Here is a 72,089-nt window from a genome sequence, read left to right as displayed (position 1 = left end):
TGTACCCTTGAACTTAAAAGTTAAAAAGAAATTTAAAAAAAATCCAAGAATATAAAATTCCTGGAACAGGGACTGGAAACTTGTAAATACTCAACAAATAAAAGTAATAATAGCTAAAATCTATTAAGGACCTTTGCATGTCAAGCACTTGTCATATATTTTATATGTCTTAGTTCATTTGACCATCATCACAATTTTTTTGATTTAATGAATGAAAATGTGTTTATAGTAATGCACTAATAATAATTAACATGAGTAGGTGTTCACTAGATCTTGGAGACTATTAAAAAATTATGCATGATCTTTAATTTAATCCTTTTTTTTTTTTTTTTTTTTTTTTGAGATGGAGTCTCGCTTTGTTGCCCAGGCTGGAGTGCAGTGGCCCAATCTCGGCTCACCGTAAGCTCCTCCTCCCGGGTTCATGCCATTCTCCTGCCTCAGCCTCCTGTGTAGCTGGGACTACAGGTGCCCACCACCACGCCCGGCTAATTTTCTGTGTATTTTTAGTAGAGACAGGGTTTCACCGTGTTAGCCAGGATGGTCGCGATCTCCGGAACTCGTGATCCGCCTGCCTCGGCCTCCCAAAGTGATGGGATTACAGGCGTGAGCCACCGCGCCCGGCCAATTTAATCCTCATTTTAATTAAAAATATTTATTATAGTTATTTTTAAAAATGATACATAATAATTGTATATACTTATGGGTACATGGGCTATTTTGATATATGCATACAATATATAATGATCACAGCAGAGTAATTAGCATATCATCACCTCAAACATTTATCATTTATTTGTCTTGGGAACATTTCAAATCTCTTCTTGCTATTTTGAAATATACAATAAATTATTGTTAACTATAGTCCCCTACTGTGCTGTCAAACACTAGAAAGTATTCCTTCTAACTGTATTTTTATGCCCATGAGTCAACCTCACCTCATCACCCCACACCCTTCCCACTCTCTGATAACTATCATTCTACATTCTACCTCCATGAGATCAACATGTTTTAGCTCTCACATATGAGTGAGAATATGCAATATTTGTCTTTCTGTGCCTGGCTTATTTCACTTAGCATAATGACCCCCAGTCTCATCCCTGTTGCAGCAACTGGCAGGATTTCATTCTGAATAGTATTCCTTCGTTTAGGTACCACATTTCCTTTATCCATTCATCTAGTGATGAACACTTAGGTTAATTCCATATCTCGGATATTGTGAATAGCGCTGCAATAAACATGGAAGTACAGATATTTCTTCAATATACAGATTTCCAGGCTGGGCATGGTGGCTCACGCCTGTAATCTCAGCACTTTGGGAGGACGAGGTGGGTGGATCACCTGAGGTCAGTAGTTCAAGACCAGCCTGGCCAACATGGAGAAAGCCCATCTCTACTAAAAATACAAATATCAGCTGGGTGTGGTGGCGGGTGCCTGCAATCCCAGCTACTCAGGAGGCTGAGGCAAGAGAATCACTTGAACCTGGGAGGTGGGGGCTGCAGTGAGCTGAGATCACGCCACTTCACTCCAGCTGGGGTGACAGAGCAAAACTCCGTCTCAAAAAACCAAAAACTCAAAACCAAAAAACCAACAACCAAAAACAAAAATGATATATGGATTTCCTTTCTTTTGAATATATACCCAGCAGTGAGATTAGTGGATCATAGGGTAGCTCTAATTTAATTCTCATCTTAACCCCATGAAATAGATATGACTATTATACTCATTTTACAGATATGGAGACCGAGACACAGAAATATTAAGTAAACTAATGTCAGAAGATGTATGCAATGGGCTTGCAAGTGCTAACTATGAAATCTCAGGGAATGTTTCTTGAGTGAATGAATGAATGAATGAATGAGTTACTGAGTAAGATATTATGGGTAAACAACACAGGAGCATCTTTGATACAGGAGAATGGAAGCATTTTTATTATTTTTTCTTTTTCTTTTTTGTTTTTCTTATTTTATTTCTTGGAAGCACTTTAAATGGCTCCAGAAAAATAGCTAAGATGGCTGGGTAAGAAACTTTTGAGAGATACTAGAAGCTAACAGCTCAAATTTTATTAGGAAGGTGAAAGAGCCTCAGAATTTGGTCCTGGAAGACAGAGGAAGACACCTGAGAGGGAGCTAAGAGGAAGAGCTAAGAGAGACACAGGAATTCATTGTGCAGGATGCTTTAAGTGAATGGACTGTCCTCACCACACTGTCCCCATTTGCACCGCCAAAGTTCTTCCTTTGAGAGCTCTGCCTGCCTCCATACCTGTTCCCCACCTCAGATGCTCCAGGGCATTGCTGAGCCTCTAGTTCCCTAGGTCCTTTCTTCCCTGGGTGATGGAGGTTCAACTCAGCTTCAGGGATGGACGGAGATGTGGCCTTGGGCATAAGTCCTCTGAAAGTCGAACTCCCTGCTTCCTGGAACATTCGAGCAGCAAGTAACAGGTGTAAGGGGCATATTTACTATCGGACTTAGAGGTTGAATTCTCATGAATGCCCATTAAATTAATCACTCCGTTCTAACTCTATTCTCTAAGCAATTTCATTCCCATGAGTGAGGGAGCCAAAATAGAAACATGTTTTTCTGCTAGTTTTGTATTCTTGGGAGCATCTTGGATACCAGGTATGGGAATCCCTTCCTCTGGGGCTCTTTGCTTATGATACTCTTTTCTGCCTGGTGTGGCTTCCATTGTTTATTGTCCTCCCCAATGATGGTTTCCTCAACATTTTTTTTTATTTTTATTTATTTATTTTTGAGACAGAGTCTTGCTCTGTCGCTCAGGCTGGAGTGCAGTGGCACAATCCCGGCTCACTGCAACCTCCGCCTCCCGGGTTCAAGCAATTCTCCTGCCTCAGCCTCCTGAGTAGCTAGGACTACAGGCACCCACCACCATGCCAGGCTAATTTTTGTATTTTTAGTAGAGACGGGGTTTTGCCACGTTGGCCAGGCTGGTCTCAAACTCCTGACGTCAAGCGATCCACTGGCCTCAGCCCCCCAGAGTGCTGGGATTACAGGTGAGAGCCACCGCGCCTGGCCTCAACATTTTAGATGGAGTTTCTTTGCGCACGAGCAGGCAGGGTTTTTTGTTTGTTTGTTTTTTAAAAAGACCTTTGAGTCCTGAGCAACTTAACTTGGAGTTGTGGACAGGGACCACACACAACTCTGAACAAAACCACTCCAATGACTTTGCCACAAGTTCTATTCTTACTTTTGAAGGTGCAATATAGAGAAAGTTCCAGGTATGCGAAGAGAAGATGAGAGGTGGTTTGCCTGGCTGTCCAGGCAGGACCCTGCAGGTATCTACACTTTTACAGGTTCAGAACAAGTCCATTGGATGCTCCTTGTTATTCCATTCCAGAGAATATAGACCATCTTTAACAATTCACAAAGGACCAATTTTTTTTTTCATTTTTTTTTTCGTTAGAGATGGGGTCTTGCTATGTTGGCCAGGCTGGTCTCAAACACCTTGTAGCAGGCTAGGTCCTACTAAAGCAGACCTCTCTAACAACTGTTTCAGCACTGACTGAGTGGTTAAGTTAAATATTAAAAACTGATAGGGCCAGTGCCTTTATACAAAGGCTGGAATGTAAAAAAAAAAAGGCTACCCAGAGCTTTGCCTAGGCCTTTCCTGGGCCCTGAAACGTGAGAAGATAATGAAGGAATTCTTAACAGGACCCATTTAGGATTAAACAAGTTTTATTGGGGGTCTGAAGAAACTCCCCAGGCCTCCACAAACAAGTTTACTGGGGGTCTGAAGGAACTCCCTAAACCTCCATGATCTATCGGGAGACAAGATAAGGGTAATCACCCCAGCACCTGGACCCATTTAGATTAAGTGAATTTACTGAGGCTCCAGAGGAAGGTCTTCAGGACTCAGATCTTAGTTACAGATTAAAAGAAGTTAATCACTTATGTCTTTAGATGAATGCACACTTACACATAGACATATAGCTTAGAAGGTATATAAACTCTGGAAAACTTTGTAATTTTTGAGTTGATCCGGTGATAATTTCCAGGCCTTCTCCCTGTAACCAGTTACAGAAATAAAAACTCTTTTCCTCCCTAGTTCATCTGCATCTCATTAATGGGCCATGAGAATAAGCAGCCTGACTCTTGCTTTGGTCTGGGAACAACCTGGGCTCAAGTGATCCTCCTGCCTCAACCTCCCAAAATGCTGACATTATAGGCATGAGCCACTATGCATGGCTAGGACTGATTTTTAAAGCCCAAATAAAATACCATTAAAACAGTTCCAGAAAATAAGAATAGTGAGACACAGCATCCCCTCTGAGTGACAATTTTCTGCCTGAAGGAATAATCAACAAGATGAGATCTTTCTCACCAGATGGGAAGACCTACTATAGGGTTTACAATGCTCATGTGTTCAAGTGATGCAACATTCATCTGGTCAGTGCTTTATTCCTGGGCGAACCTCTCACTTTTCTTCTTTATAGTAAGTCATTCCTTATTATCTGCAGGGGATTGGTTTCAGGACACCCTGCATATAACAAAATCCACTGATGCTGAAGTCCCTTATATAAAATGGCATAGTATTTGCATATCAGCTATGCACATTCTCCTGTATACTTTAAATCATTTCTAGAGTACTTATAATACTGAACACAGTGTAAATGCTCTGTAAATAGTTGTTATACTTTATTTAAAAATTTGTATTATTTTTATTGTTGTATTGTGATTTTTAATTTTTTAAAAAACAATTATATATTTATTTATATATTTTAAATAAAAAGAAAGAAATGGAGATATATGAACTTTCTGACAAAGAATTCAAAAATAATTGTTTTAAGGAAGTGCAGCAAACTTTAAGAAAATACAGAGAAACAATTCAACAAAATCAGAAAGACAATAAATGAACAAAATTTGAAATTTAACGGAGAGATTGAAATTATCAAAAAACTCTAGAAATTCTCAAGATGAAAAATACAATGAATGAAATGAAAAATGCAATCTACAGTGTCAACAGCAGGATTGATAAAGCAGAAGAAATAATCTATGAACTTGAAGACAGATTATTAGAAAACATACACTCAGAGGAGAAAAACAAAATAAAAAGGAGTGAAGAAAACTTATGGGATTCTATAGGGCAGCATAAGGAGGGTAAATATTTGAATTAACAGGAATCAAGAAAGAGAAGGAATAAACAAAGAGACAGAAAGCTTACCAAAAAAATAACTGAAAACTTTCCAACTTTCAGGAAAGATATAAATATCCAGATATAAACAGAATAATCTTTGATCATGAGGACTGAAAAGAATTTAGATTATAAAAGATGTAAAGGAATTGATGATCAAGTAAACACACATATTGTTCAATCATCTGTATTTTGTGTTATGATTACATTTGTTAAAGGGGGAAATATTGTTTGGACAATGTAAGTAGTCATATTTGTAGGTAACACTAGAATTTTCAAGTAGAAACAGCAAGATGATACAATAAAATAATATAGACCATGACACCAAATCTTTCACTCAGATCAACAAACCTCATTACACATGAACAACAAGCTTCCACACTTCAATGAGTAGATGTACATCATTGAAAACAAACCTTCCATAGAAATTTAGTACATAACTGAAAATGTTACTCTATCATATTTAACGTCATCTGTAACTCTAAGTCCATGTAAAGCCAATTGATTTATGCCAGTTTGTCTTTCTGTGTAGACTACGCTTGGAGCATTTATTTGATGAGCAACTTTTGACTAAGTACTCAGTGCCAGTAAATATAGTAGAATCCATGAATACTGAGTTCAAGAAGAGAACAGGATCCTAATGGGAGTGAAAAATCCCATAACCAGCTATAAAATACCCTAGTATGTTAAAGTCTACATTATCAGGAAGATCAATTAAAGTAGTGATACAGAAATGAATGACAAACACAAAAAGTGAGAAACCATAGCCTCAGAAATTCTTCTCCAATAAAATTACATAAATGGCCTCAGTGCCAAGTGTAGTTTATTCCATAGGAATAGTACAGCTCATCACCCTATGAGGCAAATGGGAATCTCCAAATTGTTTCTGACCCAAGGTTGGGAATAACTTTGAGAAAGGAGGCAAACAAGGGGAAAATCTGTTGAATATTAGAGAGAGAGGAAAGCTTAATAATAGGAGTTGCTTAAATTTGATGAAGCAGTTGAGATAAAAGAAATGGAAACTTCAGGAAATAAATAGAGCAATTTCCAGCCCGGCGCAGTGGCTCACGCCTGTAATCCCAGCACTTTGGGAGGCAGAGGCGGTTGGATCACGAGGTCAGGAGATCAAGACCATCCTGGCTAACATAGTGAAACCCCGTCTCTACTGAAAATACAAAAAATTAGCCGGGTGCAGTGGCGGGTGCCTATAGTCCCAGCTACTCGGGAGGCTGAGGCAGCAGAATGGCATGAACCCAGGAGGTGGAGCTTGCAGTGAGCGGAGATGGTGCCACTGCACTCTGGCCTGGGCAGCAGAGCAAAACTCTGTCTCAAAAAAAAAAAAAAAAAAAAAGAGCAGTTTCCACTTCCATGATCTGATTAAACAACAGCAATATCTGGCTCTGAGGCTTTGAGCCTTGCAATCATGGATATAGCTTCAGCCCTAGGACAACTGGCCCTTTTCTAGTTTCCCTCCCAAAGAATTCTTCGGAGCCCTCTTTATGTCCTTATTCCTCAGGCTGTAGATGAAGGGGTTCAGCATGGGGGTGACCACAGTGTACATCACTGAGGCTATTGCACCTGAGTGTGAGTTGTGGGATGCAGCCGAGCTAAGGTACACTCCTAGGCTTGTACAGTAAAACAAGGAGACAAGTGAGAGGTGAGATGCACAGGTGGAAAATGCCTTATACTTCCCTTGAGCTGATGAGATTGCACATATGGAGGAAACTATCTTAGAGTAAGAGTAAAGGATCCCAGCGAGACATCCCCCGACCCAGCAGCACAGCTGCCAAATACATCACCATTTCATTAAGAAAGGTGTCAGAACAGGCAAGTTGGATGATCTGATTAAGTTCACAGAAAAAGTGGGGGATTTCCAACTCTCTGCATAAGGACAACTGCAGCACCATTAAGCTATGTAATAAGGAATGCAAGACACTTGTGATCCAGGATACCAGAACCAGCAATCCACAGAGTTGAGGGTTCATGATGACTGTGTAGTACAGGGGGTGACAGATGGCCACAAACCGGTCATAGGCCATCACAGTCAGGAGGAAGCTGTCCAATCCTACAAAATGTATGAAAAAGTACATCTGGGTGATGCAGCCTGCATAGGTGATGACTTTGCTCTGTGCCTGGATATTCACCAGCATCTTTGGGACCCTGGTGGAGGCAAAACAGATGTCTACAAAGGACAGGTTGGAGAGAAAGAAGTACATGGGGGTGTGGAGATGGGAGCATAAAATGATAACCAGGATGATAAGCAAGTTTCCAAATACAGTGATGAGGTACATGGATAAGAACACTCCAAAGAGAAATCGTTATGCTCTGGTTTCTCTTCAAATCGTATAAATCTTTCACCTTTTACCAAAGAGAAATCGTTGCAGTCTGGGTTCTTCTGAAAATCCCAGAAGTCGAAATTCTGAAATTCGTGTATCATTCTCTGGTTCCATGCGGTAGAGGTGACTATAAAAAAAAAAAAAAGAGAGAGAGAGAAAATACATGACATAAGCATGCTTTATTCACCCATCAGAAAAGCTATTATTTATATCCTACAGTCAACAAGTTAATTTCTATATTTTGTGTGTGAATCTGGTCTACTTTATGAGATCTCCCATCCCATCTCTGCTTAGGAATTCCTTTCCCATGATGCTCAACTTTTCCCCAAATGGTCATGTATTTAAAAACTTTGCCGGGTGCGGTGGCTCACGCCTGTAATCCCAGCACTTTGGGAGGCAGAGGCGGGCGGGTCACCTGAGGTCAGGAGTTCAAGACCAGCCTGACCAACATGGAGAAAACCCATCTCTACTAAAAGTACAAAGTTAGCCGGATGTGGTGGTGCATGCCCGTAATCCCAGCTACTCGGGAGGTTGAGGCAGGAGAATCATTTGAACCTGGGAGGCAGAGGTTGCGGGGAGCCAAGATGGCACCATTGCACTCCATCCAGCCTGGGCTATAAGAGCAAAACTCCATCTCAAACAAAACAAAACAAAACAAAAACCAATACTTTAATGATAACTTCTTTCATGGATTTGAGGAATTTAAATTGAGTGTTGTCTATGTTCCAGGCTCTGTCTAGACAATGAGGGAACAGTACTGAAAAACAAAAGTTCCTACAGTGAAGTATGGAGAAGAATACAAGTAAATCATATACTGTGTCAGATGGTGACGAGGGCTAATAAGAAAAAGAAAGAAGGTAAAAAGGAGAGGGTGGATAGAGGATGTTAATTTTCCTAGGTGTCCAGAGAATACTAGCAGTCAAGGTGATAGGTGCCCATCAATAGTGGATTGGACAAAGAAACTGTGGTACTTATACACCATGGAATACTAGGCAGCCATAAAAAAGCATGAAATCATGTCCTTTCCAGCTACATGGATGAAGCTAGAGGCCGTTATTCTGAGCGACCTAATGCAAGAACAGAAAACCAAATATCACATGTTCTCACTTATAAATGGTAGCTAAACATCGAATATACATGAACACAAAGATGGGAACAATTGACACTGGAGACCGCTGGACAGAGGATGGAGGGAGGGGGATGTGAGCTGAAGAACCACCTGTTGGGTCCTATGCTTACCTCCTGAGTGATGGGATTGTTAGGACCCAAAGCCTCAGCATCACACAATTTACCCGTGTAACAAACCTGCACATGTACCCTTTAATCTGTAAGAAAAGCTGAAATTTTTAAAAAGAGAAATGAGACCTCAAGGAAGACAGGGCGGGAGCCATGAGGATATCTGGGAATGTGTGTGCCCAGCAGAAAGAATGGCCGGTGCAAAGGTGTAGAGGAAGGTTTCAGATGTTCAAGGCCAACGAGGAAGCCAGTGTGGCAGGGAAATCTGTGAGAGGTAAGTGATGGGAGATGGTGTCAGAAGATGTTGCACTGTAAGGTGACTTCATTGCTGCTGAAGCTTCAAAATACAAGAAGTCCCTCTGCCCAGATTTTGTTTTGTTTGGTTTGGTTTTGAGACAGAGTCTCACTCTGTCAGCCAGGCTGGAGTGCAGTGACATGATGTGGGTTCACTGCAACCTCCGCCTCCTGGGCTCAAGAGATTCTCCTGCCTCAGCCTCCCAAGTAGCTGAGACTACAGGTGCCTGCTACCATGCCCTGCTAAGATTTATATTTTTTGGTAGAGATGGGGCTTCACCATGTTGGCCAGGCTGGTCTCAAACTCCTGACCTCAAGTGATCCTTTTGTCTCGGCCTCCCAAAGTGCTGGGATTACAGGCGTGAGCCACCACGCCCAGGCTTGTCCTGACGTTTTCTATTTGCACTTTAATAAATTGGCTCCATGTCCCATGAATTGAAATGCATCCTTTGTTTATTTCCATATGCTGCCTTGTGTGCTGACCTCTGTATTCTGAGTCACCTTTTGGAATATATTGAGTCCAGGTCCCTTTACTTTTTTTTTTTTTTTTTTGAGAAGGAGTCTCGCTCTGTTGCCCAGGCTGGAGTTCAGTGGCGCGATCTCGGCTCACTGCAACTTCTGCCTCCCAGGTTCACACCATTCTCCTGACTCAGCCTCCCAAGTAGCTGGGACTACAGGCGCCCGCCACCAAGCCCACCTAATTTTTTTTGCATTTTTAGTAGAGGCGGGGTTTCACCATGTTAGGCAGGATGGTCTCGATCTCCTGACCTTGTGATCTGCCTGCCTCGGCCTCCCAAAGTACTGGGACTACAGGCGTGAGCCACTGCGTCCCTCTACTCTTAAAAGGGATATCTCTACCTCATTTGTATGTCATATTCTTTTATGCCTAGGTCTTTGCAACTTTAATTATTTATCCATGTTGAAAACATTAAATTATTGCTACTTCATATCTTGTTTCAGTTAATTAGCAAGGCTCCTTTCAATTCTGTTTAATGATGTTATTTTGAAATCACTCTCCCCACTAAAGACAGACACACATATGCACAATTAGTACAGACACACACACAGGCACACACTTGAAGCTGAATGAGGACTCCTGGGACTGTGTTTATAGCAAGCTATTCTCACCTCCAGTCACACCATTAATATTAGAGAGGAATGGAAATGAAGCAAGCTTTCAATATCAGATTATCTTTCCATTTTTTTGTATGGTCGTGTTCTGTCTTCTGTTTAAAAAAATTATAAAAACACAACAATTTTGCTTGATAAACATACAGAGGATAATTAAATAAAACCCAAGGGGGGAAAAATCTAATTACCTCAGATAATTCCTGAGAGACTAGGAAGAAGAAATAGCTTGCTTGAATGAATTAATGGCATTCGCAGTGACCTGGATGAGATTGGAGACAATTATTCTTTTTTTTTTTTTTTTTTTGAGACAAAGTCTCCCTCTTTTCCCCCAGGCTGGAGTGCAATGGCATGATCTCAGCTCACTGCAACCTCCACCTCCCACGTTCAAGTGATTCTCATGTCTTAGCCTCCCGAGTAGCTGGGATTACAGGCACCTGCCACCACGCCCGGCTAATTTTTATAGTTTTAGTAGAGATGGGGTTTCACCCTGTTGACCAGGCTGGTCTCGAACTCCTGACCGAAGGTGATCTGCCCGCCTCAGCCTCCCAAAGTGCTGGGATTATAGGCATGAGCCACTGCGCCCAGCTGGAGACAATTATTCTAAGTGAAGTAACTCAGGAATGGAAAACCAAACATTGTATGTTCTCACTCATAAGTAGGAGCTAAGTTATGAGGATGCAAAGGCATAAGAATGACTCAATGGACTTTGGGGACTCAGGAGGAAAGGGTGGGAAGGGGGTGAGGGATAAAAGACTACAAATTATGTGCAGTGTATACTGCTTGGGTGATGGGTGTACCAAAATCTCACAAATCACCACTAAAGAACTTACTCATAAAAAAAAAAGAACTTACTCATGTAACCAAACACCACCTGTTCCCCAATAACCCATGGAAATAAAAAAAAAATTAAGAAAAAGAAAAAAGTTTCCTTGGTTACAGCCATACTCCAGCTCCCAATATGTCTCCTTGATACTCAGCCAAAATAATAGAATATAAAAAACAAATCTGTCCAAAAGATAAAAGTCATGAAATCTTTTTGGGGTCAAGACACTTAGAGATTGAACATACCCATGGAAAGAATGGGCAAAGGAAATAAACCAACAGTTCAACCAAGAACAACCAAATTTGGGCATTTTTAATATATGAAACAGTAAAAAACTTGTTTTTCCTGTAGCCTATTTCATATTGATTTGGAAAATTGGTTTTTATATGGTCCGACAGAAGATGAAGAGGTGGGCACCTTTTCTCAGAGTTTCACTCTTGTTGCCCAGGCTGGAGTGCAATGGCGCCATCTCGGCTCACTGCAACCTCCATCTCCTAGGTTCAAGTGATTCTCCCACCTCAGCCTCCTGAGTAGCTGGGATTACAGGCGCCTGCCAGCACGCTCAGCTAATTTTGTATTTTTAGCAGAGATGGAGTTTTGCCATGTTGGTCAGGCTGGTTTCAAACTCTTGACCTCAAGTGATCCACCCGCCTCGGCCTCCCAAAGTGCTGGGATTATAGGCATGAGCCACTGCGCTGGCCGGCAATCTATTCTTTGCTATTTTTTTCGGTTTTGGATTTTGATCTCTTTATTTACAATCCCATGGGCACGCTCTAGTTCTGGTTCTGGTCTTTTTGCAACATGCAAAGGCTTCGCTGATATTACTACGTAAAATTCTGCGCACACTGTGACAAGTCCTTTTACACTGAAATGCCTTCTTCATGCAATTAATCCCTGAGGACATCGTGTCATACACACATTTATTTCATTGTATTCTGTCTTCACCATTCTCATGCCAAATATAAATGAGTGGGGACTTAACTTGCTTTGTTCACTTTTGTGTTTTCACAAAGGTATGTGAATACATGTGCATCGTATAGAAACACGTTTTAAGAAAATGAGAAGTAATGAGATGAAAAGAATGACAAGAGAATAAAATCAGTTTAAATATAGTGGTTTCAAAATAACAATATATTAAATAAAATCAAAAGAAGCATCAGTAATGAACTGAAACGAGACACGAAATAGCAGTAATTTAATGATTTCAATGTGGATAAATATAGTTGCAAAGACCTAGGCATAAGAGAATATAACATACAACTGAGGTAGAAATATTCCTTTTAAGAATAAAGGGATCTAGACTCAATATATTCCAAAAGATGACTCAGAATACAGAGGTCAGAACACAAGGCAGCATGTGAAAATAAACAGGAGATGCATTTCAATTCATGGGACATCTTTGGAGCCAATTTATGAAAGTACAAACATAAAACACCAGGACAAGTCTGGGTGTGGTGGCTCATGCCTCTAATTCCAGCACTTTGGGAGACCAAGGCAGAAGCATCACTTGAGATCAGGAGTTCAAGACTAGCATGGCCAACATGGAGAAACCCCGTCTCCACCAAAAAATACAAAAATTAGACGGGCATGGTGGCGCATGCCTGTAATCCCAGCTGCTTGATAGGCTGAGACAGGAGAATCGCTTGAACCTGGGAGGCGGAGGTCGCAGTGAGCCAAGATCATGCCACTGCACTCCAGCTTGGGTAACAGAACGAGACTCTGTCTCAAAAAAGAAAACAAACAAAACAAAACAAAACACAGACCTAGTCACAAGAGAATATACTGTATAATTGAGCGACAGGTATCTAAATTTATAGTTTTATCTTACGTAAAGAAACGTGGATCAAATATGTTTATAAAAGATAAAGGTGATCTTTAGTCAAATGAAGAAGAAGAATGCCTTCCAAATGATGGTCAAAGACAGTGTGACTTGTAGAAATAGATTGAACGACAAAAGGACAAAGGTGCAATTACAAATAACACAGACGAAAATAAATTGGAAACGTATTAAAGGCCATTTATTTACTCAAATGATGCAGAAGAACTTTGTATGTTTATAAAAGCAATCAGGGGAACACAGTATGACAGATAGATTTGATCACACAAAACTTACAAACTTTCATATATCTACACATGTATAGATGCGTCTATACGTACATAAAATATGCAGTACATCTATATGTACATAAAATAACCAAATGTTAAACAGCAAAGGTGGTGGTATATACTCAAATATACCCCACCTTAACTCCAATTCCTTTTATTGTTTTGTGAGATAAGGTCTGGCTCTGTCGCCCAGGCTGGAGTGCAGTGGCATGATCTCAGCTCACTGCAACCTCTGCCTCCTGGGCTCAAGCCATCCTCCCACCTTAGCCTCCCAGTAGCTGGGATTGCACGTGCATGCCACCATGCCTGGCTAATTTTTGTGTTTATTTTTGTAGAAATGGGATTTCACTACGTTGCCCAGGTTGGTCTCGAACTCCTGAGTTCGAGCGATCTGCCCACCTCAGCCTCCCAAAGTGCTGGGATTATGGGCATTAGCCACCCTGCCTGGCCTAAAACTCCAGTTCTTATGTTTGAAAGAATGCAATCAAAAACAGAAATAAAGACACTGCAAACAAACCCACTCCATGGAAGCAAAGCACTCACACAGACAATTTGCAATTGAGAAAGTAAATGTCTAACAAACCCACAAATATATTCAGACTCAGCAGTGAAGAAATAATTGCAAATAAAGCTCATTAGTGCACCCATTTCCACCTATCCAATGTATACTTTTTCCATCTGACTACCTAGCATGAAGGGAGACTACTGCAAAACGTATGCCTCATGAACTACTGTTGTAAGGTAGCATTAGCAAACAATCCACTGGTCTGGATCTTTCTCACCAGTGTGGAAGCATGCTCAAATATACTCCATCTTAAAAACAAAAGAGTCCAGGCACGGTGGCTCATGCCTGTAATCCCAGCACTTTGGGAGGTCGAGGCAGGCAGATCACAAGGTCAGGAGTTCAAGACCATCCTGGCTAACACGGTGAAACCCATCTCTACTAAAATACAAAAAATTAGCTGGGCGTGGTGGCAGGCGCCTGTAGTCTCAGCTACTCAGGAGGCTGAGGTAGGAGAATTGCTTGAACCTGGGAAGTGGAGGTTGCAGTGAGCCGAGATCTCCCCACTGCACTCCAGCCTGGGCGACAGAGCCAGATTCCTTCTCAAAAAAAAAAAAAGAATGCGCTCACATCAGTGTGTATCCCTCCCCAGCCAATACCCTATTTGTCTGCTTCCGAAAATTGTAGAGATTCGTGGACATTTGTTCTGTTTCTACTGGAACCACTCTATGCCTACAGTTTCCTCTTCTCATTATGCTTCCATCACTTAAATATCAACAGCGAGCAGTACATTGCTGAGGTCAATGTTCATGTCTCTTTTTACCATCATAAACGAAAACCTGAATTAATTAAGCAGACAAGCAAAAAAAAAATCCCACTGCAGTCTCTGGGCTCTGGACTAGGCTGAACTGACTCTCAAGTGACCTCGGGTAAATGTTCTCTGTTTCTATTCTCTCTGAAGCTTTTCTGAAGTAGCTACTGGGCTCTCCGACTCACCTGGATGGGATCTCTCAGAGGAAAGTCTCTGTGTGGGAATTCAAATTCTTCTCTGAATGGTTGATGGTGGAGACTGAAACTCTGTCGCCAGACAAGACAGCAGGAAGGAGTCAAGCACTGGTCCCTGAGGTAGACCTAGCACTCCAGAATAAATAATCACATGTGTCCCTTCCAGCCCAAGGTTGTACACGCTGAGGGACAACAGTGATATTTATACCTCCCTGTATCTGCTCGTTAGGCACATAGCTTATTATTCAGACCCTGAGCACATCATTTTCCTGTGGGACATTGCTTTGCACAGAAAGGAAATTTTTCTTGCAGATTCTTTGCCTTCAAGCGTCCAAGTTAAAAGTTAGGTGCATCATGAGAACACATAGACACAGGGAGGGGAACATCACACACTGGGGCCTGTCAGGGGGTGGGGGACAAGGGAAGGGAGAGCATTAGGACAAATACCTAATGCATCCGGGGCTTAAAACCTAGATGATGGGTTGATAGGGGCAGCAAACGACATGGCACATGTATACCTATGTAACCAACCTGCATGCTCTGCACATGTATCCCAGAACTTAAAGTAAAATAAAATAAAATAAAATAAAAAGAGTCAGGTGCATCTAGTCTTTATTATTCCTTCTCCATGAACTCTCCTGCTTTCCAGAGGTCTAACCTCCCATCACCTTGTCCCAACCCTGAGAGAAAGTTTCCCCAAAACTCAAAAACTGAAGAACCTCCCCTGACTAGGTTTCTTGGATTTCCAGAGCACTGACATGGTGGGCACAGCCCTCACCCCTGATACCTCCAGAAAATTGTTATTGTTTTCTTCAACAAGGGAGAGAACTATATTCCTTTGATATAAAATCATAGATACCGTACTCCTTGGCTTCATAACACTTTTGATGAAAAAATGAGGAGATCTGCTTGTGACACAAGTCAAGAGCTGTCCTCGTCCTTCATTTATAAAACATGTATTAGGCCCACGGTGGCTCACGCCTGTAAACCCAGGACTTTGGAAGGCCGAGGCGGGTGGATCACTTGAGGTCAGAAGTTCAAGACAAGCCTGACCAACATGGTGAAACCCTGTCTCGACTAAAAATACAATCCATCATTTCCCAGAGTATCCTGTGTCTTTTTCTTGTTTTGTTTTGGTGTTAAGAACACTTAACACGATGTATTAGTCTATTCTCACACAGCTAATAAAGACATACCTGAGACTGGGTAATTTATAAAGGAAAGAAGTTTAATGGACTTACAGTCCCACATGGCTGGGGAGGCCTCACAATCATGGCGGAAGGCGAATAAAAAGCAAAGTCACATCTTACATGGCAGCAAGCAAGAGAGCTTGTGCAGGGGAACTCTCATTTATAAAACCATCAGATCTCGTGAGATTTATTCACTACCATGAGAACAGTATGGGGGAAACCGCCCCCATGATTCAATTATCCCCACCTGGCCCCACTCTTGATGACACACGGGGATTATTACAATTCAAGGTGAGATTTGGGTGGGGACACAGCCAAACCATATCAAGGACCAAGGCTGTGGTCCCATGTAAGAGTCAGGTATAAGTACCTCAGCCTCCCAAGTAGCGGGGACTACAGGCACCCGCCACCACACCTGGCTAAGTTTTGTATTTTTAGTAGAGACTGGGTTTCACCATGTTGGCCAGGCAGGTCTCGAACTCCTGACCTTGTGATCCACCCACCTTGGCCTCCCAAAGTGCTAGGATTACAGGCGTGAGCCACTGCACCCAGCCTGCAATTTTTGTTCTCTTCCTGCCCAGGGAATGTGGTAGGCACCATGGACACTGGGCTGAATAGAGCACAGGATCCTAATGAGAAGAATGAAATGCCACGATGAGCTGTAAACACACTAATGTGTTAAGGTTTACATTGTCAAGTAGAGCAGTCAAGTAGTGATAGAGAAAAGAATGGTGGACTCAGAAAAGAAAAACTGTGGTCTCAGATATTTATCTACAATAAAATTACATGAATGAGGACGGGTGCGGTGGCTCATGCCTGTAATCCCAGCACTTTGGGAGGCCAAGGCGGGCGGATCTCTGAGGTCAGGAGTTTGAGACCAGCCTGGTCAACATGGTGAAACCCCGTCTCTACTCAAAGTACAAAAAATTAGCCGGGCGTGATGGCAGGCACCTGTAATCCAGCTACTCCGGAGACTGAGGCAGAAGAATTGCTTGAACCTGGGAGGTGGGGGTTGCAGTGAGCCAAGGTCGCACCATTGCACTCCAACCTGGGTGACAAGAGCGAAACTGTCTCAAAAAAAAAAAAAAGATTACATTAATAACTTTATAGTTGCCAAGTGTAATTTATTCTTTGGGCTAACACAGCTCACAACTCTATGAGACTAATAGGAATCTCCACTTTGTTTCTGACCTTAGTTTGGGAATAACTTTGGAAAAGTAGGAAAATGACAAAAACAAAACAAAACACTGTTGGATATCAAGGAGCAGTTTTCCACAGAAAAGTGTAAATTCTATAGAATAGTGGCAATCAAAGAAATTGAAACTCCAGCTAATAAATAGAAGGGACAAGTCCTACTTCCAGAATCTGGTTCACAAATCACAATTTCTCAGTCTAAAGCTTAGAGCTCTGGGATCACAGTCACTTCCTGAAGAATGGCACTACCCTGATGAGTCGATTCAGAGCTCTCTTTATGTCTTTATTCCTCAGACTGCAGATGAAGGGGTTCAGCATGGGGGTGACCACAGTGTACATCACTGAGGCTGCAGCACTTGAGTGAGAGTTTTGGGTAGGAGCAGAACTAAAGTACACTCCTAGGCTCCTACCATAAAATAAGGAGACAACTGAGAGATGAGATGCACAGGTGGAAAATGCCTTGTACTTCCCCTGAGCTGATGAGATTGCATGTATGGAGAAAACTATCTTACAGTACAAGTACAGGATCCCAGCGAGGGGAACTCCACCCAGCAGCCCTACTGCAAAATACATCACCAAGTCATTAAGAAAGTTATCAGAAACGGCAAGGCGGATGACCTGATTAAGTTCATAGACAAAATGTGGAATTTGGAAATCTGTGCAGAAGGGCAGTGATAGCACCATCAAGCTATGTAATGAGGAATCCAGATCACTGATAATCCAGGATGCCAGAACCAGCAGTCCACAGAGCCAGGGGCTCATGATGATCCAGGATGCCAGAACCAGCAGTCCACAGAGCCAGGGGCTCATGATGACCATGTAGTGCAGGGGGTGACAGATGGCCACAAACTGGTCATAGGCCATCACGGTCAGGAGTAAGCTGTCCAGTGCTTCAAAGAGTATAAAAAAGCACATCTGGGTGATGCAGCCTGCATAGGTGATGACTCTGCTCTGTGTCTGGATGTTTACGAGCATCTTTGGGATTGTAGTAGAGATGAAACAGATGTCTGCAAAGGACAGGTTGGAGAGGAAGAAGTACATGGGGGTGTGGAGGTGGGAGTCTGAGATTGTGGCCAGGATGATGAGCAGATTCCCAAGCACAGTGACCAGGTACATGGAGAAGAACAGCCCGAAGAGGAAGGGCTGCAATTCTGGTTTATCTGAAAGTCCCAGAAGAAGAAATTCTGAAATCTGTGTATCATTCCCTGGTTCTATGTGATTGATAACGACTTTCAAAATGAGAGAAAAAGAACTTGATGAAAGCGTGCATTACAAACCTATCAGAAATGCTGTCATTTATATTCTACGGTCAATAACTTAATTTTTAAAATAAATTTTATTTCTTTTTAAGTTGACAGAATTGTTTGTATTTGCTGTGTATGATGTTTTGAAGTATATTTACATTGTGGATTGGCTAAATCTTGTCAATTAATATCACTTCACATAGTCATCATTTTTGTGGTGAAAACACTCTACATCCACTCTCTTAGGATTTTTCACGAATACAATGTATTACCATTGACTAGAGTCAACATACTATACAATAGATCTCTTGAACTTTTTTTTAGTTGAACTGTAATTTTGTATTCATTGACCATCATCTTGCCAACAACCCCTCTCCCCCAATTCTCCCAGGCTCTGGTAACCTCCATTTTACAAGAAGTTAATTTCTACATTTTGTGTGTGAATCTAGCCTCTGTTAGGGCATCCCTTTGACAACTCTGGTTAGGAATTCTTGTCCCACTCACAGTCTTTCCCTGAGTGCATGAACTCTGCAGTATTCATGAGAAAATTTTTAGGCATTTGAGGACTATAAAGTGAATTCTGAAGTGTTACAAATACTGTCTGGACATTGAATAATTAGTTCTATAAAACAAAAGTCACTACAGGCTGGGCGGGGTGGCTCACACGTGTAATCCCAGCATTTTGGGAGGCCGAGGTAGGTGGATCACCTGACGTCAGGAGCTCGAGACCAGCCTGACCAATATGGTGAATTCCCATCTCTACAAAAAATACAAAATATATATATATATATAGCTGGATGTGGTGGCACGCGCCTGTAGTCCCAGCTACTCTGGAGGTTGAGGCGGGAGAATCGCTTGAACCTGGGAGGTGGAGGTTGCAGTGAGCCAAGATCACGCCACTGCACTTCAGCCTGGGTGACAGAGCGAGACTCCGGGAAAAAAAAAAGTTGCTGCAAATCAGTGACAGAGGAAGAGTACAAACAAATAAGAGAAATACCATATGGTGTCACCATATGGTATCTGATGGTGACAAACCCTTTGAAGAGGAAAAAAGAAATAAGAAGGAAAGTGTGGACAGGGTGTTATTATTATTATTTTTTTTACTATTTTTTTACTGGTCATTGATGCAATACCAGCAGACCAGGTGACAAATGAACAGAGACCATAGTGAAGGCAGGGGAGAAGTCACCATGTGGCCCGCAGAAGGGTGTGCAAGGCAGAAGGAAGGATTAATGAGAGACTCAGAGGAATGTGCTTCTTGCACATGTTCAAGGCCAGCAAGGAAGCCAGTGTAGCAGGGGAATGAGCAAAAGGAGAGGGATGAGAGATGGTTTCAGGGGATGTTGGGAAACAAGCTGACTTTGAAGTGGCTGAAATTGAAGACACAAGGAGTCCCTCTGACCAGATGTTGTTGCATTGGCACTTTGGCAATTTGGCTGCAAACAGTGTCACATGAATTGCAATGCATGTCTTCTTTGTTTGCTACTGTTACTGTTGCCTTGAGTTCTGGCCTCTGTGTGATGAGTTACCTTTTGGAACATAGAGCCAAAGCTCCCTTTCTCTGAAACCTCCTCTCACTCTAAAGGCACCCGTGCATGCACACACACACACACACAATGTATACACACATGGAGCATACCATGACCCCCTGGGTCTATGTTACACCCATATTCTTCTGTGCTCAATCATACTACTAGAAAGGAGTGGGTACCAGGCAAGTTGTCAATATCAATTAATTTTTCTCTTGAGAGAAAACAGAAATGATACCTAGAAATTCCACTTTGGAAATCTCGATGCACAAGTAGCCTTGAGCTCCATTTTAGCATGGCTATTTTCTGCCTTGTGTTTAAAGAAATAGAAAAGAATCTGCTCAATAAACACACAGAGAGAAAAATTATGTGGATATTATGGGAGGGAAATGGTCTAAAAGTCTCAGGTGATCTACAAGGGACCATAAGAAAGAAAAATCATTATTAGTTTTGGAGCTATTTTGAGTCCCACTATATCCCCTTGATACTCAGCAAAAATTATAAATGACAAAGGAAATTTACCAAATGACATATGTAATTATGTTTTTTCTGTGTCAAGACACCTACAGCCTGAGAATGCCAATAAAAAATGAGCAAATGAAATAAACCAACAATTCATTGTTTTTGTTTGTTTGTTTTTTACAAAAACAGTAGAAGACTTGTTGTTTCTTGTGCTGATTTAATATGTTTTTAATCAAGGGGTTTTTATATGGTCTGATAGTAGGTGAGGCAGCCCCCTTCTCACTTTTCTTGTGTGGCATCTTTCCTTTGTGGTTTGTGGTCTTCTGTTTTGACAGATTCCGCTGGCCCCATTTAGTCCTGCTTCTGGTCTTCATCTAACATGCAATGGCCTCTCCAGACCACACTCTATAAAATCCCACATAGATGATGATAATTTTAATCATTTGCAATGAATGAAATCCTACATTGTCTTATATGCACATTTATAGCATTGTACTCTGCCCAAATCATTATAATGCAAGATCCACACAGGTACAACTTCACCTGTTGTGTTTACCTTTGTATTTTCACAAAGACATACAAATATGTGTGTTTTATATACCAACAATTTAAAGCAAGGAGAAGATAGGAAATAAAAAGAATGTTAGGGGAATAAAGCCAGGGTAAAGACAATAATTTCAAAACCTGTATTAAATAAAATTGTATGGATCGTCAAAAATTAACTGAAGCAAGATATAAAATAATAATTTAATGATATCAAATGAATTCGTTATTTAATTGGCAACATCCTAGATATAAAATTACATAATATATAGCATTCCTAGAATGTTCTGACACATAGCAGATGCTATTTGTTGAATGATCAGGAAATAAGTCTCAATATATATGAATATTTAACATATGCAAGATTGTATTTCAATTTATTTGGATCATTGAGTGACAGCTGCTATAAATGGCCATCCACCTGGAGACAATTAGTTCGCCCACTCTCTCATGGCCTATAAAGAATTAGCAGGTTTAAAGACCTCAGTATAAAAGTAAAAAATGCATGTGTTGGATACAGTGAATTCTAGATTTGTCTTCAAAGAATCAGTATGTCAATATGTTCAGTTCTCTGTCCTCCATTTTAAAGTTTAACTTCCTTGTAGTTTCAGTAAACACCTTTTCCACCAGTTTTAATCAGTAGTTCACATCTGTTCCCCTGGTCACCTGCTCTGTCCTGACTCAACCTGGTCACCTGCTTTGACCTGAGTCACCCCGGTCACCCACTCTGACCTAAGTCACCTTTAGTTACCTGTTCTGTAACCATCTTTCCCGCCAAACTGCTCACCACGCCATTCTGGCTCATACCCCTGCTCTCTTTAAAATAGCCACTCAGAATTAGCTCAGACTGTGCGGTCCAACTCTAGCCAATAGGGGAACGACACAGCAGTAGGGGCTATGTGGGTCAGGAATAAAAACCCCTTCCCCTCCCTTGTTCAGGAAAGTGTGCTCTCACCATTACTCCATCTGCGAGTCGTACTCTTCTATAGAAGTAAAAATTGCCTTGCTGAGAAAATAAATTGATGTTCAAATGCTATTTCTTTGGTGGCACTGAAAATGTATTTATAACACACATACACACACACACACACAATCTATGTGTAGGGAAAACATCTTAACAAAGGCAAGAAACAGAAGCAAGATTAGTATGTAGTTAGCTAAATAAGAAAAAGTATACCCTTGCAAGTCCATGAAGAAGCAATACAATTTAAAAATCACTTGAAATGTGGCAAATTATAGAAAAATGGGCATATAATAATAAGTAGGTAAAAACGATGATCATATATTATGACTGTCTGCTCAAGCCCAGGAATAGTTTAAGACAACAAGAAATCTCTATCACAACCATCAGCCTGGGGAAAAGCTTCAACAGCTGCCACCTTGAGTGGGGTTGGATGTTTAAGAGGCAGCAAAGGGGGACTCTAATTTTCCTGGCAGAAATGTGAAGTGTTACAGGGTCTTGGGGAAGCAATCTAGATGCAGCTATAAATATTAGTAATACAGATATTCATTAACTCAAGTTTCTCAGTCCCAGCACTACTGAAATACTGGGCTGCATCACTTACTGTGCTGGGGTCTGTCCTGTTCATTGTACTGTGTTTAACAGCTTCCTTGTTCTTTACTGACCCTCCCCAGGGTGACAGCCAGGCATGTCATTGCTCAATGTCAGTTGGCAGACAAAGCCACCCCAGTGAGAACCACAGACTTAACATAAATGTTTGAAAGTACTTTTAGAAGATTTGCATAATAGAAAAGGAAAGGGGAAAAAATATGAAAAACTTACACTATTATATAGAGTATTAGTGATATGCATAGGATAGCATTCGTGCATTTGCATAAACTGTAGTATTCGTGCATTTGCATAAAATGTATGTGTGCATAGTATAGAAAAAGAATGTTCACAGAAACTGGCCTGGTGCGGTGGCTCACGCCTGTAATCCCAGCACTTTGGGAGGCCAAGGTGGGTGGATCATGAGGTCAAGAGTTCGAGACCAGCCTGGCCAACATGGTGAAACCTCATCTCTACTAAAAATACAAAAATTAGCTGGGCGTGGTGTTGGATGCCTGTAATCCCAGCTACTCAGGAGGCTGAGGCATGAGAATCGCTTGAATCCGGGAGGCGGAGGTTGCAGTGAGCTGAGATCGCGCCACTGCACGCTAGCCTGGGCGACAGAGCAAGACTCCGTCTCAGAAAAAAAAAAAAAAAAAAAGTAGGAGCAGGTTTGCTTTAAAAGCATGGTTACTGCTTATCTGATTTCATCATGCTTTAGCCAGAACAATTAGAAATCTCATACTTATAACACAGGTTAAGAGCCATTATTTCATCCTTCATATGTATCTAAGGTTATAATTTCATATGACATAAATATGGGAAGATCCAAATATGTTTATGAGAGATAAAAGTGATCTGGAGTCAGATGATAAAGAGTGATTTTCAAATGATGGCCAAAGGAGATGCAACTTCTAGACAGAGGTCAAATTCAAAAAGCCAAAAGGTGCAATAAAGCATGACAGAGCTATGAAAGCAAGTTGGAAATGTAATCCATAAAAGGATATTTATCTGGCAAAATGATATAGAGCTTTCTGCATTTACAAAGCAATGAGGGGACACACTATGACCAATGGATGGATTTGGCTACATCAGCTTTATAAACTTTCACACAGCTGGGCGCGGTGGCTCACGCCTGTAATCCCAGCACTTTTGGAGGCCGAGGCAGGCGGATCACGAAGTCAGGAGACTGAGACCATCCTGGCTAACACGGTGAAACCCTGTCTCTACTAAAAATACAAAACATTAGCAGGGCGTGGTGGCACGTGCCTGTCATCCCAGCTACTTGAGCTGAGATCGCGACACTGCACTCCAGCTTGGATGACAGGGTGAGACTCCATCTCAAAAAAAAGAAAAAACAAAAAAAAAAGACCTTTCACACATTCGTCTCAAATGCACTGATACATATATAAAAGAATGTCATGACAAATGCCAACATCGGTGAAAACAACTCCAATTTTTATTTTAAAAATGCAATAAAAATAGGGATAAGAACATTACAAACCCATCATGCAAAAGCAAAGAACAAGGCTGGGCATGGTGGCTCACGCCTGGAATCCCACACTTTGGAAGGCTGAGGTGGGCAGATCACTTGAGGTCAGAAGTTTGAGACCAGCCTGGGCAACATGGTGAAACCCCGTCTTTACTAACAGTACAAAAATAAGCTGAGTGTGGTGGCATGAGCCTGTAATACCAGCTACTCAGGAGGCTGAGGCAGGAGAATCGCTTAAATGCAGGAGGCAGAGGCTGCAGTGAGCAGAGATCATGTCACCGCACTCCGGCCTGGGCAACACAGCGAGACCCTGTCTCAAAAACAAAACAAAAACAGAAAACAAAACAAAAACAAAAGCAAAGAACATGCACAGATAATTTGCAATAGAGTTGGTAAATGTCTAACAAACACAGAAATATATTTAGCCTCACAAGTAAGGAGAGAATTGCAAAGTTAGTGTTGTTAGTATATCACTTTTCATTTACCAAATAACTTCTAAACTTTCATTTGAATGATCAGCATGAGAGAAGACACTGCAAGATGTTTGTCTCATGAACTGCTGTGGTCAGGTAGCATTTGGAAGCAATTCATTGGTTTAGACCTTTCTCATCAATGTGAAAACATCCTCAAATATGTCTCTTCTTAAACCTAAAAAAGACACGCCCTCACTTCAGTGTATCTCCCTTCACAGCTAATAGCCTAGTTCTCTTCTCCATTTAATTGCAAAAATGCTAGGGCAAATGTTCTACTTTTACTGGAGCCACTTTAAATCTCCCATGTCCCCTTCCAACTGGGCTTCCGTTACCCTTACTTAACTTTCAATAATCACTCTTCAATTCTGAGCTCAATATTCACTTTTCTTTTTAGTATCATAAACAAATACATGAATAAATGAATCAAGCAAGCAGACAAATGATCGCAGAAGTTTTTCTGCTCAGGGCTAGTCTAGACTGGCTCTCAGGTGACCTCAGGTCCATGGTCATAGCTGCCATTCTCTCTGACCCTTTCCTATGGTACCTACTGGTACTGCCTCAGCCTCCCGAGTAGCTGAGATTACAGGCACACATTATCACGCCCCAGCTGATTTTTGTATTTTTAGTAGACGGTGGGGGGCTTCACCATGTTGGCAAGGCTGGTCTCGAACTCCTGACCTCAGGTGATTCAACTGCCTTGGCCTCCCAAAGTGCTGGGATTACAGGTGTGAGCCACCGCACCTGGCCTAAGAAGTAGATTTTAAGTGTTCTCAACAGAAAAAAAAAAAAAAAAAAAAAAAACCTAGGTAAGGTCAAGTGTATAGTAGTTAGCTACATTTCCTACGGTACCTACTGGTACCAGCTGAGGCTATTGGACTCACCTTGCTGAGTTTTCTGAAAGGAAGGCCTCCATGAGGAGGTGCAAATTCCTCCCTGGATTGTTGATGATGGAGACGGAAGCTCTGTCCTGAGACCAGACAGCAGCAGAAAGCAAAGCATCAGTCCCCAAGTCGGAGGACTCCAAAAGAAACAAGCATGTCCCATTCAGGCCAAGGTTGCATTTGCTGAGGGCCAATGCAGAGGAGATATTTAGAGCTTTGTATATCTGTTCATTTGGCACATTTCCTCCTGTTATTCCAACCCTGACTACTCACGTCCCCATAGGACATTGCCTGGCACTGAAAGATATATGTGTGTGTATGTAGTATATAGTGTGTGTGTGTGTATATATATATATTTATTTATTTATATTTATATATTTTTGTTTATATATATTTATATATTTTTGTGTACATATATATATATATTTGTTCCTGCATCCTCTGTTCCCAAGACACCTGATTAAACATGAGGTGCATCCAGCCTTTATTTCTCCTTCTCTATTGCCTGGCCTGCGTTCCAGAGTTCTAACCTCCTCTTACATTACCATAACCCTGAGGGAACGTTTTCTCCAAAGTCAAAACAAAGGAAACTGTTTTGGCTAGGTCCCTTAGATCTACAAAGCATTGACTTTTGCTGGGAGCACAGCCCTTGATATCTCTGGAAAATTGCTATTCCCCTCTTCAGCAAGAGGTGAACTGTGTTCTCTTGATTTAAAAGCGTGGTTACTACTTGTCTGATTGCATCATGCTTTAGCCAGAACAATGAGACATTTCATACTTATAACCCAGGTTAAGAACTATTATTTTATCCTCCAAGTGTAAAACATTTGGTAATTATGAGATATATTAAGACCCTTTTATGCAAGTTGCCCTGAGATTAGCACCTTATAAGGATCATCTTAAGTTTACAAAGTTATTTATTTATTTTTAAAATTGACAGATACAATTTTATGTATTTATTGTGTACAGCATGATGTTTTGAAGTGTATATACATTGTGGAATGATTAAAGCCAGCTAACTACTATACACATTACCTCACCTAGTTTTTGTGTGTGTGTGTGTGGTGAGAACACTTAAAATCTACTGTCTTAGGCCAGGTGCTGTGGGTCACGCCTGTAATCCCAGCACTTTGGGAGGCCAAGGCGGGTGAATCACCTGAGGTCAGGAGTTTGAGACGAGCCTGACCAATATGATGAAACCCCCCTCTCTACTAAAAATACAAAAATTAGCTGGGCATGGTGGTGGGTGCCTGTAATCCCAGCTACTCGGTAGGCTGAGGCGGGGGAATCACTTGAACCTGGGAGGCAGATGTCACGGTGAGCCGAGATCGTGCCATCGCACTCCAGCCTGACCAACAAGAGCAAAATTCTGTCTCAAAACAAACAAAAACCTACTGTCTTAGCGTTTTTCAAGAATACAATATATCATCATCAAATATAGTCAGTGTGCTTTACAATAGATCTCTTCAATTTATTTCTCCTAAGTGCAATTGTGTATCCTTCAACAAAAAACTTCATACCCCTTCTCCCTCAACTGCCCCAGCCTCTAGTAACCACCATTCTAATTGATATCTCTATCGGATCGACTTTTAAAATTCCACATATGAATGAGACCATGAGGAATTTGTCTTTCTGTGTCTGGTTTATTTCACTTAACACAGTGTTCTCCAGGTTCATCCGTATCATCACAAATGATAAGATTTCCTTCTTTTTTGGGCTGAACAGCAATCCACTGTCTATGTGTATTACTTCTAAAAGTCCATTCATTGATGGACACTTTGATTTCATACCTTGGCTATTGTGAATAGTGTAGCTTATCAGGCCAGGCACGGTGGCTCACGCCTGTAATCCCAGCACTTTGGGTGGCCAAGGCGGATGGATTACCTGAGGTCAAGAGTTTGGGAACAGCCTGGCCAAAATGGAGAAACCCCGTCTCTACTAAAAAATAGAAAAATTAGCTGGGCGTGGTGGCACACACCTATAATCCCAGCTACTCAGGAGGCTGAGGCAGGAGAATCACTTGAACCCGGGGGATGGAAGTAGCAGTGAGCTGAGATCACGCCACTTCATTCCAGCCTGCGTGAAAGAGTGAAACTCCATCTCAAAAAAAAAAAAAAAGAGTGAATAGTGCAGATATCTCTTTGATACACTCTTTTCATTTTTTTTTTGATAAATGCCCAGTAGTAGAATTGTTGGATTATGTGGTAGTTGCATTTTTATTTTTCTGAGGAATTTCCATCCTGTTTCTCATAATAAGTGTACCAAATTTCACTCCAGCAACAATGTACAAGAGCTTCTCTTTCTTAGCCAGGCCTGGTGGCTTACAGATGTAATCCCAGCAACTGGATAGACTGAGGCGGGAGGCTGCTTGAGGCCAGACTGAGAGTAGCCTGGACAACATAATGAGACTTCTTTTCTAAAAAAATTTTTTTTAATTAGCTGGGTGTGGTGGTGCATGACTGCAGTCCAAGCTACTCAGGAGGCTGAGGCGGAAGGATTACTTCAGCCCAGTTGAAGGTTGCAGTGAGCTATGATTGAGCCACTGCATTCCAGCCTGGGTGACACAGTGTGGTCCTGTCTCTTGTTAAAAAAGAAAAAGAAAAAGACTTCCTTTTTCTCCGCATCCTTGTTAGCATTTGTTCATTTTGGTCCTTTTTTTTTTTTTTTTTTGAGATGGAATCTGGCTCTGTCACCCTGGCTGGAGAGCAGTGGCATGATCTCAGCTCACTGCAACCTCTGCCTCCTGAATTCAAGCGATTCTTGTGCCTCAGCCTCCCAAGTAGCTGGGATTACAGGCATGCACCACCACGCCTGGCTAATTTTTGTATTTTTAGTAGAGACAGGTTTCACCATGTTGACCAGGCTGGTCTCGAACTCCTGACCTCAAGTGATCTGCCTGCCTCAGCCTTCCAAAGTGCCGGGATTAGAGGTATTAGCCACCGTGCCTGGCCAAGATCTAATATTTAATAACACAACAAGGGGATTGTAGTCAACAATAATTTATTGTATATTTTGAAATAATTAAAGGAGTGGAATTGGAATGTTTCTAACACAAGGGGTTGATAAATGCTTGAGGCAATGGATACCCCAGTTATCCTGATGTGATTGATATGAATCATATAGCTGTATTAAAACATCCCATGTACTCCAGAAATATACATGCCTTCTATGTACCCACAATAAAAATGACAATTTTTAAAAATAGCAATAATAAATTTAAAAATGCAAAAAAATTACTTGCCTAGATCAATGCCATGAATTTCCCTTATGTTTTATTCTATGAATCTCATAGTTTTGAGCCTTTCATTTATGTCTTTTTTTCTATTTTAAAATTATTTTTCTATGTAGTGACAGATAGGGATCTAATTCCATTTCTCTTGAATGTGGATATCCAGTTTTCCTACCACCATTTATTGAAGAGCTTGTCTTTTTCCAACATGTGTTCTTGGCCCCTTTGTCAAAAATGAGTTGGCTGTAAATGCATGAATTTATTTCTGGGTTTACTGTTCTGTTCCATTGGTCTATGTGTATGCTTTTTTATGATGAAAGGAATAAGTTCTACAGTTAGATGAAAGGAATACGATCTACTGTTAGATGAAAGGAATAAGATCTACTGTTCCACAGCACAATAGGATGACTATACTTAATAATTTATTATATATTTCCAAATAGCTAGAAGAGAAGATACAGGGTGTTTCCAATACAAAGAAATGATAAAGGTTTGAGAGGGCAGGTATGCCAGTTACCCACATTTGATCATTATGCATTGTATGCTTGTATCAAAGTATCACATGTACCCCATAAATATGTGCAACTATTATGTATTTATAAAAAATTTTTAAAAATTTAGAATGACTTTATAGGCTTTTCAAGGTCCAACAGCAGGTACAGAGTAGATGCAAAACTCCAAACTTTTTTTTGTGATCATAGATGTTTCACATTACAAAACAGGTAAATAAGAGGTGGAAGAGCAACATCAGTCTCATCTCATCACCAGTGATAACCATTCATTTAAGAACAAAAATGAGACATGCCAAGTTTTTCACATACATTGCTTTGCATTTACTACAATTTACACATGTCTTTCACAATTGCATCTTTAACCGCCCCCCGCTTTTGTTGGACTTTGTGTGATTCCTTTTGTGAAGTGTGGGTTTATTCCCTTTCTTCATTTTCTCTTGGGGTCTTCAATCTGTAAGATGTCTTGACCCTATAAAGATATCACTTGTATTAATTATGAATTATTCTGGGCATCGGGGTCTATAACCAGGATTGAACATTGCCAGAAATGAGGAAGCTGTTTTCGTCACAGTCTCTCATCAACCACCTGTATACATCATGCCTATTTCATGCATCTCTTTGTTTATTCAGCAAATTCTCATGTATTTTGTTAAATACCAGGCACAAAGTGATGATATAAAATGGAGCCCCACATTTACATGTGCATGGGAAGCTTTTGGGCTGGAATTTGCTGCCCTGTTTACGTTCTTAGGGGGCCACATTAATACAGGGCTCAGAACCACATGGGGAGACGGGGCTGTCAGTGTCTTGAAGTTTCAACAGCAGCAGGGAGACCACCTGGTTCCTCAGTACTCCTGACACCCATCTCTGATCACTCTCCCTCCTTCTCATTCCCCTCAACACGCTGGCTTCTATTTGAGCCTTGATTTTCCGAAACAAGCACCTTCCTCAGGCCTTTGCATTAGTCATTCCCTCTGTCAGGCACAGACTTCGCCAAATATCCTCCGGGCTCCCAACCGCCTCTTCCTTGAGGTCTCTGTTCAAATGTCACCTTGTCTGCTGGTCTTGCCTGTACACTCATAAAAAATAGCAACCCCTGTCCATTCTCTTTAATGTGCTTTCATTTTCTTCTAAGCACCATCTAACACAACAGATGATGATGTCTTTATCAGCTCATTGTCTTTCTCCATCATTGGATAGTAAGGTTATCAGTTTCTCTGCACCCTACACTCATTACCTAGACAGTTCCTGGAACATGGTCAGCATGCAATCAATATTACACAAGTGCATAGAAGAATTTCTCATTAAAGAATATACAACCTCTTAGGGAAAGGTTGAGAATAGCACAAGAATTTTCAATCAGAGACAGCTCTGAGGAGCACAGAAACTGGGAAAAGTTCCATACACAAAATATAGAAATTAATGTCTTGGCTGCAAAATATAACTGGTTGCCTTTCAGCAATGTGAGTGATGCCCTTTTGAGTAAAAATTGGTCATGTTCTCTTTCTCTGACTGGTAGTCACCTCAACCACATGGAACCAGAGAATGGTACAAGGACTTTAGGATTTCTTCTTCTGGGACTTTCAGAGGAACCAGAATTGCAGCCCGTTATGTTTGGACTCTTCCTCTCCATGTATCTGACAACTGTGTTTGGAAACCTGCTCATCATCCTGGCCATCTGCTGATTCCCACCTCCACACCCCCACGTACTTCTTCCTCTCTAACCTGTCCTTTGTAGACATCTGTGTTACCTCCACCACAGTCCCAAAGACACTGTCAAACATCCGGACACAGAGCAAAGTCATCACCTATGCAGGTTGCATCACCCAGATGTACTTTTTTGTACTCGTTATAGTGTTGGACAGCTTACTCTTGACCGTGATGGCCTATGACCAGTTTGTGGCCATCTGTCACCCCCTGCACTACCCGGTCATCATGAACCCTCGGCTCTGTGGACTGCTGGTTCTGGCATCCTGGATCATGAGTGCCCTGAATTCCTTGATAGAAAGCTTAATGGTGTTTCCACTGCTCTTTTGTACAGACTTGAAAATCCCCCACTTTTTCTGTGAACTTAATCAGATAATCCGCAGTGCCTGTTTTGACACCTTTCTTAATGACATGGTGATGTATTTGTCAGCTGTGCTTCTAGGTAGGGGATGTTTCACTGGGATCCTGTACTCTTACTTTAAGACAGTTTCCTCCATACGTGCAATCTCATCAGCTCAGGGGAAGTACAAGGCATTTTCCACCTGTGCATCGCACCTCTCAGTTGTCTCCTTATTTTATTGTATGAGCCTTGGGGTGTACCTTAGTGCTGCCGCAACCCACAACTCACTCTCAAGTGCAACAGCCTCAGTGATGTACACTGTGGTCACCCCCATGCTGAACCCCTTCATCTACAGTCTGAGGAATAAAGACATAAAGGGGGCTCTAAAACAATTCTTCAGAAGGAAGAAATAAAATGAGCATCTTTCAAGAAGTACATGTGATTTCAAAGCTCTAACCGAACTCAAACATTGTGATTCACAAATCAGATCATGGAAGGAGGGAAAGAGAATGTTCTGCTTCTATTCAGTTTCTAGAGTTTTAATTTCCTTGTTCTCAAGTGCTGTGTCAGACTTATGCTATTTCTTTAGAAAGCTTTCTGCTCTGATATCCAACTTACTTTTTGTTTGTCATTTTCCTAATTTCCCATAGTTATTTCCAAACTAGGGTAAAACACTTTTGGAGATTCCTATTTGTCTAATACACTAGAGAGTTGTATCAGTCCTAAAAAATCAATTGCACTTGGCAAATGTAAGTTCATTGGTATAATCATATTATAGATGAATATCTGAGATCACAGTTTTTTACTTCTGAGTCCTTCATTTCTTACTACCTTTACTGCTCTTCCTGATTATGTAAACTTGACCATGCTGGTGTGTTTATAATCGTCATGGCATTTTATTCTCCTCATTAGGATCCTGTCTGCTATCCAGCTCAGTGTCTACACTGCCTACTATATTCCCTGGTAAAGAGGAGGAAGGCGAATATTACTTATAACATACATGTTCCTAGTGTAGTCTATACAGAAAGACACATTTGCATGAATCAACTGACTTCATTTGGCCTCAGATTCAGCGACGACCTTAAATATGATGGACTAAAATTTTCGGTCATGCAGTGATTATCATGGAAGATTTGTTTTTGATGGTGTGTGATATGGTTTGTCTGTGTCTCCACCCAAATCTCATCTTGATTGTAGCTCCCATAATTCCCTTGTGTCATGGGAGGGACCCGGTGGGAGGTAATTGAATCACAGGGGCAGGTCTTTCCCATGCTGTTCACATGGTAGTGAATAAGTCTCATGAGATCTGACGGTTTTATAAAGGGGAGTTCCCCTGCACATGCTCTCTTGCCCGCCGCCATGCAAGACATGTCTTTTGCCTTCTGCTGTGATTGTGAGGCCTCCCCAGCCACGTGGAACTGTGAGTCCATTAAACTTCTTTTTCTTTATAAATTACCCAGTCTTGGGTATGTCTTTATCAGCAGTGTGAAAACGGACTAATACAACTCATTAAAGGGTGGAAGCTTGTTGTCCATGGGTAATGAGGTTTGTTCATTTAGGTAAAGGATTTGGTGTCATGATCTATATTATTTGATTGCATCATCTTTCTGTTTCTGATTAAAAGTTTCCAGTGCTACAAATATGACTTCTTGCATTGTTCTAAAACTATCACTCCCTTTAATAAATTGTGTCACAAGCATTAAACTGGAGGTAAGTGAAGGATATGTGTATTTACTGTATCATCACTTGCTTTATCTCTTTTATACTCCAAACTCTCTAATGATGACTCACATAAAAGCTTGAATTTCTTCCCAGTATTGCATGTGAGATTAGAGACTTGAGATTCCAGGTTGCAATTTGTTTCAGCAAAAATATACATGTCCTGCCAAACTCTTCTGGTTACCTAGAGGAAATCTAAAAGTAGTCGTCCTATGATACAGTTATGTGAAGTAAATATAAATATCCGTATAATTATGAACACTGCTTTCTGATATCAGAAAAAGCACCAAAAAAAAGAGCCAACAGAATATTCTGTATACAGTGAATCCAATAAAAAACTAAAAAAACAAAAGGATCTGACACCTAAAAAAAGATAATTCTGAATATCTTTAGTTCTGTTGCTTTGATTATTGTATCAGTAATCTAATGTTGTGTAACAAAACATCCCAATAATAAATGATTTAAAGTCATGCTTTTAAAAAATCACATCAGAGTCTACATTGTGGAAGTTTTCTCATTGGGGATTAGGACATATATATCCTGGACAAGAAAAAAATATTCAGCCATAGGACTATCCAAGCTTAATTAGCTCTTGAATGTTGGGCAGTAAGGACAATCTTTTTTTAACTTTTATTTTAGGTTCAGGGGTACATGTGCAGGTTTGCTATATAAGCCAACTGTTTGTTGTGAGGGTTTGGTGTACAGAGTATTTTGTCACCCGGTTAATAAGCATACCTGATACATAGTTTTTTTTATCCTAACCCTCCTACCACCCTCAACACTCAAGGAGGCCCCAGTATCTGTTGTTCCCCTCTTTGAGTCCATGTGTTCTCATTATTTAGCTCCCACTTGTAAATGAGAATATGTGGTATTTGGTTTTCTGCTCCTACGTTAGTTTGCTAAGAATTATGGCCTCCAGCTCCAACCACGTTGTTGCAAAGGACACAGTCTCATTCTTTTTGATGACTCTGTAGTATTCTATGTTGTATAGTACCACATCTTCTTTATTCGGTCTACTATTGATGGACATTCAGGTTGATTCCATGTCTTTGCTATTGTGAATAGTGCTGTGATGAACATATGTATGCATATGTCTTTATAGTAGAACGATTTACATTCCTTTGGGTATATATCCAATAATAGAATTTCTGAGTGAAGTGGTAATCCTGTTTTAAGGTCTTTGAGAACTGTGAAACTGCTTTCCACAATGGCTGAACTAATCTACATTCCCAAAAGCAGTGTGGAAGTATTTCCTGTTCTCCAGACTCTCACCAGCATTTGTTATTATTGGACTTTTAAATAATAGAGCGAGGACAATTTGAAAGAGGAAGAGCAACAGAAGTGGTGTCATCTCACAATGCCTCTTACAGCTTCTTCTCACAGATTGAACATCTCATGACCACTCACATCCTATCAGACAAAGCATGTCTCAATCATCGTAGGTGTTACACTTCTCCCAGTTAAGGCATCATCAAAATCCAGAGCCAAAGGTGGAGAAGACTGATCCTCCTAAAGGCAACATAGAAAGGCAACACAAAAATACAGAAAGAGGCGTCTAATTATCTAAGAGTTAATAAATAAGTGGAAAATAATTATCTACTGGGAGAAAAACAGACATGCAAGCATTTTATACTTCAGTATACATTAAATATGTATGAATTACATGCTATCACCTAGAAGCCAGGAAGATAAGATTTCCATGAAGAGTTGGAGGAGCTCCTAGAAGATTAGGTGGATAATTTGATACACTAAGAAACATCAGCTTTACAGATATTCTCAAAAGTAGAAGATAGTTAAAGAGTCAGACATATCTACTGTGAGTATTTGGAGCCAGCATGAGGGTGACAGAGACAATGATGAATGATTTTATGTCAACAAAGCATAGAATGATAGACTCTCAGGCACTCTCCTGCTTGTGCAGGGCCCTGGAAGGAGGTCTCCCTTCATGATCACAACTTGCTGTCTCCTCAAAGCAGGACAGTGCTAGACTGTAGCAAGAAACCTTTCTGGTGTCACAATGAGCAGAGTAATTGGGAAACTAGGACATGGTCCAAATATCTGCTATCCATTGAACACCTGCTCTGCGCCAAGTAACTTCCAATGGGCTTTGAAGTCTTACTTCCTTCTCACCTAAACTTCATAAGGTAAGTGGAACTTCTAGAAGTTTCATTTCCTGTCATTCCATAAGTGTTCAAGACTTACGCGTAAGTAAACTCTATTATGCAAAAGCTGAGCTACCGAGTCCAACATTTGACCTCCTAAATCAGACATGAGGAGCAGGGTAGGATTCTTGGTAGAAAAAGCCTCAAAATATGTATACCTGCCTTTAACACTGACCACAGCCTCGATCCCCAAAGAGTGTTCCTCAGAACAGGATGAATAGCATCAACACCAACAGGAAAACTGTCAAAAGTATAAAATGTTGGGACCAGTCCTAGATGTCTGAAATTAGAATCGACATTTGAACAAGAACCCTAGGTGATTCATATATACAGTGAAATTAGGGAAGTTCTGGACTGGAATAGTCTCAGCCTCCCCAGTGTCCACATTTGTTTGCATTAATTCTTTCTGCTGTGGGCTGTCCTGTGCATTGTAGGTTGTTGAGCAGCTTCCCCGGCTTCAATTTACAATGTGCCAGTAAGTAGCACTTCCCCACATGTGACAACCAAAAGTGTATCCAAACATTTCCTAATATTCCTGGAGCACAAACACCCCTGGTTGAAAATCAGCAACCTGGCCCGGTATGGTGGGTCATGCCTGTAGTCCTAGCGCTTTGGGAGGCTGAGGTGGGTGGATCATTTGAGGTCAGGAGTTGGAGACCAGTCTACCCAACATGGTGAAACCCTGTCTCTTCTAAAAATACAAAAATTACCCAGGCATGGTGGCACATGCCTGTAATCCTAGCTACCCTGGAGGCTGAGGCAGGAGAACTACTTTAACCCAGGAGGCAGAGATTACAGTGAGCAGAGATCGCACCATTGCACTCCAGCCTGGGTGACAAGAGTGAAACTCTGTCTCAAAAAAAAAAAAAAAAAAAAGAAAGAAAAAGAAAGAAAATAGAAAAGAAAAAAGTAAAGAAAAGAAAAGAAAAGTCAGTAACCTAGATGTGACAACTGGAAACATTTGGATGGCATTCTGATCAAATCCCTTCCCTTACTTGGTTCATAAATTTGGGCAGGCCACTAACTCACCTTAACCAAAATCCTAAAAATGCAGAAAGAGGCGTCTAATCGTTGGACCTCATAGAACAAAGATCTATAAAAATGAGACACATTACACGTGATATTAAATGAGACAAACCATATAAGATTCTAACTTATTCCATGATGTCTACAAAGGTTTAAGTATATCTCTTATGATTACCAAATGTTTTATAAAGGAAGGACTGAATGATAAGTTGTACTTTGATGCTTGTGTGTTTACAAGCAAGAAACTGCTCATTGCTTTGTCAAAAGCATCAGGAAGCCAAGGACTGTAGTAAATACCCGTGGCTTTATGACAAATAAACACAGTTCTCTCCCTTTTGATGAGGAAAGAGCGTTGGTCTGGAGATGTCAGCAGCTGTGTTCCAACCACAAGTCAATGATTTGAATATCCAAGGGATCTAGTAAAGACCATGTACTCAGCCTTACACTTTGGATAACATTTTAATTGAGGGCTGTGAAAAGGTGCAATGGCACTTAGACCTCTGGAAGGCACAGAGTTCAAAGAGAAGGAGTAATGAAGACTGGATTCACATGACTTCTAACTTGATTCTCTTGGGAACAGAGAATCAGCAGGAAATTGTTCTTTCTTTCCACATCAGTGTTCCACAGGGAAATCAGGTGCTCCAGGCTTAGAGTAGCAACAGGGAAATATATCTCGCTAGCAGATATTAGGAGCTGTAAATATTTCATCTGCTATTGTCTCTGGGATTAGACAACCCTGGGCTGGATGGGATGTGGTTGATTCTTTTGTAGTCCTAAGTCTGGCTGTGTGGCTGATGCTTAACTCTTCCCTTCTGTCTGTCTGGAGACAGAGCTTCAGTCTGCATCATCAACTACCCAGGGAGGAATTTAAACTTCCACACAGAGACCTTCATCTCTGAGACCCCATACAGGTGCGTCTGAGACCCCAGAAAGTACTGCAGGAAATGTTCAAAGAGAATGGAAGCCAAGAATGTTTACCTGAGGTCACCTAGTATCAAGCCAGGTGAGAGATTCATGTGTGTTTGTTTGCCTGGTTGACTAATTTATAATTTATTTATTTTATATGTTAAAATGTGTCTGTAAGACTCAGCAATGCAGGGATTGTTGTTGACAATTAATTGAGGGATATGGAGGTTCAACTGGATGAGATTGAAGAAGGAATGGAAGACATAAAGTGGTTCCAGTGAAGTTAGAACCTAGGAGGTTTGCAGTTAAAGAAGTAGGAAAGGGGCCAGGCACGGTGACCCACACCTGTAATCCCAGCAGTTTGGGAGGCCGAGGCAGGCGGATCACCTGAGGTCAGGAGTTCGAGACCAATCTGACCAACATGGTGAAACCCCATCTTCTACTAAAAGTACAAAATTGGCTGGGTGTGGTGACACACACCTGTAGTCCCAGCTACTTGAAAGGCTGAGGCAGGAGAATCGCTTGAACCCAGGAGGTGGAGGTTGCAGTTAGCTGAGATCATGCCATGGGCACAACAGAGAAACTCTGTCTCAAAAACAAACAAACACACAAAAAAAGAAGTATGAGAGTAGAATGTAGAATATTAGGTGTGGGTGGATGGGCAATGAATTGAGGGTTTATTTTTAAAATTAAGATGAGTGTATTGGAGCATGTTTCTGTATTCATTAGAAAGATCTAGACCAACGGGCTGCTTACAAATACTACCTCGCAACAGTAGTTCACAAGACAGACATTTCACAGTATCTTCTCTCTCTTGTTAAATATTCACCTGAATAAAATAAATGTTATTTGATCGTCAAAATGGGAACACTAAAGAGTTTTTACTTGCCATGACTTTCTTTTTTTTTTCTGCTTTTTTTTTTTATTATTACACTTTAAGTTTTAGGGTACATGTGCACAACGTGCAGGTTTGTTACATATGTATACATGTGCCATGTTGGTGTGCTGCACCCATTAACTCGTCATTTAGCATTAGGTATATCTCCTAATGCTCTCCCTCCCCTCCCCCCAACCCAACAACAGTCCCCGGTGTGTGATGTTCCCCTTCCTGTGTCCATGTGTTCTCATTGTTCAATTCCCACCTATGAGTGAGAACATGCGGTGTTTGGGTTTTTGTCCTTGCGATAGTGGAAGTCGGTGTGGCGATTCCTTAGGGATCTAGAACTAGAAATACCATTTGACCCAGCCATCCCATTACTGGGTATATACCCAAAGGATTATAAATCATGCTGCTATAAAGACATGTGCACATGTATGTTTATTGTGGCACTATTCACAATAGCAAAGACTTGGAACCAAGCCAAATGTCCAACAATGATAGACTGGATTAAGAAAATGTGGCACATATATACCATGGAATACTATGCAGCCATAAAAAATGATGAGTTCATGTCCTTTGTAGGGACATGGATGAAGCTGGAAACCATCATTCTCAGCAAACTATCGCAAGGACTTTCTTATTTATGTATTTATTTATTTTACTTTAAGTTCTGGGATACATGTGCTGAACATGCAGGTTTGTTACAGAGGTATACATGTGCCGTGGTGGTTTGCTGCACGTATCAACCTGTCATCTAAGTTTTAAGCCTCGCTTTCTGTTGAGGATGAGTATACTCTACCTGAGGGTTTAGTAGCTTTAATTTTCTCCATTGCAAATTGTGCACGTTCTATGCTTTTATATTCTGGTTTCTGAGGTTTTTTTTACTATTATTTTGATTGCATTCTTTCAAACAATGGATTGGAAGATTTTTTTTTCTACTAACTTTACTGAATAACATTTAATTTTTTTGTGTATGTAAAGATGTATGGTTAAGGAAGTATGCAAAATTACATTATTTTGCCAAAGGACTCATGAAGCCAAGCAGTACAGAACTCATGGTTTTCTATCAAGAGAACACAGTTCACTCCCTTGCTGAAGAGGGGAAAAGTCATTCTCTGGAGATATCAATGTCTGTGTTCCCATCACAGTCAATGCTCTGCAGATCCAAGGGATCTAATCAAAGACAGGCTCCTCAGTTTAGACTGTGGAGAAAACCTTCCCCCAGGGTTGGGATACAGTGTTAACAGATTACATTTCTGGAAGGCAAGCAGGTCCATAGTGAAGAAGTAATAAAACTGGATTCACCTCTCTTTTAATCTGGTGTCTTGGATACAGAAAATGCAAGAAAAATAAAAAAGTTCCATGCAGAGCAATGTCTCATAGGGACACGATGTGCTCAAGGCTGGAATAACAGGAGGAAGTTTGCCTAATGAGCACGTGCACAAAGCTGTAAATTTCTCCCCTGCTACTGTTCCTCAGCACATGCTACCTTGGGCTTGATGGGACATGCTTTCCTTTTGGAGTCCTAATCTGGCTGCTTATCATCTGATTAAACCTCACATCTATCTCCCCTAAACATTTGAAGCTTTATATGTTTATATAATATGAAATTATAACCTTAGATACTGTTTCCTCCCCACATTTTAAACATTTTCCTGTGATATTCTTCAATTTCCAAGAGGCGATTTCACAGTGAATTAGTGGTGCATTTTTATGTCAGTAAATTATTACTGTCATATTTTTCTATAAGGTTTTTTCAGATTTTCTTTCTATGTTGATTCATGCAGCTGTTTTGAAATAACTATTCTTTTTTAATTTTAATTTTTAGTTCTGGGGTACATGTGCAGGATGTGCAGGTTTGTTATGTAGTAAACGTATGCCATGATGGTTTGCTGCACCTATCAACCCATCACCTAGGTATCAAGCTCAGCATACATTAGGTATTTTTCCTAATGCTCTCCCTCCCACCACCCCACCCCCTAGCAGACCCCAATGTGTGTTGTTCCCCTCCCTGTGTCCATGCATTCTCATTGTTCAGCTCCCACTGATAAGTGAGAATGTGTGGTGGTTGGTTTTCTGTTCCTATGTTACTTTGCTGAGGATAATGGTTTCTGGCTTTATTGATGTCCCTGCAAAGGACATACACCATGGAATACTATGCAGCCATAAAATGAAATAACTGTTCTTAACTTAATAGCATCCTCACTTATATTCTATTCTCCATAAGATTTTAGTTCCTCATAAACCTTCTCTTTACACAAAGGTTTATACAAAGGTTGAGTAGTATGTTATGCATAACACATGTGCTTTTTATATTTGACTATAGGTTTTTTTGTTTGTTTGTTTGTTTTAAGGCTCATCTTCCCTTGTCCTTTCTCAGTTGATAAAAGGTATGGAAATATTTTGTGATTTTTATGTTAAAAATCGGTTCTCACCCAGGGGTGGTTTTGTCTCCCGGGGGACATTGAGCAATGACTGGGTTGGCTGAATTATGATAATCATATTTACCAAATGCCTCTTATTTATATAAATATTATACTAGCATTTACTGACCCACCCTGGGGAGGGTCAGTAGAGAACAGGGAAGCTGATAAACATCGTACAATGCACAGGACAGACCCCAGCACAATAAATAAGCTGGCCCAGAAGTTCCTTTTGTATTTCCTTTTTGAATAGTTGATTTTTATCATTTGCTCATTTTTTTTTCCATGGGGGTTCTCAATCTATCAGTATCTTGACACAGAAAAGATATCACCGTGTTTGATATTTGGTAAATTTCCCTTTGTCTTTTCTGATTTTTGCTGGGCCTCAGGGATATAAGAGGAGTTGGAATGTTTTCAAAACTAAGGAAGCCTTTTCTTCCTTAAGGTCTCTCAGGGACTATGTGAGCTTATTAGATTATCTTTCCCTTCAGTTCCAATCGAGTTTCTCTCTCTGCCTCTCGGTTTTTTGTTTGTTTGTTTGTTTTTGAGACAGAGTCTCGCTTTGTCACGCAGGCTGGAGTGCAGTGGCGCTCGAGGTTCCATATGCATGAGAAGTTTTCAAACTGGAAATTCTAGGTACCATATCTGTATCTTCTTGGGGAAAGATAATTTGATATTAACAACTTGCCTGGTACCCATTCCTTTCTAATACTGTGAGTGGGATGAGAAGCGTGAGGGGGTAACATGGCCCCAGGAAGCCATGGCTACCTGTGTGGGTGCGTTCTCTCTGTGTGTGTGGGTGCACAACTTTAGAGTGAGCACAGGTTTCAGAGGTAGGGAACCTGATCTCTATATTTCAAAAGGTAACCCATCAGATAAAGGCCACATCTCAGGAAAATATCAGTAAACAGAATGGGCATGCATTGCAGTTCATGAAACACCTTTGCAGCCAAATTAATACAGTGAAAAGGCATCAATATCTGGACAGAGGGACTCTTTGTGTCTTCAAATTTCAGCAGCTATGAGGACACTTCCTTCCCTAACATCCTCCGACAGCCCTCGCCTCTTGCTCATTCCCCGGCCACACTGTCTTCTTCGCAGTCCTCAAATATCTGAAAGAAGCACATTCCTCGGGGTCTTTCATTGATCATTTTGCTCCATTGCACAAACTTCTGCAGGGAACATAGTGCCCTCCACCCTGTCTTCATTATGGGCTCTCTTCATTTGTCACCTTCTCTGCTGGTCCTGCCTGAACACCCTGGAAAATCTATTACCCCATCCACTCTTTCCTTCTAACCTCCTTCTTCATAGGATGCATCACCATCTGATATTGAGGATGGCATTTTAAAAACATACTTGTATTTTTCATTCATCATTAAATTGTAGGAAGTTATTTATTTATTTATTATTTTATTTTATTATTATTTTTTAAAGACAGGGTCTCACTCTGTTGCCCAGGCTGGAGTGCAGTGGCATGATCTCGGCTCACTACAATCTCCACCTCCTGGGTTCAAGTGATTCTCGTGCCTTAGCCTCCCAAGTAGCTGGGATTACAGGCATGCGCCAGCACGCCTGGCTAATTTTTTTTGTATTTTTAGCTGAGACCGGGTTTTGCCATGTTGGCCAGGCTGGTCTCGAACTCCTGACTTCAGGTGATCCGTCCACCTTGGCCTCCGCGAGTGATGAGATTGCAGGCGTGAGCCACTGCAGCCAGCCCATATTAACTTCTTGACTGTAGAATATAAGTGAGAATATTTCTGATATGTTTGTAATGCATGCTTGTGTCATGTTCTCTTTCTCTCTCTTTTGGAAGTCACATCAACAAGATGAAACCAGGGAATGAGACACAAATTTCACAGTTCCTTCTCCTGGGACTTTCAGAGGAACCAGAATTGCAGCCCTTCCTCTTTGGGCTATTTCTGTCCATGTACCTGGTCACCGTGCTCGGGAACCTGCTCATCATCCTGGCCACAATCTCAGACTCCCACCTCCACACCCCCATGTACTTCTTCCTCTCCAACCTGTCCTTTGCAGACATCTGTTTTGTGTCTACCACTGTCCCAAAGATGCTGGTGAACATCCAGGCACAGAGCAGAGTCATCACCTATGCAGGCTGCATCACCCAGATGTGCTTTTTTATACTCTTTGTAGTGTTGGACAGCTTACTCCTGACTGCAATGGCCTATGACCGGTTTGTGGCCATCTGTCACCCCCTGCACTACACAGTCATTATGAACTCCTGGCTCTGTGGACTGCTGGTTCTGGTGTCCTGGATCGTGAGCATCCTATATTCTCTGTTACAAAGCATAATGGCATTGCAGCTGTCCTTCTGTTCAGAATTGAAAATCCCTCATTTTTTCTGTGAACTTAATCGGGTCATCCACCTTGCCTGTTCCTACACTTTTATTAATGACATGATGATGAATTTTACAAGCGTGCTGCTGGGTGGGGGATGCCTCGCTGGAATATTTTACTCTTACTTTAAGATACTTTGTTGCATGTGTTCAATCTCATCAGCTCAGGGGATGAATAAAGCACTTTCCACCTGTGCATCTCACCTCTCAGTTGTCTCCTTATTTTATTGTACAGGCGTAGGTGTGTATCTTAGTTCTGCTGCAACCCATAACTCACTCTCAAATGCTGCAGCCTCGGTGATGTACACTGTGGTCACCTCCATGCTGAACCCCTTCATCTACAGCCTGAGGAATAAAGACATAAACAGAGCTCTGAATCGATTCTTCAGAGAGCAGAAATAGGAGGGCCATTTTCCAGAAGTTCTTGAGATTTCAGAGCTCTAAATCCCCTAGCCAGAAATTATGATTCATGGATCAGATTGTGAAAGTAGAATTTTCTCCTAGTATTTATATTCTGGACTTTAGATTTCTTTAACCTTGATGACATTAGAAAATTTACACTTTTTCTTAATAAAGCTTTCTGCTCTGTTATGCAACTGTTTTTGTCGTCTGTCATTTTTCTAAAATTACATCCAAACTAGGTCCAGAAACAAATGGAAGTTTTTCTCATACAGGGGTGAGTTATATTCATCCCAAAGAATTAACTACGCTTGGCAACTGTAAGGTCATTAATATAATTTTATGGTAGATGAATATCTGAGCCCACAGTTTTCTATTTGTGAGTCTGTTATTTCCTTTTCTATGAAAACCTTAGCTGTTCTTCCTGAAAATGTCAACTTGAACATACTGCTGAGGTCTTAGCAATGCACCAACATGTAACAGTCTCTCGCCTGAGATAAAACCCAGAGTTCTTCGTCCTACCTCCAAGAACATTAAGGAGCGTGGACACAAAGATGAGGTTGGAGGGAAAAGAAGAAAGCTCCCGGCCAGCAGAGAGGGGGTCCTGAATGGGATGCCCCGTATGAGGCCCGTTCTGAGGTTTTTATGGACTGGAAAGGGGAAGCAATGTGCTTAGTCTGCAGGCTGTCTTGGAGAACGCTGACTCAGGTTGGCTCAGGATCTTGGCCTGGGACCTTTCAGAAAGCTTGGCCCAGGACCTTTGCCCAGGATCAATCAGGGGCTGAATTCATAGAGACCAGACTTATAGTCCAAAACAAGGGAAGTAGAGTGCCCACCGGAACCCACCAGAGCCCACTGCGTCCATGCCCACGAAGGGAGAAAAAGCTTTTTCCTGGGAGGCCACTGACTATACAAAGGACAAAGGCATTTCTATGCCAGGCCTTGTTTCTTATCTGAGTGAGCCAGAGGTTTGTGAAAGTTTTTATCGAAATGAGCCAGGAGTTTTCCTATCTGTGCAGCCGTGGGCATGTCTCCAGACACCATCCCCTATGCTTCTTCCATTATTGGTGCCGGCAGCTTGATTTTTTTTCCCCAGGCTTTTTTTTAATATTATATGGAGATGAAGCACTGACCCATGAGTCAAAGGCTCTCCAGGAATCCTTATCTTGCTATCTACCTAAGGCAAGCTAACTAACTCCTTTCAATACTAGTGTGTTTTACAGCTAGGCAAGGGATTTTACTCTCCTCACTGGGGTCCTATGCTCTATTTCAGCTCAATGTCAACAGTGCCTATATTTTCTGATAAAGAGTAGGTAGGAAAATACAGCTTATCAAATACATGTTTTAGATGCAGTTTACAAAGAAAGGCACATTTTTATGTGTCAGTTGACATCATACATCCTTAGTCACAGATGATGTTCAATGTGATGGAATAAAATGATCAGTCATGCACTGAATGACTATAGAATATTTGTTTTTGATGATGTACATCTGGTCCTGGAAGTGTGGAGATTTGGTGTCCATGTGTAATCAGGTTTCTTCATCTGAGTGAAGGATTTGGTGTCATGGTCTGTATTATTTCAATGTACCATCTTGCTTTTCCTCTTAAAATTTTCTACTGCTCCCTACGAATATGACTCCTTGCATTGTTCTAAAAATATCTCCTCCTTTAAAAACTGTCTCATAAGCATTAAAGTGTAGGTAAGTGAACAATATGTGTATTAAATTTATCATAATTTGCTTTGTTCCTTTAATAGTCTACACTCTCTTCGGTCCTCATGGTCAAATAATGACTCACACAAGACATTGAATTTCTGCCCAATATTGCCTCTGTCAATAGACACTTGTGAATTAGAGTCACAATTTATCCCTGCAAAAACCTATATGTCCTTTCAACTTCTCCTGGTTATCCCGAAGGCAATCTAAAAGTTGCCTCACTTTAATACAGTTATCTGAAATAAACACGCGTAACCAGGTGATCACGAATGTTTTCTTGAAATATCAGAACAACTGTGAAAAAAGAAGAGGCAGAAGGTTATTCTGAATGTCACTAGTTCTGTTTGCATTGATTAATGTATCAGTAAGCTACTGCTGTGTAACAAGCCATCTCAATAATAAATGGTTTAATATCATGCTTTTTCATCCTGTAGGAGTTTATGATAGAGAAGTTTTTACATTGGGAATTAGAACTTAAGCGTTTTTTAAGGAAATAAAAATATTCAGTTCATAGGACTGCCCAAATCGAGTTGGTTCTTGAATTTTGGATAGCAAGGACACTTTGAGAGAGGAAGATTAAGAGAAGTGGTGGACTCTCACAGTGCCTCTTACAGTTTCTTCACAGGCATTAAATATGTCATGACTGCTCACAGTGTGTTAGACAAATCATGTCACATGTTCAAGATGTGCATCAACTGTTTTAGGGATACACACTCCTCCCAAGTGAATTATTGTCAAGACCCAGAGCCAAAGGTGGAAAAGCACCATCCACCTATAGACAATAGGGGAGGTAATAAATGAATGAAAAATAAAATGATCTACCTGAGGGAGAAACAGACATGTGCGGGCTGCTAGCCACCCAGGTGCCAAGGCAAGAGACCGAGGGCACAAGCTGTTCCAATATAATAAAGACAATATATAAAATAAGAATAGTTATACTAGAAGTAGATTATAGATATCATTATATATGAATATCATTAATCATTAGTTTGTACATTACTCTTTATTCCAATATTATAATAATCTTTGCTCTACAATTATAACCTAGGAAAAACCAGGCCATACAGAGATACTAGCTGAAGGGGCATGGTGAGAAGTGACCAGAAGACAAGAGTGTGAGCCCTCTGTCACGCCCAGACAGGGCCACTAGAGGGCTCCTTGGCCTAGCGGTAGCATCAGTGCCTAAGGAAGGCACCCATTGCTTAGCAGACGGGGAGAGGGAGTCTCCCTTTCCCCGGGGGAGTTAGAGAAGACTCTGCTCCACCACCTCTTGTGGAAGGCCTGACATCAGTCAGGCCCGCCCGCAGCCATCCGGAGGCCTGTCTCCCTGTGATGCTGTGCTTCAGTGGTCACGCCCATGTTTCACTTTCATGTTCCACCCTGTACACCTGGCTCTGCCTTCTAGATAGCAATAACAGAATTAGTGAAAGTACTAAAAGTCTTTGATATGCATAAAAGAAATAATGGCTCTATCTCTCTCTCTGCCCCGACTGCCAAACAGGGAAGGGCCCCCTGTCCGGTGGACACGTGACTCATGTGACCTTATCAATCATTGGAGACGACTCACACTCCTTACCCTGCCCTTTTTGCCTTGTATCCAATAAATAACAGTGCAGCCAGGCATTCGGGACCACTACCAGTCTCCGCATCTTGGTGGTAGTGTTCCCCCAGGCCCAGCTGTCTTTTCTTCTCTTTGTCTTGTCTCTTTATTTCTACAATCTATCGTCTCCACACACGAGGAGAAAAACCCACAGACCCTGTAGGGCTGGTCCCTACAGACATGAAAGTCTTTCATACTTCTGTTGAAATTAAATGTGTATAAATTTTATCTACAGTTTTCTCCATGTCTATTTTTGTATTTTTACCACATGCTGTACTCTGGCAATGAGGAAGATAAGATTTCTATTAATAGTTGGAGTTTTCAGAAGAGCTGGAGAAATAAATTGATGCAACAAGAATTATCAGAATTACAGATATTCCCAAGATTAAAAGATAGCAGAGCAGGTTATAAGAGTCTAAAAATGAACATACTCATGCATGTATCTTGGTAATAGAATGATTTCTATTCCTTTGGATATATACCCAGTAGTGGCATTGCTGGATCAAATGGTATTTCTGGTTCTAGATCTTTGAGGAATCACTACACTGTCTTCCACACTGGTTGAACTAATTTGCATTCCCACTAACAGTGTAAAAGCATTCTTATTTCTCTGCAACCTCGCCAGCATCAGTTTCTTGACTTTTTAATTATTGCCATTCTGACTGGCATGAGATGGTATCTCATTGTGGTTTTGATTTGCATTTCTATAATGATCAATGATATTGAGCTTTTTTTCATATGTTTGTTGGCTGCAGGAATGTCTTCTTTTGAGAAGTGTCTGTTCATGTCAAAGACATAGGATCAACCCAAAGGCCCACCAGTGATAGACTGGATAAAGAAAATGTGGTACATATACCCCATGAAATACTATGCAGCCATAAAAAGGAACAAGTTCACGTCTTTTGCAGGAACATGGATGAAGCTGGAATCCATTACCCTCAGCAAACTAACGCAGAAACAGAAAATCAAATACCACATGCACTCACTTATAAGTGGGACCTGAACAATGAGAACATATAGACATAAGGAGGGGAACAACACACACTGGGCCCTGTTGGGGGGTGGGGTGGGGGGTAGGGAGAAGGTTAGGAAAACTAGCTAATGCCTGTGGGGCTTAATACCTAGGTGATGGATTGACAGGTGCAGCAAACCACCATGGCACACGTTTACCTGTGTAGCAAACCTGCACATCCTGCACATGTACCCCAGAACATAAAATAAAATAAAAAGAGTCTAAACATTTTTAATGTGAATTTTTGGAGCCAGGCAGAGGAGGACAGAGAAGATGTCCCTGAGTATAATAAAGCAAACGCGGAAGGACACTCATGCAATCTCCTCCCCGTGTGGACCCCTGGAAGCAGGTGTCCCTTCATGATCACAAATTTCTGTCTCCGAGAAGCAAGGCATGTCCTTTCCCAAGAAACTTTTCCAGAATCACAAACTTTTCCTACTCTTTGCAGGGATGAATGTATTTCTGCAGACTGTGATGGCCTATGACCACTTTGTGGCCATCTGTCACCCCCTGCACTACAGGGTCATCATGAATCCTGGGATCTTTGGACTGTGGGTTCTGGTGTCCTGGAGCATGAGTGCCCTGAATTCCTCACTGCAAAGCAGAATGTGTTGCAGCTGTCCTTCTGCACAAACTTGGAAATCCCCCCATTTTTTTCTGTGAACTTAATCAGTTGATCCTGCTTGCCTGTTCTAACACTTTTTTTTTTTTTTTTTTTTTTTTTTTAGTGAGATGGAGTTTTGCTGTTATTACCCAGGCTGGAGAGAAATGGTACCATATTGGCTCACTGCAACCTCCACCTCCCGGGTTCAAGCAATTCTCCTGCCTCAGCCTCCCGCATAGCTGGGATTACAGGCAACTGCCACCACACCCGGCTAATGTTTTTGCACTCCAGCTCAGGTGATAGAACAAGACTCCATCTCAAAAAAAAATATATATATATATATGAAATTCTAATGTTTTGGCAAAAGCAACATGAAGCCAAGAAATGTAGTACCCACGGTTTTATATGAACAGAACACAGTTCATCTCCTTGCAAAGGTAAATTGCCATTTTCTGGGTATGTCAAGAGCTGAGTTTCCATCACAAGCCAGTGCTTTGGAGACTCAAGGGACCTAGTCAAGACAGGTTCCTCAGTTTAGACTTTGGAGGAAATTTTCACTGAAGGCTGGGAGAAGGTGCTAGGAGAATGGGACTCTGGAAGCCAAGGAAGTCCACGGGGAAGGAGTAATAAAGCCTGGATACACCTCACTTTTAACATAGTGTCTTGGGAATAGACGATACAGAAAAAAAAAACAACAATGACATTTGTTTCAGTGCAGGGCAACGTCCCCCAGGAAACTGATGTGTTCAGGGTTGGAATAACAGGAGGAAAGGTATCTAATGAGCAGAAGTACGAAGCCATAAACATCTCCTCTGCTGCAGTCCCTCAGCATATGCAACCTTGGGCTGGAAAGGACATGGTGGTTTCATTTGGAGTCCTTAGTCTGGCTGAAGTACAGATGATGCTTCAACTTTTCCTGATGCCTTGTCTTGAGACAGAGATTCCATCTCCATCATCAACCTGCTAGAGAGGAATTTACACTTCTCCATGGAGACCTTCCTTTCAGAAAACTCAGTAGGGTAAGTCCCAGAGCCCAGTGGGTACTGTAGGAAAGGTCAGGAAGAACAAGAGCTGTGAATATGAACCTGAGGTCACCTGAGAGCCAATCATTGCCTCCAGCTTTGTTCCTTTTGCTTAGAAATGTCTTGGCTATACGGGCTATTTTTTGGTTCTATATGAAATTTAAAGTTGTTTTTTCTAACTCTGTAAAGAAAGTCAGTGTTAGCTTGATGGGGATAGCATTGAATCTATAAATTACTTTGGGCAGTATGGCCATTTTCAAGATATTGATTCTTCCTTTCCATGAGCATGGAATGTTTTTCCATTTGTTTGTGTCCTCTCTTATTTCCTTGAGCAGTGGTTTGTAGTTCTCCTTGAAGAAGTCCTTCACATCCCTTGTAGGTTATATTCCTAGGTATTTTATTCTCTTTGTAGCAATTGTGAATGGGACTTCACTCATGATTTGGCTCTCTGTCTATTATTGCTGTATAGGAATGCTTGTGATTTTTGCACATTGATTTTGTATCCTGAGATTTTGCTGAAGTTGCTTATCAGCTTAAGGAGATTTTGGGCTGAGACGATGGGGTTTCCTAAATATACAGTCATGTCATCTGCAAACAGAGATAATTTGACTTCCTCTCTTTGTATTTGAATACCCTTTACTTCCTTCTCTTGCCTGATTGCCCTGGCCAGAACTTCCAAAACTATGTTGAATAGGAATGGTGAGAGAGGGCACACTTGTCTTGTGCCAGTTTTCAAAGTGAATGCTTCCAGCTTTTGCCCATTCAGTATGATATTGGCTGTGGGTTTGTCATAAATAGCTCTGATTATTTTAAGTTATGTTCCATCAATACCTAGTTTACTGAGAGTTTTTAGCATGAAGGGGAGTTGAATTTTATCGGAGGACTTTTCTGCATCTATTGAGATAATCATGTAGTTTTTGTCATTGGTTCTATTTATGTGATGGATTACGTTTATTGATTTGCATATGTTGAACCAGCCTGGCATCCCAGGGATGAAGCCGACTTGATGATGCTGGATAAGCTTTTTGATGTGCTGCTGGATTCAGTTTGCCAGTATTTTATTGAGTATTTTCACATTGATGTTCATCAGGGATATTGGCCTGAAATTTTCTTTTTTTGTTGTTGTGTCTCTGCCAGGTTTTGGTACCAGGATGATGCTGGCCTCATAAATTGAGTTGGGGAGGAGTCCCTCTTTTTTCTATTGTTTGAAATCGTTTCAGAAGGAGTGATACCAGGTCCTCTCTCTGTACCTCCGGCAGAATTCAGCTGTGAAACTGACTGGTCCTGGGCCTCTTTTTGGTTGGTAGGCTATTAATTACTGCCTCAATTTCAGAACTTGTTATTGGTCTATTTAGGGATTTGACTTCTTCCTGGTTTAGTCTTGAGAGGGTGTATGTGTCCAGGAATTTATCCATTTCTTCTAGATTTTCTAGCTTATTTGCATAGAGGTGTTTATAGTATTCTCTGATGGGAGTTTGTATTTCTTTGGGATCATTAACTTTTTTGGTTTACTTTTTAGAGCCTGGTTCTCACTATGATGCCCCGGCTGTTCTCAAAATCCTGGCTTCAGGTGACCTCCCTACTCAGCCTCCCAAAGCGCTGGGATTACAGCTGTGATCCAATTATATTGCCCTCCTCATTGACTGTTAAGGAAATATTTAAGGAAACATTTTTGGTCATAAAAAGTTTTAACTTTTATTTACCTAAAAATATGTCTATTTTCTTAGTTTTTTTTCTTGCGTTAGTTAAAATGCTTTGTCTACACTAAGATCTTATATGTAGTTATCTATGTATTCATCTAACATATATTGCTGACTTTTACACTGAGGTCTTTAAATCTGCTAATTCTTTGCAAAATGTGAGTCGGGAGACGCACTTCATTTTCTCCCAGGTAGATGCTATTTATTTCTGCTTTTATTCGACAATCTGGTCTTTTGCAACTAAATTGGATTGCAATCTTGTCATATTTTAATACCCATATATACTTGGACTTACTTCCTCACTTATTCAATAAGTCGAGAGTACCTTCTATGTGCCAGAACATTTTAGAAACATTGTGTATTATATAATTTTATGTCTAGGTCTTTGCCAATAAACTGAATCATTTGATATCATTAAATTATTCTTATTGTTTATCTTGGCTTGGTTAACTTTTTATGTACCATAACTTTTAAAAAAATATAGTTGTTTGGAAATCACTACATTTACCCTGGCTTTAATCCCATAACATTCTTTTTATTTTATCACGTCTCATTGCTTTAATTTTTTTCTACATAATACAGACATAATCATACACCTTTGTGAAAATACAAACTTAAAGCAGGGAAGTTCCTGCTCATTTGACTCATGCATTATAACAGAGAAGACAAAGTAAAATGTAACAAATATGTCTATGACACAATGTCCCCAGGGATGAAATCATATGGAGAATTTCATTCTGCAGAAAAGGAGGCAGTTATCATAGTGTGTGCAGGATTTTTTTCTTTTTTTCTTTTCTTTTTTTGAGACAGAGTTTCGCTCTTGTTGCCCAGGCTGGAGTGCAATGGCGCAGTCTCAGCTCACCGCAACCTCCGCCTCCCGGGTTCAAGCGATTCTCCTACCTCAGCCCCCTGAGTAGCTGGGATTACAGCCATCTGCCTCCACACCTGGCTAATTTTTGTATTTTTAGTACAGACAGGGCTTCGCCACATAGGCCAGGCTGGTCTTGAACTCCTGACCACAATTGATCTACCCACCTTGGCCTCCCAAAGTGCTGGAATTAGAGGCGTGAGCCACAGTGCCCAGCCAGGATTCAATAGTATGGTCTAGGAAGGAAATTGCATGTTACAGGAAGACCAGAACCAGAACTAGTGCAATTCCATAGGATTGTCAAAAAGAGTTCAAATCCCAAGGACCCTGAATAAAGAAGAGATGCCACATGAATAAAGAAGAGAAATGAGAAGGCTGTCTCACATGCTATCAGACCATTTCTGAATTCTCGTGGGGAAAGATAATTTGAAATTGACAACTTGCCTGGTATTTGTTTCTTTCTAACAGTGTAACTAGGGTGAGAAAAGCACAAGAGTAACAAGAGTAGCTCCAGGGAGCTACAGTGTGCTGCGTGCATGTAGGCAATGTGTGTGTGTGTGTGTGCGCGCGCACGCACCTTTAGCATAAAAGCAGGTTGCAGAGAAAGGGGATTTGGGCTCTGTATTCCAAAAGGTATCTCATAATACAAAAGCCAGAAGTCAAAGACACGGCGGGAAAAAAAGAGGGGATGCATTACACATACTGAGACGCCTTCGCAGGCAAATTAATAAAATGCAAATGCAACAGCATCTGGTCAGACGGACTCCTTGTGTCTTTAAGTTTCAGCAGCTTCAAGGCCACCTCATCCCACAACATCCTCTGAAACCATCTCTCATCACTCTCTTCCTGTACATTCCCCTGACACACTGGCTTCCTTGAGCGCCTTGAACATCTGAAAGAAGCACATTCTGTGAAGTCTTCCATTGAGCCTTCCTTCCCCTTGCACAGACTCCAGCAAGGGACATGATGACTCTCGCCCTGTCTTCATTCTGCTCTCTGTTCAGTTTTTAGCTTGTCTGCTGATCTTGTCTGTACACCTACTAAAAGTAACACTTTTTATCCTTTTTATTCATAGGACTAATCACCAACTGACATAGTATATATGTATTTGTTCCCATTATTTGATTGTAGGGACTCTGTTTTATAGCACCATTGACTCATTATCTATACAGTACCCTGAACATCAACTCATTTTTTATTCCACAAATGCATGAATGATTTTTCTCTTTAATGATACTGTAGAATACATGCCCTCAGGGAAAGGCTGAGAGAGAGAGAGAGAGAGAGAGAGAGAGAGAGCATGGTCTAGGAATTCCTAATCAGAGATGGCAAGGAGATCTTCTAACAGGGACCAGATTTACACACAAAACATAGAAAACAGCTTCTTGTAGAATGGAGATTACTAGAGGCCGGGGCAATTGGTATGGAGGCTTGAGGTGATGTCGGTCAAGGGATACAAGACGATAATTAGATAGAAGGAATAACTTCAAAATATTTATTTTACAGCATGGTGAATATAGTTCATGATGATATATTGAATTATTGGAAAATGCCAAGAAAATGGATGTTAAGTGTTCTCGCCACAAGAATGATGACTATATGAGGTAATACTAATGTTAATTGGCTAGATTTAGCCAATCCACAATGTAAATATACTTGCACATGTGATGTTATACATGATAAATGCATACCATTTTATCTGTCACCATAGAAATAAATAATTTTTCAAGGAAAAATAAGTTCTTGACTCTGGAGTATAAATGAGAGAATTTCTGATAGGTTTGTAATGCATAATTACATTGTCATATTCTCTCTCTTTTCGGTAGTCACATTGAAAAGATGCAACCAAGCCTGGGCACAATGGCTTATGCCTATAATCTCAGCACTTTTGTAGGCTGAAGTGGGAGGATCGCATGAGTCCAGGAGGTTCAGACCAGCGTTGGCAACAGAGTGAGAGACCCTGTCTATGTTAATTAATAAATAAATAAATAGAAAAAAAAAGATGGAACCAGAGAATGACACAGGGATTTCAGAATTTGTTCTTCTGGGACTTTCTGAGGAACCAGCATTGCAGCCCTTCCTCTTTGGGCTGTTTCTGTCCATGTACCTGGTCACTGTGCTCGGGAACCTGCTCATCATCCTGGCCACAATCTCAGACTCCCACCTCCACACCCCCATGTACTTCTTCCTCTCCAACCCGTCCTTTGCAGACATCTGTTTCATCTCCACTACAATCCCAAAGATGCTCATTAACATCCAGACACAGAGCAGAGTCATCACCTATGCAGGCTGCATCACCCAGATGTGCTTTTTTGTACTTTTTGGAGGGTTAGACAGCTTACTCCTAGCTGTGATGGCCTATGACCGGTTTGTGGCCATCTGTCATCCTCTGCACTACACGGTCATCATGAACCCTCGGCTCTGTGGACTCCTGGTTCTGGCATCCTGGATGATTGCTGCCCTGAATTCCTTGTCACAAAGCTTAATGGTGTTGTGGTTGTCCTTCTGCACAGAGTTGGAAATCCCCCACTTTTTCTGTGAACTTAATCAGGTCATCCACCTTGCCTGTTCTGACACCTTTCTTAATGACATGGGGATGTATTTTGCAGCAGGGCTGCTGGCTGGTGGTCCCCTTGTGTGGATCCTTTGCTCTTACTCTAAGATAGTTTCCTCCATACGTGCAATCTCATCAGCTCAGGGGAAGTACAAGGCATTTTCCACCTGTGCATCGCACCTCTCAGTTGTCTCTTTATTTTGTTGTACGGGCCTAGGTGTGTACCTTACTTCTGCTGCAACCCACAACTCACACACAAGTGCAACAGCCTCAGTGATGTACACTGTGGCCACCCCCATGCTGAACCCCTTTATCTACAGTCTGAGGAATAAAGACATAAAGAGGGCTCTGAAAATGTCCTTCAGAGGAAAGCAATAAAAGGGCCATTTTTCAAGAAATAACTGTGATTTCAGAGCTTTAAGTCTCATAGTCAGAAATTGTGATTCACGAATCAGGTTGTGAAAGTGGAATTTGCTCCTTCTATTTTTTCTCAGAGTTTCAATTTCTTTGATCTCAACTGACATAGAATTTAATGTATTCCTTTATAAAGCTTTCTGCTCTCTGATATCCAATCTTTTTTTTTTTTGTCATTTTCCTACTTTCCCAGTGTTTTTCCCAAACTAGGGTCAGAAACAAGGTGGAGATTCCTATTTTTCTCCTACACTTGTGGGTTGCATTAGTCCTGCAGAATCAATTGCACCTGGCAGCCATAAGGTCATTAATATAATTTTATTTTAGATAAATATCTGAGAAGACAGTTTTTCACTTTGAGCTTATTCCTTTCTCCACCACCACCTTAAGTGTTCTTCCTGGTCATGTAAACTTTACCCCACACCAGTGTGCATTTTAGCTCATCATGGCGTTTATTTTTTTAGATGGAGTCTCGCTCTGTCACCCAGGCTGAAGTGCAGTGGCGTCATCTCAGCTCACTGCAACCTCTGCCTCCTGGGTTCAAGCAATTCTCCTGCCTCAGCCTCCCAAGGAGCTGGGATTACAGGCATGTGCCACCATGCCCGGCTAATTTTTGTATTTTTAGTAGGGAAGGGGTTTCACCATGTTGGCCAGGCTGGTCTCAAACTCCTGCCCTCAGGGGATCCGCCTGCCTCGGCCCCCCAAAGTGCTGTCATCATGGCATTTTATCCTAATCATTAGGGTCCTGTCCTCTATTCAGTTCAGTGTCCACCGTGCCTGCTCAATTCCCTGGAAAGAGTAAGAAGGTAAAAATTTCCTATCAAGTGCAGGCACGGTGGCTCACGCCTGTAATCCCAGCACTTTGGGAGGCCAAGGCGGGCGGATCACCTGAGGTAGGGAGTTGGAGACCAGGCTGACCAACAGGGAGAAACCCCGTCTCTACCAAAAATACAAAATTAGCTGGGCGTGGTGGCACATGCCTGTAATCCCAGCTACGCAGGAGACTGAGGCAGGAGAACGGTTTGAACCCGGGAGACGGAGGTTGCAGTGAGCCGAGATCACAGCATTGCCCTCCAGTCTGGGCAACAAGAGCGAAACTCCATCTCAAAAAAAAAAAAAATTGCCTATCAAATTCACACTTCAAGTGTAGTCTGCACAGAAAAATAAATTTGTGTGAATCAATTGATTTCATTTGGACTTAGATTACAAAAACACCTGAAAGAATATGGATTAAAAAATGTATTCATAACTGAAAGAATAAATGCTTAATGGGGTGGGTACCCCATTCACCATGATGTGATTATTATATAACGCATGCCTGTATCAAAACATCTCATGTACCCCATAAGTATATACATCTACTATGTACCCACAAAAATATAAAAGAAAAAAAAGATGGAGTAAAATTTTCGGCCCGGCATGGTGGCTCACGCCTGTAATCCCAGAACTTTGGGAGGCTGAGGCAGGTGGATTACCTGAAGTCAGGAGTTCAAGACCAGGCTGGCCAACATGGTGAAACCCTGTCTCTACTAAAAATGCAAAAATTAGCCGGGCATGGTGGCACATGCCTGTAATCCCAGCTACTCAGGAGGCTGAGGCAGGAGAATCACTTGAACCTGGGAGGTGGAGGTTGCGGTGAGCTGAGATCACACCACTGCACTCCAGCCTGGGTGACAGAGACTCCATCTCAAAAAAAAAAATCAGTCATACATTGAATTGCATTGGGAGATTTGATTTGATGATATACATCTACTTATAGAGGCTTGGTGCCCATTTGTAATGAGGTTTGTTAGTCCAAGGGAAGGATTTGGAATCACAGTCTATGTAATTTCATTATATCATTTTACTGTTTCTGCTTAAAAATTTACAGTGCTACACACAAATAAGACTCCTTCTATTGTCCTGCTTAAAATCTTCATTTTAAAATATTGTGTCTTAGCCATTAAAATGTAGGTAAGTGAACAATGTGTGTATTTAACTTATCATCAGTTCATTTGTCTCTTTTATACTCTAACTCTCTTCAACCCTTATAATCAAATGATGACTCACAAAGGAACCTGAATTTCTAACCAGCATTGTCTTGGAGAATAGAGACTTGTGAATCAGAATCACAATTTATATCTACAAATACATACACGTTCTTTCAAAATCTTCTAGCTCCCTAGAAGGGAATCTAATAGGTAGTCTCATTTTTTATACAGTTATCTGAAATAAACATGAATGCTGCCTTTAAATATCAGAACAAATGTCCAAAAATAAGAGGCATTAAATTATTCTGAATTCTTTTGTTCTGCTTGCATTGATTGTATCATTAAGCTACTGCTGCATAACAAGGTATACTAATAGAAAAAGGTTTAATGACATGCTTTTATTTCCACATAGGGAGCTATACTAAAGAAGATTTTATAATAAGGATTAATACATATGAATACTGGAGGAGACAAAAACATTGAGTCCACAGGACCATCCAAATCTAGTTCGTTTTTTCAATTTTGGACATGGTGAATGGAGAGGAAGATCAGTAGAAGTGGTGGGATCTCACAATAACTCTTATTTCTTCTTAATACTGAACATCTCATGACTGCTCAAATCCTGATAGAAAAAGCAGTCTTACGTTCAAGCTCAATGTCAACCATTTCAGGGACATAGATTCTTCCCAAATGAGGTACCATCAAGACCCAGAGCCAAGGATGGAGAATGACAATTGTCATAAAGACAATAGAGGACTAAATAAATAAGTAAAAAATAAAAATTATCTATCTGGGGGTGAAACAGACATGCAAATATTGTGCACTTCTGTTGACATTAAGTGTTTATGAATTACATTCTATAGACTTTCAACAAGTAAGATAAGATTTCTATGAAGACTTGGAGGAGTTCCCAGAAGAGCTAGAGGATTAATATGATCCACCAAGAAACATCAGCTTTATAGATATTCCTAAGAGACGAAGATAGTAGAACAGCTTGAAAGAGTCTAAAAATTCCTTAAAATGACTATTTGGAGGGAACATAAGAGTAACACAGATGATGTCCCTGAATTCAACAAAGTATAGAATGATGGCCTCTCAAGTTCTCTTCTCCCTATACAGGGCCCTAGGTAGAAGTCCTCCTTCATGATCACAACTTGCTGTCTCCCAGGAGCAGGGCAATGCTAGACTCACTTCCTGTCCCCAAACACCATTCTGGTGTCAACATGAGCCTAGGAAATGGGGAGTTGGAACCTAGTCACTATAGCTGCTCTCCATTGAACAGCTCCTCTGTGCCAAGGAATTTCCAGCGAGCTTTAAACTGTTATTGCTGTTCATATCCTTCACCCACTTTTTGATGGAGTTATTTGTTTTTTTCTTGCAAATTTGTTTAAGTTCCTTGTAGACTCTGGATATTAGACCTTTGTCAGGTGGATAGATTGCAAAAATGTTCTCCCGTTCTGTAGGTTGCCTGTTCACTCTGATGATAGTTTCTTTTGCTGTGCAGAAGCTCTTTAGTTTAATTAGATCCTATTTGTCCATTTTGGCTTTTGTTACCATTGCTTTTGTTGTTTTAGTCATGAAGTCTTGGACCATGCCTATGTCCTGAAACTGGAAACCATCATCCTCAGCAAACTAACACAGGAACAGGAAACCAAACACCACATGTTCTCACTCATAGGTAGGAGTTGAACAGTAAGAACACATGGACACAGGGAGGGGAACATCATACACTGGGGACTGTTGGCAGGGTTGGGGAGGAAAGGGGAGGGGGAGCATTAGGACAAATACTTAATGCATGCGGGGCTTAAAACCTAGATGACGGGTTGATAGGTGCAGCAAACCACCATGGCACATGTATACCTATGTGTAACAAATCTACACGTTCTGCACATGTATCCCAGAACTTAAAGTAAAATTTTAAAAAACTATTACTTACTTCTCACATAAATTCTACAAGGTGGGTGGAATTTCTAAAAGTTTTTTATCCTACTGTGAGGGAAGTACTCAAGAGGCTTGTGTAAACTTGTTTCTGCAGAAGCTGAGCCACTGAGGGAAACATTGGACCTCCTAAAGGCAGACATGAGGTATGTGGTAGGATTCTTGGTGAAAAAGGTTTAAAAGTAGTTTTCTTTGACTCTAACACTGGATCCTCAAAGAGTGCTTTACAGAACAGAATGAACAGCATCAACATCAACAGGGGAAACAGCCACAAATGCACAACGTTTATGCCTACCCTCAATGTCCCAAATCAGAATCCGCATTTGAACAAGGTCCCAAATGAATTATAAAAACTTTCAATTTGAGTATATTCTTTTCCAAAACATTTTCTCAACCTCTCCAATGTTAACATGTTTATGGATACTTCTGGTGTAGACTGTTCTGTGCATTGTGAGATGTTGAACAGCAATCCCTGGCTTTAATCCACTAGGTTGCAGTAGCACCTCCCTAGGTGACAACAACAAAAAATGTATCCAGACATTTCCAAGTGTCTCATGGAAGGACAATCATCCCTGGTTGAGAACCACTGACCGAGACTGTGAGAACTGGAAACAGTTTTTTTGTTTTGTTTTGTATTGTTTTGTTTTGTTTTGTTTTGAGACCAAGTCTCGCTCTGTCACCCAGGCTGGAGTGCAGTGGTGTGATCTTGGCTCACTACAACCTCTGCCTCCTGGGTTCAAGCGATTCTCCTGCCTCAGCCTCCCGAGTAGCTGGGACTACAGGCACCTGCCACCACGCCCAACTAATTTTTGGTATTTTTATTAGAGATGGGGTTTCACCATATTGGCCAGGCTGGTCTCGAGCTCCTGACCTCGTGATCCACCCACCTCGGCCTCCCAAAGTGCTGGGATGAGCCACCGCCTGCAGCCAAGAACTAGAAACATCTTGATGGAGTTCCAATCAAAGCTCATCCTTCCCTCAGTTCATAACACTGGGCAGATCACTTAACCCTTCTTAGCCCCAATTCTACAAATGTAGAAAGAGGCTCCTCGTAGCATGGGAATGTGCAAAAATGAAACACATTACATGTGACATTAAATGAGACAAACCATGTAAGATTCCAACTTCAGTCCATGGTGCATAAAATGTGTAATTATATCTCTTGCAATAGCCAAATGTTTCATAAATTAAGGATTAAATGACAACACTTTCTTGTGTATACAAGCATGAAACTCCTAATTGTTTTGTCGATAGCATCAGGAAGCCAAGGATTATACTAACTATCAATGGTTTTATAGCAAATGAACACATTGTCTCCATTGTTGGAGAGGGAATAGCAATTTTCTGGAGATGTCAATAAAACTATGTTCTTACCAGAAGTCAATACATTGAGTTTCCAAGGGCCCTGGTGAAGACATATTCTTCATCTTAATCTTTGGAGACAATTTTAACTCAAGTTTCAGCAAAAGTGCTAAGGAGGTTAGACCATCGTCAGGTGGGAGATTTCACAGAGAAGAAGTAATGAAGTCTGGATTCACCTGACTTCTAGCCTGATCTCTTTGGAACAGAATCAGCAGAAAAATGTTTCTTCTTTTCCAGACCTGTGTCCAACGAAAAATCAGGTGCTCATGCAACTCATAATTGCAAAAATATGGAACCAACCTAAATGCCCACCAAACAATGAGTGGATAAAGAAATTGTTATATATACACACACACCGTGGAACACTACTCATCCATGAAAAGGATGAATTGATGGCATTCGTAGCAATCTGGATGGAAATTGAAGACCATTATTCTAAGTGAAGTAACTCAGGAATGGAAAACCAAACATCATAGGCTCTCACTCATGAGTGGGAGCTAAGCTATGAGGATGCAGAGGCATAAGAATGATACAATGGATTTTGGGGACTTGGGGAAAGGGTGGGAGGGGGATGGGGAATAAAAGACTATCCATGGGGTACAGCATACACTGCTCAGGTGATGAGTGCACCAAAATCTCAGAAATCAGCACTAAAGGCCGGGCGCGGTGGCTCATGCCTGTAATCCCTGCACTTTTGGAGGCCGAGGCGGGCAGATCACGAGGTCAGGAGATCGGGACCATCCTGGCTAACGTGGTGAAACCCCGTCTCTACTAAAAATACAAAAAATTAGCCGAGCGTGGTGGTGGGCGCCTGTAGTCCCGGCTACTAAGGAGGCTGAGGCAGGAGAATGGCGTGAACCCGGGAGGCGGAGCTTGCGAGAGCTGAGATCGCGCCACTGCACTCCAGCCTGGGCGACAGAGCGAGACTCCGTCTCAAAAAAAAAAAAGAAATCACCACTAAAGAACTTATTCATGTAACCAAACAATACCTGTTCCCCAAAAAACTATTGAAATAATTTTTTTAAAAGTCAACAGATGAAAAAAGATTAGGTGCTCATGGATTGGAGTGAAAAAAGGGAAATTTGTCTGATGTATAGATACAGGGAATTGTAAAAATCTATTTCATCTGCTATTGTCCTTAAGACTGTAACAGCTTCGGACTGGATGTGATGTGAATGGTTTGTAGACAGATGTCTGGCTAAGGTGCTGATGTTTCACTTCTTCTTACTGTCTTGTCTGGGGACAGAGCTTCATTCTCCATTATCAGCATCCAGGGAGGAGCTCAGACTTCCATATGGAGACCTTCCTCTCTGAGACCCCATACAGTTGAGTCCGCCCAGTAGGTACTGCAGAAAATGTTCAGAGGCAATATAAGTCAAGAATATTTACCTAGTGTTACCTGAAAGCCAAACTAGCCTAAGTCAAGCTGAGAGATTGATGTGTGTTTGTTTGCCTGGTTGACTAACTTATATTTAATATAGTTAATATGTTAAAAAGAGAAGTGTTTGTCATACTAAGCAATGCAGGGATCATTGTTGACAACTAAGTGATAATAAAGGAAGTTGATTTGGATGAGATTGAAGAAGGAATGGAAGACAAAAAGTGGTTCCAGTAAATTACAACATATACTAGAAATTTTGCAGTGAAAGAAGCAGGAAAGTAGAATATTTGGTGTGGAATGATGTGCAATGAATTGAGAGACTTTGGAACAAATTTTAAGAGAGGCGTATTTGAGCATGTTTCTGTACTTAACTGCAAAGATCCACACCAATGGATTACTTGTAAATTCCATCTTGCAACAGCAGTTCACAAGACATACATTTCATAGTCTCTTCTCTCATGTTGGATATTCACACGAAAAATAAATGTTATACAATAGGTCAAAATGAGAATACTAAAGAGTTTTTGCTTGCAATTATTTTCTTCTTCTGGTGAGGCTGGATTTGTTTGCTTTTTATTTTCTCTATTGCAAATTATGCAAGTTCCCTGCTTTCATGTTCTGACGTCTGAATGTTTTCATTCTTTTGACTGCATTCTTTCAAACAAGAAATTGTAGCTTTTTCACCAACTTTGCTGAATAATGTTTAATTTTTATGTATGTAGAGGTGTATATCAGGAAAATGTGTGAAAGTTTATAAGCGTTGTGTGCTCAAATCTGTTTGTCATAATTTGTTCCCACCTCTCCAATTGTTTTTTGACTTAGAAAATTCTTCTGCATCATTGCTAGAAATATATCATCCTTCATAAGTATTTCCATCTTATTTCACATCTGTTTTTGCTTATTGCTTCCTTTTGTAATTAGATCTATTTTTATTTTTAATTTAATGTTTTAATTTCTGTTTTGATTGACAAAAATCATTGCATTCTTGTGGGGTGCAATAAGATGTTATTTTATTTTTATTTCTATTTTTATTTTTTATTATACTTCAAGTTCTGGGATACATGTGCAGAACACGTAGGTTTGTTACATAGGTATACACGTGCCATGGTGGTTTGCTGCACCTATCAAGCCATCATCTGCATTAGGCTATCCCTTCGCTAGCCCTCCACCCACCGACAGGCCCCGGTGTGTGATGTTCCCCTCCTTGTGTCTGTGTGTTCTCATTGTTCAACTCCCACTTGTGAGTGAGAACATGCAGTGTTTGGTTTTCTAGCAATCCCATTACTGGGTATATACCCAAAGGATTATAAATCATTCTACTATAAAGACACATGCACACGTATGTTTATTGCAGCACTGTTCACGATAGCAAAGACTTGGAACCAACCCAAATGCCCGTCAATGGTAGACTGGATAAAGAAAATGTGGCACCTATACACCATAGAATACTATGCGGCCATAAAAAAGGATGAGTTCATGTCCTTTGCAGGGACGTGGATGAAGCTGGAAACCATCATTCTCAGCAAACTAACACAGGATAAGATGTTATTTTATATGTGTTCATTGTAGAATGATTAAAGGAACCTAATTAATGTATCGGTCACTTCATACACTTATCATGTCTTTGTGGTTGAGAACATTTAAAATCTATGATACTAGCACTTTGGAAACATATAATACATTATTCTCAACTAAAGTCATCATGCTGTGCAATAGATTACTAGAACCCATTCTTGCTAACTTTATATCCTTTATCTAATGTCTCCGCTTTCCCCATCCACCCCACCCCATACTCCAGTCCCTGGTAACCACTGCCTTACTCCTCTCTATCCCTATGAGTTTGATTACTTAGATTCTGCATATAAATGAGAATATGCAGATCTGTATTTTAAAGCAGTAATCTACTGCCATCTTGTGGAAGATACTCTTTTGCACTCACAACCTACGATTGAATACAAACTAAAATTACACTCAACTTAAGATCTTTTTCGTAAGCATATTTGGATCCATTTATACTTAGATAGGAATGAAATTATGGCTTTAAATACTGTTTCTTCTATTGCTAAAAAAAGCGTATTTTAATTTTTTTACTTTTAAGTTCAGGGGTACATGTGCAGTTTTGTTACATAGGTAAACATGTGTCATGGGGGTTTATTGTACAGATTATTTCATCACCCAGGTATTAAGCCTAGTACCCATTAGTTATCTTTCCTGATCTCCCTCCTCCCACCCTCCACCCTCCAATTGGCCCCAGTGTGTGTTTTTCCCTTCTCTGTGTCCCTGTGCTCTCATGATTTAGCTCCCACTTGTAAGTGAGAACATCTGGTATTTGATTTTCTGTTTCTGTGTTAATTTGCTAAGGATAATGGCCTCTAACTCCAACCATGTTGCTGCAAAGGACATGATCTTGTTCTTTTTTATGGCTGCATAGTATTCCATGGGATATACGTACCACATTTTCTTTATCCAGTCTATCATTCATGGGCATCTAGGTTGACTCCATGTCTTTGCTATTTTGAATAGTGTTGCAATGACTATACGTGTGCATGTGTCTTTATAATAGGATGATTTATATTCCTATGGGTATATACCCAGGAATGGGATTGCTGGGTTGAAGGATATTTCTGTCTTTAGATCTTTGAGGAATTGCCACACTGTCTTCCACAATGGTTGAGCATTTATTTGCAGATGTTTGCCACTTTAATTTTGAATTTCTGACTCATGTCAGTAATTTATTTCATATCTTTTCTTTCATAAGTTTGTTTTAGATTTTCATTATTCAAATCTTACCTGGTATCCATTTCCTTTCTAATGCTGTAATTGGTGTTGAGAAGGGCATGGGAGTAACACGCACCCAGGAAGCCACTGCAGACGTGTATGTGTGTTCCGTATGTATGTGTGTATGTGTCTATGTGTGTGTGTGTTTATGTGTGTGTGTGTATGATTCTTCAGAGTGAGAAGAAGTTTCAGACAAAGAGATCCTGAGCTACATATTCCAAATGACAACTCAAAATATGAATGTCAGATGTGTACATGTGTTCCGTGTGTATGTGTGTGTGTATGTTTCTTTAGGGTGAGAAGTTTCAGACAAAGAGAACCTGGGCTATATATTCCAAAAGATAACTTTTCATACGAACATCAGAACTCAAGGCCACAGCAGGAAACAAAGAGGATGTTCATTGCAATTCATGGGGCGCCTTTGCAACCAAATTAATAAAGTGCAAATGCAACATCTGGACAGAAGGACTCCTTGTGTCTTCAGGTTTCAGCAGCTTCCAGGCCAACTCCTTCCTCAATATCCTCTGAAACCATCTCTCATTCCTCTCCTCTTGCTTGTTTGCCTGCCACACTGGCTTACTTGTTGGACTTGAACATCTGAAAGAAGAACATGCCTCAGGGTCTTTCATTGTCGTTCCTTCTGCCTTGCATACGCTTCTGCAAGGAACATGGTGACTCCACCCTGTCTTCATTATGGTCTCTGTTCAGTTGTCACCTTGTCTGCTGGTCTTACCTGACCACCCAATAAAAAATAACACTCCATCCACATTCTCCTTCTTACCTCTTTCTTCTTTTGTTTTATAACATCACACATTCATTTTCTGGACAGTGCCTGGAATATGCCAAAATCCACTTTATATTCCTCAAATGAATGAAAGATTTTCTCATTAAAACTTTAGAATACATGCACTCTGCCAAGTACTGAAGGTAGAACATGTATTCCTGATTAATATTGTCAAAATTGGCCAGGTGCGGTGGCTCATGCCTATAATCCCGGGATTTGGGGAGGGCAAGGCGGGCAGATCATCTGAGGTCAGGAGTTTGAGACCAGCCTGGCCAACATGGCAAAACCCCATCTCTACTAAAAATACAAAAACTATCCAGGCAGGGTGGCGGCTGCCTGTGTCCCAGCTACTCAGGAGGCTGAGGCACAAGAATCACTTGAACCTGGGAGGTGGAGGTTGCAGTGAGTGGGGATCGTGCCACTGGGTTCCAGTCTGGCAACAGAGTGAGACTTTGTCTCAAAAAATAAATAAATAACTAAATAACAATATTATCAAAATGCCCATAATACCCAAAGTGATCAAAAGACACAATGCAATCCCTGTCAAAATACCAATGACATTCTTCACAGAAATACAAAAAAAAATTGTATAATACATATGGAACCACCCAAGACCCTACATGGCTAAAACAATGTTGAACCAAAAGGACAAAGCTGGAGACATCACACTATCTGACCTCAAACCATATTATGAAGCTATTGTACCTAAACCAGCTTCGTGCTGGCATAAAAACATACATATGGGCCAAAGGAATAGAGACAAAAACCCATAAATAAACACACATATTTACAGCCAACTGATTTTAGACGAAAGTGCCAAGAACACATATTGGTGAAAGGACAGTCTTTTTAATGAATGCTACTGGGAAAACTGGATGTCCACATTCAGAAAAAGGAAACTAGATTCCTTTTCTTGCTATATACAAAAATTAACTTTAAATGAAATAAATATTTAAATGGAATACCAAAAACTATGAAACTACTAGAAGAAAATACATGGGATAAGCTTCATAAAATTAGCCAAGGTAAAGATTTTTCAAAATAAAACTTCAAAAGCATAGATTACAAAAATAGATGAATAGATTAAAAATAGATGAATGGGATGACATCAAACTAAAAAATCTTCTGCACAGCAAAGGAGATAATTGACAGATCCAAGAGAAAAGCTGTAGAATGAGAGACAATATTTCCAAACTAAACATCTGAAAAATGGTTATCTAGAATGTATTTTAAAACTCAATAGTGGGAAAAAATAATCTGATTAATAAATAGGCAACGACCTGAGGACACTTTTTTCAAAAGAAGACATACAAGTATACAATGGTCCATGAAAAGTGCTCAAAGTCACGAATTATCAGGGAAATGCAAATTGAATCCACAATGAGATACCACGTCATCCCAGCTAACAGGGCTATTATCAAAAGACAGGAAAAATAACAAATGCTGACAACGATATGGAGAAAGGGGAAATCTTATACATTGTTCATGGAATGTAAATTAGTATAGCCATTATGGAAAACAGTATGTACGTTCCTCAAAAAGTTAAAAATAGAATGCGACTCAGGAATCCCACTAGGTATTTATCCAATGGAAATGACAATAGTGTATTAAACAGATATCTGCACTTTCCTGTTTATTGCAGTGTCACAATAGCCAAGATATGAAGTCAATCTAAGTGTACCTTAGTGGATGAATGGATATTAAAATGTGGCACACGTACATAATGGAATACTATACAGCCCTGTGTAAGAAGGAAATACTGTGATTTGCAACAAAATGAAAGAACCTAGAGAGCATTATGTTAAGTGAAATATTCTAGGCACAGAAACACAAATATCACATGATCTTAATCATATGGAATATTAAAAAGTTGATCTCATAGAATTTTAGAGTAGAACAGTGGCTACCAGAGGCTACAGCTGTTGTGGGAGGAGGAGTGGGGAAATGTTTGTCAAAGGATACAAAATTGCAGCCAGGAAAAATATGTTCAGCAGATCTATAGTATAGCATGAAGATTTTATATTTAATGATGATATATGGTGTTTCTGAAAAATGCTAAGAGAGTGGATGTTAAGTGTTTTCACTACAAAAATGATAACTATGTGAGGTAAAACATATATCCATTAGCTAGACCTAACCATTCTGTAATGTACATATACCTCAAAATGTGATGTTTTATGTGATAAATACAATTTTATGTCAATTTAAATAAATAAATAAATTTTGAAAAATTGAATTAAATAATCTTTAGAAGGTGCTATTCTCAGGGCAACTTGCATAAAAAGAGCCAAATATATCTCTCAAGAGTAACCAGATGTTTTATACATGAAGAATTAAATGACAGCTCTTAACCTTTTTAAGAAGTACAAAATTTCCCATTGTTTTGGCAAAAGCATCATGATTTCAAGAAATGTAGGACTCACGGTTTTATATCAGAACAGAGTTCACCCCCTTGTTAAAGAGGAAAATAGCGATAATTCTGGAGATATCAAGGGCTGTGTTCCCATCACAAGTGAATACCTTGGAGACACAAGGAACATAGTTAAGACAAGTTCCTTAGTTTAGACTTAGGAGAAAACCTTCCCTCGGGAATGAGGAATAGAGTAAGGCGTTAGGAGGTTAGAACTCTGGAAGGCAAACAGGTCCATGGAGAAGGAATAATAAAGACTGGATTCACTGCAGGCTTAATATGATGTCTTGGGAATAGAGAATGCAGGGAAAAAATCAATTCAGAGCAGGGTAAAATCCCAAAGGAAAATGATCTGCTCAGGGTTGGAATAACAAGAGGAAATGCACCTAATGTGCAAATCTGTAAGTACCCCCTTGGCTGTTGTCACTTAGCATATGCAACCTTGGGCTGGATGGGACATGCTTGTGTTTTTTGGAGTCTAAATCTGCTGGCTTGGGCACCGATGCTTTCCTTTCTCCTACTGTCTTGTCTCGGGACAGAGCTTCCATCTCCACCAACAACCATTCAGGGAGGAATTCACACTTCCACATGGAGGCTTTTCTTTCAGAAAACCAGTCAAGGTAAGTCAAAGAGTCCAGTAGGTACTGCGGGAAAGGGTCAGAGAGAATGGGAGCTGTGAACGTGAACCTAAGGTCACCTGAGAGCCAAACCAACCAATGCTAGAGTGGAGAGATTGTTGTGGTTGTTTGCTAGCTTGCCTGACTAATTAATTGATTCAGGTATTTACTTAGGATACTAAAAAGAGACATGAACATTGAATTCAGCATTGGAGGATGATTGTTGACAATGAAGTAATAGTAATAGAAGCCCAATTAGAAGAGGAAATGAGACGATTAAAGTGGCTCCAGTAAAAGTAGCATCCGTGCCCAAGAATCTTTACAATTAAGTGAAGATGAAAAATAGGGTACTACTGTAATAGTTAAAGAAAGACGAAAGAAACATGAAAAGCAGCTCAACGGTTGAAGACAGGTTTATTTTGGAGAACAAACCTGAGAGGGGCTTCTGGCTGAGTTAGGTCAGAGGTACTCTCTTTCTTTTTTTTTTTTTTTTTTTTTTTTGAGACGGAGTCTCACACTATTGCCCGGGCTGAAGTGCAGTGGTGCAATCTCAGCTCACTGCAACCTCTGCCTCCCAGGTTCAAGTGATTCTCCTGCCTCCACCTCCCAAGTAGCTGGGACTACAGGTGCCTGCCACCACGCCCAGCTAATTTTTTGTATTTTTAGTAGAGACAGGGTTTCACTATGTTGACCAGGCTGGTCTCAAACTCCTGACCTCATGATTTGCTTGCCTCAGCCTCCCAAAGTGCTGGGATTACAGACGTAAGCCACTGTGCCAGCCAAGGCACTCTCTTACAGACTAAGAGTTTTTAAGGGTTCAAGGTGGGAGAGCTTATCACCGGCTTGGAATGTTTCTGTGCCTCTTTGTCTTGCTTACCTGGAGAGTTTTTGTGTCTGTTCCCGTACATCTTCTTGCAGCTGCAGGCATACCCCCCGAGTCTGCTTTTAGCTTCCCTATCTTAGTGCACCTAAAGGGAAAGGAATGTGCTTATTAGAGCCCACTGTTTTTCTGGGGCCCACTGTGTGAGTGCCAGGTTTGGTGGTTACCCAAGAGACTTTCCCCCTCCCTCTGTGCCCGAGCTGTCTTATCTGTGTTTTACCGTCTGCTCTTTCTGGCTGCTTGTTGTTAGAAGAGAAGTGATTTTCTTAAGATGCATGAGGTTAGAAAAGGAGCTGGAACTTAAAGTGGCGGTTGTCCAAGATGATGGTGCTCCTGCTCTGTCAATTACCTGTGGAGAGATATACACTGAAGAGAGGGATTTGTTTGTCTGTTCCTTTGTTTGTTTTTAAGAAGGGGCATATTTGACTGTCTTTCCATATTGGTGAGAAAGATCCAGATCAATGAATTCCTTTCAAATACTACCTGACAACAGCAGTCATGAGGTATACATTTTGTAATATCTTCTCTCATGCTAAGTATTCAAATGAAATCAAAAACTTATTTAATAGGTGAAAAAGTGAAATACTAGCAAACTTTGCCACTTTTTTTTACTAGTGAAGCTAAATGTATCTGTGTATTTGTTAGACATTTACAGCTATTGCAAACTGTACATGAACTTTCCTTTTGTAAAATGGGTTTGTAATATTTTTAATCCTGTTTTTATTTCATTTATCAAAATATAAGATGGAGTTCTTCATCAATTTTGGCATATGTCTTTTATTACTGTTATGTAACTTTCAATGTATTTGAGGGAAATGTGTGAAAGCTTAGAAGTATTGTGTAGCCAAATCCATTGATCATAGTGTGCTCCCCTCATTGCTACATAAATGTAGAAAGTTCTTCTGCAACATTTGGACAAATAAATTGCCTTTTATGCATGCATTTCCAACTTGTTTTCTCTCTTATTTTTTATTGTGCTTTTTGGCTTTTTGTATTAGATCTCTTCTTAGAAGTTGCATTACCTTTGACCATCATTTGGTGATCATTATTTATCATCTGACTAAAGACCACCTTTCTCATAAATATTGGAATCCTTATATCATTATATAATATGAAACCATAACCTTAGATACTACTTCTTCCCATGCTTGTAATCCCAGCAGTTTGGGATGCCGAGGCGGGTGAATCACCTAAGGTCAGGAGTTTGAGACCATCCTGGCCAACATGGTGAAACCCAGTCTTGACTAAAAATACAAAAATTAGCCAGGCATGGTGGCGTGTGCCTGTAATCCTAGCTACTTGGGAGGCTGAGATAGGAGAATCGCTTGAACCTGGGAGGCGGAGGTTGCAGTGAGCCAAGATCACGCCATTGCACCCCAGCCTGGGCATCAAGATTAAAACTCTATCTAAAAAATAAAAAATAAAAAATAAAATAAAACATAGCTTCTTCACTGTAGAATATGTATGACAGCATTTCTGGTAAGTTTGCAATGCATGTTTTTCTCATGTTCTCTTCTCTCTTGTGTGTTTTTTTGTTTGTTTGTTTGTTTTGGGTAGAAACATCAACCAGGTGAAAGCAGGGAATGAGACACAAATTTCAGAATTTCTTCTTCTAGGATTTTCAGAAAAACAAGAATTGCAGCCCTTCCTCTTTGGGCTGTTCCTGTCCATGTACCTGGTCACTGTGCTCGGGAACCTGCTCATCATCCTGGCCGCAATCTCAGACTCCCGCCTCCACACCCCCATGTACTTCTTTCTCTCCAACCTGTCCTTCGTAGATACCTGTTTTGCCTCTACCACGGTCCCAAAGATGTTGGTGAACATCCAGACACAGAGCAAAGTCATTACCTATGCAGGTTGCATCACCCAGATGTGCTTTTTTGTACTCTTTATAGTGTTGGACAGCTTACTCCTGACCGTGATGGCCTATGACCGGTTTGTGGCCATCTGTCATCCCCTGCACTACACGGTCATCATGAGCCCTCAGCTCTGTGGACTGCTGGTTCTGGTGTCCTGGATCATGAGTGTCCTAAACTCCATGTTACAAAGCTTAGTGACATTGCAGTTGTCCTTCTGCACAGACTTGGAAATCCCTCACTTTTTCTGTGAACTTAATGAGATGATCCACCTTGCCTGTTCTGACACCTTTGTGAACAACATGGTGATGTATTTTGCAGCTGTGCTGCTGGACGGTGGTCCTCTTGTTGGGATCCTTTATTCTTACTGTAGGATAGTTTCCTCCATACGTGCAATCTCGTCAACTCAGGGGAAGTACAAGGCATTTTCCACCTGTGCATCTCACCTCTCAGTTGTCTCCATATTTTATGGTACGGGGCTAGGGGTGTACCTTAGCTCTACTATGACCCAAAACTCACACTCAACTGCTGTCGCCTCGGTGATGTACACTGTGGTCACCCCCATGCTCAACCCCTTCATTTACAGTCTGAGGAATAAAGACATAAAGGGGGCTCTGACACAATTCTTCAGAGGGAAACAATAAAAGAGCCATTTTTCGGCCGGGCACAGTGGCTCATGCCTGTAATCCCAGCACTTTGGGAGGCAGAGGTGGGCGGATCATGAGGTCAGGAGTTCAAGACCAGCCTGGCCAACATGGTGAAACCCCCATCTCTACTAAAAATACAAAAATTAGCCGGGCGTAGTGGCATGAGCCTGTAGTCCCGGCCACTCAGGAGGCTGAGGCAGGAGAATCGCTTGAACCCATGAGGCAAGGTTGCAGTGAGCTGAGATCATGCCACTGCACTCCAGCCTGGGAGACAGAGTGAGACTCTGTCTCAAAATTTAAAAAAAAAAATTTTTTTTTAAAAGAGCCATTTTTCAAGAAGGGTCTGTGATTCCAGAGCTGTAAGCCCCAGACCCAAACATTGTGATTTATTAGTCAGATTGTGAAAATAGAAGTGGTTCCTTCTGTTAATTTTTTGGGATTTGTATGATCTTAACTGCTTTGTAAAATGTATGCCTTTTCTTTAAAAGCTTTCAGCTCTCAAACAGCCAACAGTTTTTTTGTCCTTTGTCATTTTCCAACTTTTGCAAAGTTATTCCCAGACTAGGGTCAGAAACAAGGTGGAGATTCCTATCAGTCTTATGCAGTAATGAGTTGTGTTAGCCCAAATAATTAAGAATGGCCACTCTAGGGTCATTAATATAATTTTACTGTGGATGCCTAGCTGAGACCACAGGTTTTCATTTTTCCATTTGTTATTTCTTTCTCTATCACTGCCTTAACTGGTCCTCCTCACAATGTAAATTTTAATATACTAGTGTGTTTTATAGCTACTCCTGGAATTTTATTCTCTTCCTTAGGATCCTGTCTTCTATTCTGCTTGGTGTCTATAGTGCCCTCTATATTCCCTGGTAAAAAGAAGGAGGACAAAAATTGCTTATTTTTTATTTTTTATTTTATTTATTGATTGATTTTTGAGACAGAGTCTCGCTCTGTCTCCCAGGCTAGAGTGCAGGGGCGCGATCTCCGCTCACTGCAAGCTCCACCTCCCGGGTTCACGTCATTCTCCTGCCTCAGCCTCCCGAGTAGCTGGGACTACAGGCGCCCGCCACTATGCCCGGCTAATTTTTTGTATTTTTAGTAGAGACGGGGTTTCACTGTGTTAGCCAGGATGGTCTCGATCTCCTGACCTCGTGATCCACCTACCTCAGCCTCCCAGAGTGCTGGG

The 72,089-nt window shown here is 40.9% G+C and overlaps 4 protein-coding genes and 2 pseudogenes across 4 annotated transcripts; 4 read left to right on the top strand and 2 right to left on the bottom strand.

Moving 5' to 3' along the window:
* Positions 1-6,142: 6,142 nt before the first annotated feature.
* Positions 6,143-8,499, bottom strand: LOC100984981 (olfactory receptor 7A17-like; annotated as a pseudogene).
* Positions 8,500-16,507: 8,008 nt separating this feature from the next.
* Positions 16,508-20,572, bottom strand: LOC100985301 (olfactory receptor 7A17-like). The gene is made up of 2 exons (XM_024926624.4): positions 20,482-20,572; positions 16,508-18,192 (listed from the first exon to the last, which is right to left on the bottom strand). Exons 1-2 carry the CDS (start codon positions 20,570-20,572, stop codon positions 17,189-17,191), a joined length of 1,095 nt encoding a protein of 364 aa, XP_024782392.2. The 3' UTR covers positions 16,508-17,188.
* A 9,837-nt stretch (positions 20,573-30,409) lies between these two features.
* LOC100976660 (olfactory receptor 7A10-like) lies at positions 30,410-31,337 on the top strand (annotated as a pseudogene).
* A 7,966-nt stretch (positions 31,338-39,303) lies between these two features.
* On the top strand, positions 39,304-42,796 carry LOC100985640 (putative olfactory receptor 7A2). Its single transcript, XM_008966124.4, has one exon. It carries the CDS (start codon positions 41,816-41,818, stop codon positions 42,794-42,796), a length of 981 nt encoding a protein of 326 aa, XP_008964372.2. The 5' UTR covers positions 39,304-41,815.
* A 5,756-nt stretch (positions 42,797-48,552) lies between these two features.
* LOC100976988 (olfactory receptor 7A17) lies at positions 48,553-56,464 on the top strand. The gene is made up of 3 exons (XM_003813595.6): positions 48,553-48,744; positions 52,822-52,919; positions 53,142-56,464. The coding sequence occupies exon 3, from the start codon at positions 53,318-53,320 to the stop codon at positions 54,245-54,247; it is 930 nt and encodes a 309-aa protein (XP_003813643.4). The 5' UTR covers positions 48,553-48,744; positions 52,822-52,919; positions 53,142-53,317; the 3' UTR covers positions 54,248-56,464.
* An 11,027-nt stretch (positions 56,465-67,491) lies between these two features.
* LOC100985982 (putative olfactory receptor 7A2) lies at positions 67,492-70,900 on the top strand. The gene is made up of 2 exons (XM_008966135.3): positions 67,492-67,523; positions 69,958-70,900. The coding sequence occupies exons 1-2, from the start codon at positions 67,492-67,494 to the stop codon at positions 70,898-70,900; spliced, it is 975 nt and encodes a 324-aa protein (XP_008964383.1).
* Positions 70,901-72,089: the final 1,189 nt, after the last annotated feature.

This window comes from Pan paniscus, chromosome 20, assembly GCF_029289425.2.
Source record: "Pan paniscus chromosome 20, NHGRI_mPanPan1-v2.0_pri, whole genome shotgun sequence".
NCBI classification, from domain to species: domain Eukaryota; kingdom Metazoa; phylum Chordata; class Mammalia; order Primates; family Hominidae; genus Pan; species Pan paniscus.
The sequence above is the reverse complement of the archived record's forward strand: the minus strand, read 5'-3'. Positions and strand labels throughout refer to the sequence as shown.

Bases quoted from the DNA above. Each gene is read 5' to 3' on its own strand.
- LOC100985982 (XM_008966135.3), top strand. From the start codon at position 67,492: ATGGAGGCTTTTCTTTCAGAAAACCAGTCAAG. The intron at 67,524-69,957 runs GTAAGTCAAAGA...TGTTTTGGGTAG, and splicing joins CTTTCAGAAAACCAGTCAAG to AAACATCAACCAGGTGAAAG.
- LOC100985301 (XM_024926624.4), bottom strand. From the start codon at position 20,572: ATGAAGACCAGAAGCAGGACTAAATGGGGCCAGCGGAATCTGTCAAAA. The intron at 18,193-20,481 runs GTGAGAAGGGGG...TCATTTTGAAAG, and splicing joins AAAGATGCCACACAAGAAAA to TCGTTATCAATCACATAGAA.
- LOC100985640 (XM_008966124.4), top strand. From the start codon at position 41,816: ATGCTTGTGTCATGTTCTCTTTCTCTCTCTTTTGGAAGTCACATCAAC.
- LOC100976988 (XM_003813595.6), top strand. From the start codon at position 53,318: ATGGAACCAGAGAATGACACAGGGATTTCAGAATTTGTTCTTCTGGGA.